A 60948-nucleotide genomic window follows, 5' to 3' on the forward strand; every position below is an offset into this window, starting at 1 on the left:
CTAAGCAAAATGCGATCCTTAGCAGTAAAAATATCGCACAGCATAATATAAAACAGTGATGTCGGTATAGAGAAATGAGCACGGTAACAGAACATAAGCCCAACGCCTTATAGGCACATGTACTGTAGAAGTCATGGTGATTAGATCTTGTTATGTTTGTTTTTGCTTTGTTTAAGTGTTCATCTGCTCCTTTGAGTTTCCAGGTTTCATGTTTTATCATTTGTCTCTGGCCTGGTGACAGCAGGATTAGGCTCAAGGACGCCCCCCATGGCCCCCCATAAGATTACAGTGTGTTTGGAAAATGAATGAATAAATTCATATTTAAGTATTATTTCCTGTCTTATTTTAAAGCAGTTTTCCTTTTTTTGTGCAATGATGCTAGTTTTGCTTTCTGTGTTTCCCTGCACCACACCTACATTCACGAGTGGGCACTTCTCCTGCCACACATCTGTTTTCCATTAGTTTTCACTTCCCTCTGTTTATATACTCGTTGGATTTCTTTGTTCTCTGTCAAACATGGGATTTTTTTTGTACCACCTCTCTTTGCCTCTCCCGCTCCCTTCCTCATGCCCTCTATCCTCACCCAGAGCCGGATTAAATAAATGGACTACACTAGGCAGACTGTGATTTTCGGGCCCCCCTCCATCGATGTTATTTATGAAATCTTAAACTTACCAAAGTTACTAATAAAACTTAATTCACATTTTACATAGCAAAGTCATAGTCAAGTTGGTTCTTTGTATTCCAAAATAAGTCATGTGTTGTATATTAAACAGTCTATCAGACTATTTTTAGATTTTTATTATTTATACGTTATTACAATGCTCTATTAAATGCTATTAAATTATCCTTATCTTATCGATTGTGAGCATTTTGCAGAAAATCTTAATTAAATGTGTTGATTAAATTGAATAGTTAAATAAGAAGTCAAATCTACAAAGACCAATACAATTTGCAGTAAGACAAAGTGTGCTGTAGTATGTATGTCTGTATGTGTATATGTATGTATGTGTATGCGTATGCAGAGCCGTTAGAGAGATTTGCGAGGCCCTGTGCGAAATAGCCAGGGTGGCCCTCGCGTGTGAGCGTAGCGAGCGCGCACAAAATTTTTGGGTTTTTCGGGTCGGATCTGGTGTCTCTATGCGCAATTTTAACTCTCCAATTAGCAAAATACTGGATACCTTCCCCTGCCTCATCATCATCTGGGCTTACCTCGACGCGGGGCCCCACGGCTGCTTGAGACCCGAGCGGATCGGTGATTTTTGTAACAAATTTATCAAACGTGCCTTTCAGAGAGGCATTAAACTCTTCCATTGTCTTTAGTTTTTTTCTTTTTTCATCCCCTGATCGAAATTTCCTGAATCTGTCTCGTTTTCTCGACATTGTGTGACAGTTTGTTCCACCTCCACCCGTCTGGATCAGAGCAGCTTGTGTCTGCGCTTGGTCTGATCATTGGATTGAACAACAGACACGCGTCATCATTGCACATATATTTATTGATATGCACAGACTAGTACACATTTAGGTCTGTAATGGAACGTGACTGTTGATATTTATAAAGAAAAAAAAAAAAATAGGGGAAAAAAAAACGGCCCATAGCACCAGGCCCCTTGGGGCGCCAGGCCCCTTGGGGCGCCAGGCCCCTTGGGGCGCCAGGCCCCGTGCGGTCGCACGGATCGCACATCCCTTGCGGCGGCCCTGTGCGTATGTATGCGTATATATATATGTATGTATACTAAATATAGTAATAATGCACATATATATATGCCTTAGGTTTTTACCGGCATATTATCAACCATTAATATGTGTGCAGACAAAAAAAAAAAAAAAAAAAAAAAAAAAAATTTTTTTTTTTTTTTTTTTTTTTTTTTTTTTCCCTCTGTCTGGGCCCCCCCCCTGTCGGGCCCTAGGCACGTGCCTACTCTGCCTCTCCGTTAATCCGGCTCTGTCCTCACCTCCTTTCTTTTCCCTCTCATCTTTTTCCTTCTTTTCTCTCCTGGGCCTGTTACGTGCTGAGGTCCTCTCCAGTTTCTCTATCCAGCATCAAATGAAACAGTAGAACGGATTTACGTCATGGCTTACTGTAGTGGCCAGATATAATTAAATTGCAGTGGGTTCTGTAAAGAAAAGCTGTAAAAGGCTGAAGCCGTGGGATTCTGCATGGAAAAGTCATCATGAATTTAAAATATATAATGAAAATTCTACATAATAAACATTTCCATTGATCCTAACATGTTTTGCTAATGGTGTGTCCACATTTCCCTAATTTGCACAATCAATATTATTTTAATCTATGTATAAATGCAATTCAATGCCATGGGAGATGTTTAAATTGTTTTATTAAAAATGTGTATTCATGTCCCTGGGTATGCAAGTGCAGTGAGTTTGTTGGTCAGTTTGATTGTTCATAAAAGTACTTGTGAACAGATGGTTACTTTAGAGGAAAAGGTCAGCAACAATTTTGCCTGCCCTTTCCTTTTACACTGATGTCATCACGTCTATGTGATGGAGCGATGCTGGCAGCTACTCTCTGCAGTGTAGACACAAGACACTGAGACCAGCAGCAGAAGATGAAGGAAAGCCTGACACTAATGGGGCGTTATTGTGATGCTCTGATATCAACCTGAAGGAAACTGGACAATGATTAAATGTGAGACATCAGACTGCCAAAGTACATTTTCTGTGATTTTCGGTATATTTTCTTTCCAGCCGCAGAACTATTTTAAACAACTAATTAAAGAAACACAGATTTGTAATGCTGTTGTACTCATGTTTCTGTCACATTAATTATTCATGAATGTATTGGTAATGTTCAGTTTTTACTTCTGAAGATATCACACTTCTAACTCACATGATGTCTTTATCAACTCATATATTAGCGTAACAACAGCAATGACTCCAATGGAAACCCTGCAGGGTGGAAAGTGTCTTGTTAATCAGAAAGAATAAAGCTGCAGAGAAAACACACAGGTCATTTTCTATATATGTCTGTGTGGTTAAGCCCTACATCTCTGTATAATGAGCAACGGATAAAAAACCTCACTCTTGTAGAAGGTTGCATTATGAAAAGTGTGAACTCCAGACACATCAGCATCAAAAGAAAGTCACAGGTTACAATGCAAGAGTGGAGTTGTTTCCCTGAAATCCATCTTGAAAGGAAAAGCCTGATAATTAATAAGCAGGCATTGTGCTGCAAACCCCTTTTTTTGTCCCACAAAGATAGAATTTGACTGGATTATGCTTCTGTGTAGACATTAAAAACATAATGCAAAAGTTCAATTGCGGGTCACTGCATACAGACGTCAGCCTCAAAGCAAACGGTGATAGAGTGCCCTGGTGTGTAAGAAAAGAAAGGAAAAGGCATGCTGTCAACTTTGCATAATTTAATGGGATGCAGCACAGAAATTTCATGTATTTTCAACCCTTTCCATACATTACACAGGTTTAGGTTTAATGGTGACAATGGTAACAAATCAGCAACAGCTGAAATCAAGAATTTTATGTCCTCCAGCTGAAGAGGAGGGAAACCATCCAGCGTGTTATAAACACATTTAAATAGCCACGACAAAGTTATGGAGTTATATTAGTGCACATGACATTGGGACTGTGCACATCTGTGGAGACATCATTAATGCTAAATAGATAGATAGATAGATAGATAGATAGATAGATAGATAGATAGATAGATAGATAGATAGATAGATAGATAGATAGATAGATAGATAGATAGATAGATAGATAGATAGATAGATAGATAGATAGATAGATAGATAGATAGATAGATAGATAGATAGATAGATAGATAGATAGATGTACTTTATTAATCTCGAAGGAAATTTAAGAGTGGTCAACTGCTCACAGAATCAGTCACACACACAGCTAGTATAATAAAACAGAATAATAAATATCTAAAATAATAAAACTAATGACAGGAGGGAGAACCGACTTGGGGACAAAGGCAAGGACAGGTGACAAATACAGACTTTGGTACAACATACTGTATGCTGCCATTCTGACAAAATATTCTTCTGTATGTCCTTGCCTGTCTCAGCAAGACAATACCAAACCAATTTCTTCACATATCAACACAGCGTTGCCAGTCTGAACAACCTTGCTTGGCAACCCACAGAAAACACTTTGCTGCACTTTGAAACAAAAAGCAGTACATTAGAGGCTCTGATCTGCAGCACCTAATATCCCATTTCCTATTTCAAGCAAGAATGGAAAATATTCTTCATTCCCTTGTGCCTGGGTGCGTGCAGGTGGTGAGCCGGGTTGGTTGGCTGTCCTGTGAATTGTGATATAGCACAGACCACACAATATATAATATTTTAATAGATGATAAACGTAGGACGATTATTATCTCAAATAGATATTTACACATTGTTGTTTATTGGGGACTCCACAATTTATTTTTATTTTTCCCACCATTATTATGTATATGTACTAGCTGACTGCATGTAAATGACTTTATATTGGTATATTTACATATGTATGAACAGTCAAGATACTTGTATTATGTACTGTATACATCATTTTGAATTAATTGATATGTATCGATGCTGCCCCTCCCTCCCAGCTTCAAAACAGACACTTAAATACACTCACAGGCCTACATACTTCTCAGACAGACACACACACACACACACACACACACACACACACACACACACACACACACACACACACACACACACACACACACACACACACACACACACACACACACACACACACACACACACACACACACACACACACATTGCTTTTCCTAATTAAAACAAACAAAAACAGAAAGTTGACTTTGTATTTTTTAAATTCCAATTAAAGACGACTGTCAAAGGATTGCATTTTTCTGTCATTCACAATTCTTTTAGTTTTTGAAGGCTTTTTGAATTGAAATTGTTTTTACTCCCACGGTTGAGCTTCCTAAACTCTAACATTTGCTCTGGGTTTACTTTAAAGTGAGTTTATTCAGTTCCTAATGAATGCAGAAATAATTACCAATAATACTTTTAATATACTGATGATATATATGTGAAAAATTACAATCAACTATTTTCTTTCCTCTAAATAATGAGGATTCCTGTTAAGTACTTGTTGTTTTTTTAATGAGTTTATTTTGCAGATTCTTTTTTTGCTTGGGAATGATAAAAACAAGAGGGCATTGTCTGAGAATCTACTGGAGATGTTGAAGAAGATGAAATTATATAATTTCTGTTTTACATATATATAAAAACAATGCCCAAAGTTACGCATTCTCTAATGAATTGCAGTCTTTATTTGCTATTGCAGCAATGAAGACAGTTACATATTTGAAAATCCTTTGTTCCTCTTTTTTTCATGTTTCCACATAGATGTTATGCCACTGTTCGCAGCAGGTCTAAGAGGCTGGACAGCTTTCTTGCCATCCTGCTGGTCTGTTATTGCCTGTTATTGATTCTGGACACTGGTCTAGAATTTGGCTGGGAGACTCTATGATCATGGCATTGTTTTCTACTAAGCATTTCCTCGCTCATATTCATTGTCTAAAATCAAGTTTTAATACCAGAAGCTTTCTCTCACAATATGAATTTATAATACATTCACTGTCTTCTCAATGTGGATTCTTGTCTGTACTTGTGCTCTTATGGACTTTTAAAATCAGTTGCAACTAATACACTATTACAAGTCAAAGTTCACATCTAGACAAGTAAGGCCAAAATCCCCAGATGAGTTCTTGCTCTGCTGATTTTCATCCAGGATATATCCAGTGGAGACTGTAGATGGCAGTATCCCAGATAGCTTTTTTAGCATAACTGAGGAGAAGTAATTCCAGGTATGAACTACCAAGTTTTGACTTGGCGTAATTGGTACTGAGAAACTAGCACATCTGCTCGCGTCAGACTTTTACTTCAAGCTTTTGCTGTTATTATTATTATTACAAGACAAATCACCACTCACACTGGTACATGGCATCAGCAGGGCTTGAAATTAGCAGTCGCCACTCGCCATTTGCGACCTAGATTTTGCTGTGGCGAGACATATTTTTGGCTGTCTCGCCACTTGGCGACCTAGAAAAATTATACCACTCCAATCCAGAGGGTGGCGGTAATGCTCATTTTCGTTGGTTGCCAAGCGCCGCTAACGGGTCAGAAGAAGAAAAGTAAACGAGGGAACATAACATAACCGGTAAAATATGCCGAAGTCCGGTATTTTATAATCTCTCCGGTCAAAATGTCCGGTGAAAATACTCAATGGGGCTGCGGGACTCCGCGGGAGTACCGCGGAGGGACACGCCCCGGTGCCGGGAGCCGGGAGGAAGCGGAGCTGCGGCGGAGCTGCGGCGCCGACTAGAGTACTAGAGAGAGTCTAGTACTAGTACTCTAGTACTAGTACTAGTACTAGTACTAGTACTCTAGCGCCGACATCCACGTGTGCGTTGATGGTTCCGCGTCGCACCGACGCAGAGCCTACGGTGTAGGGTTCGCGGCGACGCGCACCCTACGCCAAACCCTACGGCGTAGGCTCTGCGTTGGTGTGACGCAGAACCATAATTCCGGCTTAAAAGTAAACAACATGCGCCCAAGTACCCGTGCATGACAGGCGGACACACACAGGGAGAAGAGACAATTTCTTTAATTTTTATTTTTTTTAAAAAACTTTATCCTTATGAACGCAATTGTTATATACTTGTTGGTAGTCCAACTTTCCTTATTTTAATCAGAACACTTTCTTTTTTCCTCTTCGGCGTGGAGTAGTGGGTTTGGAGCGGCAGCCATCGGTTAGTTTTTTCTTTTTAGATCCGAGGCTTTGCGTAGATGGTGGCTTCCGCAACTTTCAGGCGCTTTTTCTGCGCAAGCAAGCTTTATAGATGAGGCCCCAGGACTGTTACCGCAGTACCGCGGAGTAGTACTCGGTGCCGGGAGCCGGGAGGAAGCGGAGCTGCGGCGCCGAAATCCACGTGTGCGTTGATTTATGGTTCCGCGTCGCACCGACGCAGAGTATCTTACTTATTTTTGAAGTTACGCTCGCGAGTCAATTGACGGGACTTATTTTATTTTAAAAACCCTGTTTTTCAATAAAAATACTATTACATGACTTGCATTGATATCGTACTACTGCATATGATTTATTTTTAACCTCAATAAATTCATATAGCCTATCACAAATGTGTGTGAGGTGAGGAGGGAGGAGGGAGGAGGATGAGGAGGAGGAGGAGGAGGGGGCAAATAGTTTGTATATTTGAATCTAATGTACTTCATGCGTCTTCTTACTGCTGCATAGGGATTTATACTGTTCTTCCAGAATAGTTGAAAGGTCCTTTTACACAGCACTGATTGAGAAGAACGGGATGACTGTTATATGGTACTACTATGACTGCTATATAAGTAGTGATGACGAAATACTCTAGTGAAGCAACTTTTTGGTTTTGGCGAGTAAAAAATCTGTTTGGCGAGTAACTTTTTTGACCTACTAGCCACTTGGCTAGTAGGTCAAAAAGTTAATTTCAAGCCCTGGGCATCAGTACTGACATATTTGTGTTTGGTGTCTTTGCATTAAATTCTGGAAGGTGTAGGGATGTTCTTGTAAGAGATACCATTTATTGAATAATGATCTCAGAATATAATAAAAATACCATGGGATAAATATATTAAAATCAACTGATGTAAACATCTTAATTGAACTAGTGCTTCGTGTATAATAAGGTCCATAAATAGATCATGCTCTTGTGTGAAAACAGTTAATATCAATTTGAGAGTTTTTATTTTATATTTTATTGTACTTGGTCCACAATGACTTCAGTGACATTCTCTTGTTATGTATAGTTTTTATTACAAACACAAGTAAGGAAACTGGACCACATTACACCGGTCATGAAATCACTACACTGGTTTCCAGTGAGTCAAAGGATAGAATTTAAAACCTTACTGCTGGTCTACAAAGCACTGAATGGTCTTGGACCAAAATACATGCTTGATCTGTTAGTTCCCCTATATAGCTCCAGCCCCCGCAGGTTCATCTGGATCTGGTTTGTTGTGTGTCCCAAGAACCAGAACCAAGCAAGGTGAGGCAGCGTTCAGTTATTCTGCTCCTCACCGGTGGAACAAACTTCCTGTAGACCTGAGGTCTGCTCCAACTGTCAGCTCATTTACATCAGGCCTAAAAACATTACTGTTTACTGAAGCGTACTCCTAAATTAAATACTTACCTGCTATACTCTACTGCCCTTACTTTTTAACAACTTGTGCTTTTTATTATTTTACCTCTTCTCTTATAATTTTATTTCATTTATTTGGTAGTTAAGCATACTCTTAAATAAAATACTTTCTGAAAACCGCGAATGAGATGTGTACCTGCTGTACTCTACTGCCCTTAGTTTTCAGCAACTTGTGCTTTTTATTATTTTACCTTCTTTTCTCATAATTTTATTTCATTTTATTTGTTATTTACTGTCTGTAATTATATGGAATAACTGTAAAGATGAAATGAAATTATGCAAATCACTAAGCAAGTTTAAACAAATCTTTAAAAACACTACTCTGTTTGGATACAAAACGAAAATGGACACATGAACTGATCAGCCAATAACCAAAGTGCCTTGCTCAGCTGAACCACTTTTTCTTTTCTTTTATGCTTTTCTTTTGAAGTTGTGTGAAATGAAGAAACGGTAAAAACAGAACATTAGAAGGGGTAGGACTAGAAAAGTTTTTTGAAACTTCATCCTACACCCTTTCAAACAGGAAATATTTATTTACATATAGATTTGTCTCTTTAATTTGCTTTGTTTTGCTTATGGTTTTCTTTGTTGTTCTTTGTTTTTTTTTTTTGTTTTTTTTTCGGTATACATTTTATGCATTCTGATTTTTTTTTTTGTTTCAACCTGTTTGAATAAATAAATAAATGAAAATGAAAAATGAAAATGAAATGTCTTGCCGCTTTTAATGTTGTTGTAAAGCACTTTGAATTACCTTGTGTTGAATTGTGCTATATAAATAAACTTCCCTTGCCTTGCCTATTAATACAAATAAAAAAACAATTATATTATCAAAGATAATGCCGCCGTGGATGAGCTTGTTTGGTTTTTTTGAAGGAGTCACCGCCCACCACTGATTGCCGCAGGTGTGCAGGTGATTGTTTGGCCAGCAGCAGCGAAGGAAACCTGGAGCTTCTCCTCCGTATTTGTGCCTAAACCTTTTTGATTTCGCCCAGCCTTTCCCCTTTCCCATCCCTGATCTGATCGCACGCATGTCTGTGTGAGGAAGCATGTTCCCCTCCTTCAACCTGTCGGCCTCCAGCCCTAACCTGTCCCTGGCTGACCCCCAGAGGCTGCAGGAGCTGCTCACCCACCGCTCCATCAAGGTGGGCATCATCATCGCTTTGGGCGTGATGATCACGTTGGGAAACATTGCCGTGCTGCTGGTGATCAGCTCGTCGGTGTCCGGCTGGTCCAGGAACTCCCGCTACCTGCTGCTGTCCCTGACCGCGGCGGACTCGGCCTTCGGGCTGCTGGTCATGCCCTTGAACCTGTGGGTGAGTCTGTTAAAGGACTACACGCAGGGAACCGACGCTCTGTGTCACGCCGTGGCCTTCTGCAACGCCACCGTCTACTCCACCTGCATGTACACGCTGGCCACCATCAGCCTGGAGAGGTACATAGCCGTGTTTTACCCTCTCCAGTACTCTACTGTGATGACCAGAAAAAGGACGCTGCTGCTCATCTCCTTCGCCTGGTGTTTCCCTCCCGTTTTACTGTTGCCAATCTCGTTTCCAGATGGCATTATCGAGGTTCATTTTTCCACCGCATCACTGGTCTGCAATCCGTCCTACTCTACGAACGTGGTGTACTCCATAAGCTTGACGTGTTTGATATTTTTCCCCTGCTCCATCGTCCTGACCTACGCCAACCTGCGTGTGTGGTGCGCGGCCCGCAGACAGCGGCTGAAGCTGCGCCGGTTCGGCTGCGCGCTCCGCCGCAGCCACAACGTGGCAGCGCGGGTGCTGGTGCCCGTGATGGCAGCTTACTACACCTGCTGGACGCCCTGCATGGCGGCTATGCTCTACAATGGTAAGCAAAACATCATGAAGAAGAGTGAGCTTTTTGTAACGAGAATCTGTGAAGGAAAGATGGAAAAACTATGACAGGTCTCCAGGAGTGCAGGGGCGCCTCCAAAAATGTTTCATACAGTAGAGGGGGCCAGATGGGGCCACTTAAAGGGGACCTGTTATGGCATCTAATACCTATTTTAAACAGGCCTTGAATGTCTTAAAAACAAGCTTTTGATTGTTTTTGCTAAGTAAATTAGAAATTCAGCCTCTGAGCCATGTCTTTATCTTCCCATTCTCTAACCTCATTATCTATGTGGGATTCTGAGTGGACGGGCGGCTGTACAGACACTGCAGAATTTGGTTGCTTTCCTCCTTCTCTGAGGCCCCATTTGCACGGGGCAAAAACGGAGGCGTTTTCATGCGTTTTGGCCGTTCGTTTACACGAAAACGGAGGTCAAAGCCCCCCAAAAACGATCATTTCTGAAAACTCCGGCCAAAGTGGAGATTTTCAAAAACTCAGTTTTCACGTTTGCGTCTAAACAGAGAAAACTGAGATTTACGTCACATTATGCGACAGAAACGTCACCAGCAGCGTCATGAGTGCGGCCTGTGTTTACAATTTGTTTGGCCACCGTCAATATTTTCTTTTATTTTACCTGTTTTAAATTCTCTGACTCTCGTTCCGTCTTGGAAGTAAAGCCAGAATTATGGTCCCGCGTTAAATCGACGCAGAGCCTACGGCGTAGGGAACGCGGCGATGCACGGTGTGCGCTGCCGCGTACCCTACACCGTAGGCTCTGCGTTGGTGTAACGCGGAACCATAAATCAGCCTTAACTGGAAGTTACACGTGTCATTTGTTGATGTTTTTTCCAGGATTCTGATTGGCTGGCATGACGTTAACAGCGTATTTATGCAAGTCCGTGTAAACGAGGATATTTTTGAAAACGGAGAGGGGAAAATATCAGTTTTTGTAAATACCCGGCTACGTGTAAACGTTGCCTGAGTTGGCAGGCTGAGGGGAGACCACTTATATATGTTAAAGCAAGAGAAAACGTGTTTTGCATAATAGGTCCCCTTTAAATTCATGGGGTGGACACCAAAACTAAAAGCCATCATTACAGGATTTTATTATACTGTTGTAGTATACAGGCTCAGAAATGCGTATACTTAGGTTTATTGTGTTACATTTACTGTCACTAATGGTCTAATGTGCATAGACTAATGGCACTTTTATACTAGTACCTACTCAGCGCGACTCAACTCGCCACGCCTCGTCTCGCCTCCACTCGCCTCGTCCTCGTTTGTTTTTAGACACCCAGATGAGAAGTGGGCGGGTTGGAGCGAAGCTGCTGTGACGTATTTGATTGTGTGATCTAAACGGAGAAGACAACACTAAAAATGTAGAACATGGAGTAGATGATAGATGTGCTGCTGGGTCTTTGGCTTGTGTTCGATATCAAGTTAAAAAATCAGAGTGAAAGAAGGTTTTTTTTTTGTTTGTGTCGGCGCTGATGAAAAGTCAGCTGGAGCCACGAGCGGCTGAGAAGTGACCGAGCGCCTGGAAGATCTGGTTGTTCCTTACCGCCCGTCTAGATCCCTTTTTGAATCCTCTCCTCAGCCACCAGGTTTATGAACATCTGCACCTCAGAGTTGGATAACAAAACACACTTTTGCGCTGCCATTGCCTGTCTGATAAAATGAGGAAGCCGCGAGACACTCTTGCGCTGATTCCCGCTTCCTGATTCAAACGTCTGACAGCCAAGCCCCCCGACCAAACGGTGACGTGTAGTGCGATGACGTCAGATACAGGCCGACTCGGCACGCTTAGAACCTCGGCAGAATAGATACAGAAAAAGTATCTACTCGGCACGCCTCAGCCGCTAGTGGAAAAGCGCAAAACGGGGGTTTGGCAAGTCGAGTCACGCTGAGTAGGTACTAGTGTAAAAGCGCCATGATAGTACTACTGTGAGTGATGGCAGATCAAGAGCGATTCTTGGGGCTGGCTGGCTGTGCATTTGGCCCAATGATTTGGGATGAAACGCATAACTGACGGATCTATGTGACCGGCAAGTATTTTTTTTTTTTTTTATTTTATTTATTTTTTTTTATTCAGGCAAGTGGGGTGGCCAGCAAACTTGTAGGGGGGGGCGTGGCCACCCCTGGCCACCCCCTGGTGGTGCCACTGCAGGAGTGACTAATATTCTTGCCTTTATTCCACAAATCTTTGTAACAGTTAAAAAAAAGAATCCATTCTGCTTTGCTTCAGTGTGCATTCGTTCCAAATGTTACTATTTTCTTCACATCACTTAAATTACCAACTTTGATGACAAAGACTGGCAATTGTCCAGTTGTTTTAAAAGTGAACTTTTTGGTCCAGCCAAGTGGATGTAGCCTGCTCATTTGGATAACTAAGTGCTACTCATGTTATAACAGAGCAGTGTGCATCAAAGTTGAAATATGAAGTCATCCAGATTGTGTAGAAACCAGTGTTGGCTGCTGATGTCAATATTTAGACTGTTTAACATGAACAATATCAGAGCGGTCTACTCAATATACTGAATTGACCTTTAAATCCAGTTGTTGATCTTACCAATGACGACATTGTGCAGTGACTATTTGCTCTGTGGAAATGTTATTCACTTTATTGGAGAGAATCCAAGTCAGCTCATGGGTCCTTTTTTTAACATTTTTTTTTCTGGTTTCAAAGATGGCAAGACTTCTGAAATTTAAGCATTTGTACATATATTTAACAACATATTTAATGGTAATTTCCTCTTTCCCCCCTTTATCTATAGTTTTTGCCAGAGCTGTGGGAGGGATAGCTGTCAGTTATTTATGTAATTATGGGCATGAATATACTGATTCAAGGCCAGTCGTGACTCATTTTTCTTTTTTTTAGTTTTCTCATTTATCTCAACCCTGAGCTGTCTCGAAGTAATCAAGTCTGAAAGCTGAGTCCCAACTCAATATTTTTAGAAATGAAGACCTTTTCCAAAGGGGCTTAATATATCTGATATGGCTGAAAATCCCTGCAAAATTAAGCTCAGTGTCTTAAACTGAAGAGTGCCTCTGTCTAAATGCTAGATTCACAGAAAAGCACTTTATTCTCTGCCACCAAATCTCAACTATTTTTTTCCCTCTCTAGACTATAAATGTTAGGTTGATGGTTTCAATTTACACTCAGAAAAAGACTAAAGGTTATTTCTGTTCGTATATTACATGCTTATATCCATTTAAAAACAGTTAGGACCAAATCACTCTATGCTAATGTGTAATTTATGATGGTTTATACTTACGAGGAGGAAACCAGATGAAAAGACAAATGGAAAAAGGGGGATAGCAGCACCCCAGCACGCTGGTTCTTGCCATCTCTGTGATGATTAAACACTTCCTTGACTTTACTTTGGTCTTTATAGTCCACCACAGATTCTGGTTGGGTTTCCGACTGACTGGGTTACTTGTTTGCAGAAAGTAATTAACTATTTCTTAATTGCATTATAGGTCCAACATGAATTTCCATTAACCTGCTTAACTAGTTGTTGGTGTTTTGGGAGTTAAGAGGCTTCTTCTTTATCTTATCAAATGAGAGCATTTATATGTCCAAACAATTCAATTTGTTTGAGCCATTTTCCACAAAACTCATGACCAAAATCTTTTTTTTCTTTTTTTTAACAATATCTTTGTTTTTTCATTTACAAACAGAATATTATAATAAAGGACATTTCAGATCTATTTCTGACTTAACAGTTTTAACCCCTCCCATCTCACATCCCTTCTCTCTTTACATATTTCTTGTTATACAATCCAAAGTTGTAACATAATAAGAGTACCAAATAACAACACAATCCAGTAGTACCTCTAGGAAATTAAAGATATATATATAACCTAAACAAATAATCAAAAATTACCATTTTCCTGTCGTCCTCCAGATTCCTTCCCCTTCCGAGGTTCACCACTACTCTGAATCTTAGGTATCCTGCCCTGCATTGTCCTCCCGTACCAAAATCTTTCCTAATCCTTGTGTGCTTTTGGAACTAATACTTGTCAATCTTTTTGTGTGCCTACCTTGTTGAAGTGGCACACATTGAAAGCAGCCGTGTGCAGTGCATATTTTTAAAATGAGAATAGCAGAACTGATCACAAATATAGGATTGTCACTGCAGAGTGGTAAAAAATAAAGAGCAGATTTGTAAAAAGCCCAATATAGAAATACTATGAACCTCACCAATACAGTTTCCCACAGGGGGTTGTCACCCTTTTTTTTTTTCATTTCATAGTTTAAAGCAAACAATTTTTTTTTAAACAAAATTAAATTGTCAAAACTTGCCATGAGTTATAATTTTCAGCTTAACCTACGTGAATCTAAATCACAGATGACTGCTTATTAGTAACTTGCCATGGACACTGGCCTTATGTCTACATCTTCTGCTCCACAGCGGTCTCGGGTAGCAGTGTACCAGAGTGGATGGAGTTTGTGGTGGTGTGGCTGCCAACTTCCAACGGTTTCCTCAACTGCATCTTCTATTTCTGGATAAACCGAAACTTCAGGAGGAAATTTTATCTTGTTGTCCAGAGGCTGGCTCTGGCCACTTGCCCTGAATTGGCCAAATCCCTTGGGTGCAGCAGCACATCGGGGGGACAGTTTGTGTCAGGATTTTTGGATAACAGTGTCCATGAGCGCTCCTCCAGTGTGTCCTCGACCTGTACCCTGCTGAGCACGGCTTAGGAACTTTGGACGCTACTGAGGTCACTGATAGAGTAATGGACTGCATTACAAAATGGTCTGATAACAAGGCAGTATGGCAAGTATTTGAAACAACCACTTACAGTCTACATCGTTCTGATTTAAGTAATGAGTATTGTATATTTATATATTTTAATCAAATTTCAGCGTAAGAACAGTGTTCAGTGGACTGGAACACAAGCTCTGTTTATAAGCAGTTTTTGTTTTACTTGCTGGACACACTGTTGTCAGGATTTGATTCCTGGCCAGAGACGGCCTCTTAAACCACCTTTTTATAGTTGTTTTATAGCTAGCCAATTACTCTGTCTTTGCTCTAGAAATGCCTGAATACAGCTTTTAATGGTGTCAGATTATTTAGACATGTGGCTTGGGTAAATGCATTTAAGACATAAGTCAGCTCATCAGAAAAAAAATGATATTCAGGCTTCCTTTCATTTGAGACATTTGAACATCAACGATAACGCGCTTTGAAGAACTGAGGCCATCTGTGTCTTCAGTTAAAACTGTGTGTCAAACACTAGCCTGTAAGAGCTAAGAGAAGTTAACCTTTAAGTCATAGCATTTCAGTGCATGCAAGGAGGAAAAATAATTAAGCACCTAGAACGCTGAAAGGTCACCACATTTGTGCTGGGAAGAGATAAGGGGGACTGGAAAGATATTGGGCTTAATGTGGCTAAACAAAAACATCCAGCCTCAGGAGTTATTGCTCAGTGAAAATGTCCATCTTGGTCTGAATAAAGTTTTTGTTTCATGGTGACGGTTGATGTAGAAATATACTAAACATTGCACGAAAACATTTTATGCAATTCATTTTAGCATTTGTTAGTATTACCAACAGTATCAGAAAAAAATCTGTTATGAAAGAAATGACTAACTTAAATGACCTTTTTGTAGGTCCATATTGTTTAACTGAACTTGTAACATAAAGAGTAAATGATGTATTGATTTATATACGATCTGTGAAATAAAGAACAATGACTTTGCAGTGTTTGACTTTTATTCAGAGTAATATTTAGGGCCCGAGCACTGACAGTGCGAAGGCCCTATTGTATCTGTAGGAAATGTTTTTATTTTCCTTCTTCTGACAAAATGAGGGCCTTTTTGCCCCCCTAAACGTGCCCCAAAAGTCACCAAATTTTGCATGCAAGCCAGGCCTGGCGAAAAATTTGATATTTAATGGTTTGCATTAATGGGCGTGGCAAAATGGCTCAACAGCGCCCCCTAGAAAACTTTGTGCCTCAAGCCCTACAATACAGTTTGACGTACATGCACGAAAATCGGTACACACCTGTATCATGTCGCAACTTAAAGAAAATACAAGCACTTCCACTGCAGCAGGCCCGAACGTGCACAAGGTGCACGGGTCCGTTCATCGCTGCTTGCAGCTTTAATTACACATTATGTTTGAGGAACTGTAATGATGTTTTAAATGAGATGTCTTTATTAATGACCCTGTATCTTTTTTCTGCGGACTGCACACACTGCTAATGAACAAAATAGACCTGTCAATTACCAGCGTAACGTGCAGCCTTAATGTTTAGCATGAAGAACTGTAATGAGCAGAAAACTGCAACACAACTAGTTCATGACATTTGTTTCACTTATTTTGTTTTCCTTGAAAGAATTAGAAGTGAGGCTAATTTACCAGGCGTTTGATGCTTGTATTATTTCCTTAAGCCCAATGTACATAAGGACTGTCTAATGAGCTGATGAAGAAATATGACATTAGCTTGTATCATAAATTATCTGTGTGGTTTTGGAAAAAGCTGTTTGGTGTGCAAAGAAATTGTAAATAGAAGTTGTTGCCTGATTATATTGCAATACATTAAAGTTAGATAAATTAGTAAAGCAATGGAATTAAATTGGAAGATCCTTTTACTGTGTAGTTCATGAATATGCAAAAAAAAATGTGAGAAAATCAGAAATTGTATCCCATGGTAATTGTGCTCATTTAGTTGGACAAAACATTTATTTGGATTTGAAATGGTGCTTAGAGCAATTAAATCAAGAGACACACAAAAAGCAGTTGGCCATAGCAAAAACAAAAGCCTAATGGCATTTTTCTTTTACAGAAATGTTTACCGACTAGTAAATATATTGCTTAGCATAAATATTAGACTGCTCTTCTACATAAATGCGTGTGAAGATGTTGGCTTCAAATCCCCTGCAGCATCATCCTATTAAATGGTTCATTCATGACACATATTTCATGGTTGAATAATTGACAGAAAGCATCCCAGTCCCTGAGGCAGAGAAACGGTCTATGCCATAACATTTCCACCACTGTGCTTTAAAGTTGTCTTAAGAAGCTCTTGAAATGTTTTGCCTGCAATGTACATAAATGAGATGTCTGCAGGCTAGTTCAGATAACTTGAGCAAACATACACCCCTCTACATGACTTAACTCCAATCACACCATCTAGTTCTCATATCACAAATATCCCACCATCACCACAGCCTCCACACGTACATTCTGAGAGGAAGTTATTGTTCATTACTTACAGTTTCTCAAAATAGGTGTATCTGTGGAGAGGGATGAGGTCAGAGCCGAGAGGACAAACGTTGTTATAATGATAAAGAAATCATCTTGGCATAAGATGACTGAGCTATTGTTAGTGTGTAACAACTCCTCAGATTGATCTGTCCTGAGCATGTTATTCCAAACGGTTTATTTTTTTGTCCTGTCTGTTGATTGAGAAACTATTGCTTTTGCACATGTTCTTTTGAGAAAGCAAATGGCTTTTTAATGCAGATTAAATGTGTTGTCCTTCTCCAATTGTAGACACTTGCATTTTAAAAGCAACAATTACGAACTTACTTGCAGATATTTTAATATAGTATGAAGGCTTATGTCCTTGTATTTTATGCTTTATGTGTTTTTATGCTGACTCCTCTAGCTAAACCTGCTGAAGTGGGTCATCCTGGATATAGTAGGATTTGTTGTTTATTTTACAAAGATATTCTAAAATAGTCTGGACAAATTAATTAGTGCTTCTAAAATGATTAGAATTCACTACAGCTCCTTTCAAACTAATGATCTTAGTTAGTATCACAGGCATTCTTTCATATTTATGATCAATCTTTCAGCCCATTTAAAGAGAGAAAACCTGTCGCTGTAGTTTTTATATCCTTTCGTGTACCACACTGAACTTGGGGTGGAGGTAAAAAGAAAAAGAAAGATTCTTTGAGGATCTGAGAGAAAATTATAGATGTGTGTTCAGGGTCAAGGCTATAAGAAAATATCCAAGGAGCTTCAAGTTTTTCGAGATTAACAGCTGGAAATGTTTTCAAAGGTAAAACAAAAGCCATGCCTGCTGAGAAAGATGCAAGAGGTTCGGGGGTATTTTTGGGGGCTGCTTTTCTGCAACCGTCACTGGCTGACCTGAATCTGTCTAGAGCACAATGAAGTCTTAGGACTACCCAGGTATTCTTGACTAAAACCTACTGTCCACTGTCAGGAGGCTCAGCTTCAGTCACGGGTCATGGGTCCTCCAACAGGATAAAACCATAACACGCTAGGAGCACCCAAGAATTGCTGATTGAAGGGAAACAAAAACAACAACATTGGACTAATCTTCTTCTGATCTTACTTTTGCTAAACATGAAATATGTGGTGTGGAGAAAGACAGCTCTCATACCAGAGACCGGTGGAGTAGTTTGTTCAGAAGAGTTGGCACGAAAAAAAGAAACCTGTTGGCAGATGCAGAAGTCTGAGTGAGAAGCTACAGAGATCAATTGTGGACAGCGGCAACTGCTAAAGGTTTGACAATGAAATGTTAAATTAGAGGTCAATTAGAGGTTCAGCCCATTTCCATTTCCTTTGAAATGTAAAAGATTTGATGTGAAACATGCAATAAAGAATTATGGATGCCATTAACCTTTGACTATTTCCAGTAATTTCAGAAGTGTATGTGTGTTTTCTTTCTTGATTGGCCATTTTTCCAAATATATGGAGCAACTAGTTACAACAGCTATCCGTGTATATTGCTGCACAATTTTGGTCGTACCTTTTCACTCTGCCTCTCCCTGCAATTAAATTTTGAATAAGTATATATTTTAATTGGAATATTCTGACTCACAGCACAGACACGTTTGAGATGAGGCTAAGCCACAGATCATGAGCACATAAAACAACAACAATCGATTGATATTTAGTCTGGTGTTATTGCTGATGAATTGGTAAATATATACACACAGTTTGATGCTAACAAATTATTGGAAAAGTAATGAGAAGTAGTCTTAAACTATCACAGCAGAGGATCAGGTTAGAATGGAACAATAAAAAAGCTGTCAGGTGATGCAAAATAATCACCAAGTGTTACCAAACAGGTCATATAAAGGAGTAAAATCTAATAATTTTTTCAGGTGCTTACTTTTTAAGGATCAATATTATTTTAAAAAACTGAAAATATTCCATCACTGTTGTACAATAATGCATTATGAAGGCTCGGAAATATTACTTGTCTGGAAAAAAAATGTTTGCTTTCATTTGACTATGTCCTTCAGAAAAGAACATCTTTTTCTGGGAATCTTGGTGATTTATTTTGAGAAATGCATGACATTTAGGTAGCTGTCAAAACAGCAAAATTCACACAGGATTCCCTCTGCAGACACAAATGTCACTGTTTTTCTCCAAGTCTGACGTTTTTGTGTCTCGAGGTACCTGAGACAAGAAACTTCATTTCATATCAAACAAAACATGCTGAAAATGTTTTCCACGGCTGCATTACGTTTGCAGGTAAATCTAATATATTAACATTCACATCTAGTGATCTAGCAGTTGCTTTTATCAGCTAAATTGGGTCTCCCAGCAGCACAGTGGAGTGTTGTCCACTAGCACTCTCGGCTCTCCTTGAGGATTGCTGCAAGTGGAGATGACGAGTGATTCAGTCATTAGGAAAGATCTTCATGGAAAGGTTTCGTATTTCCATGAAACCTTTCCATGTTGTCCTGTAAGAGCTCTTATTTCTCTCTTGTTAGACTTTCTGTAAAAACATCAAGACTGCCATAAATGACCAATAGCCTCATACAAAATATCAGTAAGACAGAATTAAGAATCCAGCAGGACTCTGATGCATGATTTATGTGGGCTTAAAATATATAGTAAAGTATAGTAATAGTATTATATACCTAAGGTTAAAACATCAGAATATTAGTTTTGGAAGAGACAAATATTATTGTATATCCTGTAGGCCTACAGGTATTCAACTGTCTCATTAAACATACCATAGTCTTTGTTAGTTTTCATTCTTGCGTTATGTGTTTTACACATTGCATAACAGTAACGTAATTATTGTGCGCTCTGCCTGTCTTTTCCCATGAAAACCTGAAAATAAATACAGAATGATTGCAGAGGTCAAGTTAAACGTTTCGGTATATTTTTACCATCCTACGATTTTACCCAGTGGAGAGAGAAAAAAAAAGGTATATTCAAATCTCGAGCCTGTAGCGCCATCTTCTGTTTATGTTTGGTATAGCATGGAGACATTTTAAATGGTAACTGAATTTTTGAGGTGTCAAACTAAAACAATATATTATTGAAAGTGATTTTTTTGGTTTGTTTGTTTTGTATTTAGAGTTTTTGCATTTCAATAAAATTAATACAAAAAGTGAGGGCACTGTTGGAGCCATGTTTCCAATTAATAAGAATATTTGATCTTTATTAAATGTCAATTGATTCCTGAGACAGTATCCTATCACCAGTAGGAGCTGAAAGGATGATGTGCTTATACAGCAGTTGTGACCACACAGGACAGAAGTATGTCATTTCTTCGCTTCATTTACCACAGGTGTATCATCGGATCACTATGTGATGAATGTGAGTTCTCTGAACAGCTGCCATTGTGTTTTTGGGGTAGAAGCAGAGGTTCATGTTCTTCGGCACCTACGTCACTAACCTGAGCTTCTGTTTACTCATTGTGGCTGCATAATGATTCTTTTTTTAAGACTGTTTGTCTTTGTGTTCGTGCGTGTGTGTGTGAGGTCACCTCAGTGTGTGTCCCTGAAGTAACTTAATGGTAACCTTAGCTGTGGATGTGGATTTTCTTTAAACAAGAAAACAAAATGTCAGTCATAGGGCGAGGCCCAAGTTATTCTGATGCTGACTGTGTTTTAGCCTTTGGTGAGGCATGCCATTACAGTCTCTTATTGTTTGTTATAATGCTTCTCAGAAACGCCTCTAGATTTTTGGATAAGCAAGTAATAATTATTATTAGTATTATTAGTATTGTTAGACTCATAAAACTTAGTAGCACTGCAGGTGATCCTTCTTAATACAAATAGCTTATAAGCCAATCACATGACAGCCACTCATAGATTTAAGCATGTAGACATGGTCAATACAATCTGCTAAAATTCAAACTGAGCATCAGAATGAGGAAGAAAGGGAATGGAAGTGACTTTGAACATGGCATGGTTTTTGGTGCCAGATGGCGGTCCGATTATTTCAGAAACTGCCTATCTTCTGGGATTTTCACACATAGCCACTTCTAGGGTTTCTGATTGGACTAAAAGTATCCAGGGAGCAAGAGTTGTCCAGATGAAAATGCCTTGTTTATGTCAAATGAGAATGGGCAGACTGGTTCGAGATAATAGAAAGGGAAGAGTAGTTCAAATAACCACTTGTTACAAATAAGATATGCAGGATGTTGGACCTTGGAGCAGATGGCATAGAGGAGCAGAAAACCGCACCCGGTGAATTGTTGACCCAGAAGACTGAGGCAACAATTCACACAGACTCACCAAAATTGAACAACGGAAAATTGGAAAGATGTTCCCAGGTCTGATGAGTCTCAATTTTCGACTGCAAATATTCAGATTACAGGGTTTGGAGGCATCCTGCCTTGTATCAACAGTTCAGGGTGGTGGTGGTGGTGGTGTAATGGTGTTGGGGATATTTTCTCTGCATACTTTGGGCCTCTTCGTACCAACTGAGCATCAGTTAAAGGCCACAGACTACTTTAGTATTGTTGCTGACCACGTCCATCCCTTTATGAACACAGTGTACCCATTTTCTGATGAGTACTCCAAGCAGGATAATGCACCATATCACATATCACATATCACAATGCTTAAACATCCTCGACAGTCACCATATCTCAACCCAACGGAGCACCTTCGGGATGTGCTGCAGCAGGAAATTCACATCATGGATGTGCAGCCTACAAATCTGCAACAACTGTGTGAGTCCATCATGTCAATATGGACACAAAAACTCTGACAAAAATGTATCCAACACCAAGTCATGTTTTAGACAATTAATTTAATTATTCTACAGCACGGTTCACTTGCCTTTGAGAGAAATGCTGAAATGCATGTGAAAAAAACAGTCTCAATCAAATATTCAAATTAAGGCTGTCTGAGGTTTCTGTTATGATTTATTTTAAATTGGGAGTTTTGAGTTTCCTCAAACTACTGCATTCCCCTCCCTCCGGGTAGTCCAGCTTCTTCCCACAGTCCAAAAACATGCATTCTAGGTTAATGTATGATTTGAAATTGCCCATAGGTGTGAGTTTGCATGGTTGTCTCTCTATATATGTGGCCGTGATAGACTGGCGACCTGTCCATGGTGAACCCCTGCCTCTCGCCTGTAATGAGCCGAGATAGACTCCAGCAGACCCCATGATCCTGCAAAGGATACAGTGGGTATAAAAGATGGATGGATACTGCGTTTTCCATGCACTTGTTTAAAAACTTGTGGTGATGGGATGGGGCACTTGAGATTATTACCACTAGACTGGAGAGAGGGGAATGCATTACCGTAACAGAAAGATTTGATGAGTCTATTGACTATTTTAAAGAGATTCTAACACCACTCTCTTTTTTCTTTTAAAATACCTCAATGCAATCAGTGCTGAAAAATAATCTTGCAATGCATTTTATTAATCCAGTGATTCAGTTTTAACTTATGACATAAATTGCAAGACAACACATGCCAGCCCAACGACAGTGACCTTTGACTATGAAAAGCATTATGCAAGTAAATTCCAGTTGTTTACACCCTTCGATGACTCACAGCCTAACTAACAGCAGTTTGTCATTTAAGATAAATTTAATTATAGGAAATGACACTTAAAATGCAAAAAGATGACAAATAGTTATCTTTAAAGATGACATACTTCATTTTGACATGTACTAATGTTGTCTTAGGTTAAAACAGCAGCCTGCTCTTTACAGAAAGCAGATGGTGAATGGGTTTTTCAAATAGTCTTTGAACTGGTGTGATGCAAAACTTATCTGAGCCAAAATAAAAGAGGTTTCAGTGAACAAATCAGTTGACTAAACATGGATGTTCACGTGCAGTGGACTGAAAGAAGGAAAGAAAAGTCCTTCAAAGAGCACATGACACACACACACGCACACGGAATTAAATTCAAAACCCGTAATGAAAACACCTTTCACCCAATACATTAAATGAAGATGCCATTCAATGGAATATAAAAGCATCAGTTTGATAAACAAAAACGTGAGGAAGAAGCTTAAATAACACTCATTTTCTCTTCAGGATTATTTTTCAGTCATTTACTGTCATCTTTTTTTATCTGGGTACTTCAATTGTATTGTAAGAGTCTCCATAAGGTTATAAAAGGGATGTTTCAGTGAATTTCATCTTAAATAGTCACAAAGAAAGGAAAACAAACACAAATACTTGACATTGCACCTACATAACTCAACAGATTATGCGTTTGTAATTAAATATTGCTAAAGAGCAGGGCTGTGACGTGAACAAAATAACCTCATGATTCTTACTAAGATTTCAGTAGCGGTAAACTTAATTCCTTATTAACTCCCAAAAAATGCACTTGAGGTTATAGAGGTCACACCAAATACAAAGCAAAAAGGTGAACGAGTATCATCAACCTGACATCTTCACTCTTCTGAAAACTCACATGTACTTAAATTATTCTTTATTGTCCGTTTTTCTGAGGGAGCAAATATGTTTAAAAACAACCCCAAAAAACAAACATCCAGAGACCAGTCTGTATCAGATGCGTATGAAAGTTTAAGTTAAGGACAACATTCAAAAATGGGCATATTGATAATGACATAAAAAAAACAAAAGGAAAGGAAACAAAAGTCCCTTTCAAACTTTCATCTATAAGATAGACAGACTATTTAGACAGACACATTTTATCAAACTGCTTCTTCTCTCTTCTTGTTGCTGAACATCCTAATTGTGTGTATTCAGCATGAGGAGGTTTTGGTCAAACATTTCAAGGCCTCCAGATGAAAAAGAATGAAGTGAAAACAGTACGCCAGGACTCAGGAGGACTTGTGCTCAGACATGAAGAGTCGATACATGATGCCAACAAACGCAGCAGCGGCAGCAGGTATAAACCACAAGCTCCAGGAGCTGCAGAAATAAAGTAACATCAATTATTACATGTTAAAAACACATGTTTTTCAAAACAAGCTGCTGAGAAAAGATGTTAGAAACTCAATTCTTTAACACATTTACATACAGCAAGTCATTTCCACTCTCCCTTCTTTTGAATTTTTCAATTGCAGACACAACTGTCCAAATTGATATGAATTGTGTTAAGGGTAAGCAATGAGCCTGACACATTCATGAATCTGACTCACCTGGACTCGTTGGAACTTGCGACGAGTGCGTCCTGTAGAAGAAAGACATACGGTAGATAAAACATACAAAAAAGTACCAGCTGTGTCCAAAGCAACTGTATATATTATCTAAAAGGTTGATTGATCAGGCACTGAAACTTACCTTTGAATTCTCCTTTTTTCTGTCATCCTGCAAATACAAAAAAAATAAAAAAAATCAATATTACTGTCCAAAAATGATGCATGCCACATATTAGAATTGTTATTGTTAGAAAACTGTATAAATATTAAGTATTCAGTGTACATATATATTCTAGTGACAGTTTTTCCTTTTTTGTCCATCAGAACATTAAAATCAAATCAAGTCACAAATGTGACCTGAATGCATTCAGTAATTGGAATTTCAGGAAAAATAAACAAACAAAAAACCTGTCAACCTTAAAGCATTTGTTTGCTGCAGGCCAGTGGTCTTCAACCCTGGTCCTCGGGACCCTGTCCTGCATGTTTTAGATGTTTCCCTGATACAAATGACTGTGTCATTAACACACTTGTCCTGTTGTACTTGTACTTGACTGTTAATTAGAATCAGGTGTGGTGATGCAGGGCAACATCTAAAACATGCAGGACAGGGTTGAAGACCACTGCTGTAGGCTAAATCATTTTAATGTCAAGACAGACAAAAATAACTTGCCAGAACAATATTAAAAATAATCATAAAACTGAGATGAAAGAAATAAAATGTTGTAGTACATTATGGTAGATTACAGAAAGTGTGCAGTTTATACAAAGGTTTTCAACCTTGACATAAAGCAACAGAGTTTCAGCAGCCCTGATGCATTCTGGGAGTTTCTTCCACAGGTGAGGAGCATAAATGCTGAACGCTGCCTCACCATGTCTGGTTTTGACTCTGGGTACAGAAATCAGTGTGCTTCATAATGGACCAGGAGATCAGAGAAGTATTTTGGCCACAGAACATTCAACATTCATTTAAAATCTATTCTGTGACTGTCTGGGAAAATATATACATATGTTCTTCTTCTTCTTCTAGTATCGTTACCAATAATCGTCCGTCTCTCCCTCTTTCAGCTAACATGGGATTTTGTGTCTTCCCTTTAGAAAATGCTGACTCAGGAGAGCTTAGTTGTTTCTGTTGCACGCCCAGGTCATAAACGGGGTCATAAGTTGTAAACCATGTCACAAGTTATAAAAGTCTGCAGGATGTTGTAAAGAGTTAGTGGTCTCTTATTCTGGTTTACTGTTTAATACTTTGTTTGTGTGTGGAACTTTAAGTGACATCTTCTCCCTTCTCTTTCTGTAGAGATGGGAAATTATGGGGGGAGGGCGGGTCTTTCTACCCCCTCAGGCACTGTTATAAAACAGAAGGGCAACAGTATGAACTGCTCTCCTTGCAAGTAAGAACAAAGGTCTTTCTTTAGCTAATATTCAACCGGAGTTAATTTGATTATTTCACATTATGTTTTTCCACAATAGTGAGACAGGAAGCCAGTGTAAAGATCTGAGAACTGGAGTTATATACTCCACTCTCTTGGTCTTACTGAGGAAAATCCAAAGGGTTGTTGCAGTCTTGCCTGAAATATATGTATCCTTGTGCCCCTTACTTTAGTTGTGAAAACACTGTGGAATGTATTTCTCACTGAGCATAGACTTCGACTTTCACTTCTTGCAGTAAAAGCGCATTAGCAAAGGATTTGCTTTAAAACTACTAAGAGAAGGATGCATGTTTAAATCAAGCCCACTCAAGCATGTGACTTATTTTCAAAGACAAATTGGGAAAAAAGTGAACCTGTCCTATAATGTAAAATTTAAAAAAAAAAGCATATCTAAATGATAGATTTCAATGATAACATTTTCATTTTTTTTAAATCATCCAGGACAATCTTTGTGCCATTTACACCGTTAATTAAATTGAGTTCTCTAATGGCCGAGCAACTTCCTCAACAGATCTACTCTATTTTTGATAAATTAAACAGCAAAATGTTAATGTTAGACTAAATGTAAATTCTAAAGACATTCAAAGACGTAGAATTATCTCTCAACTTGTTAGGTTAGCATTAAAAGGACAGACAATGTCAGTATTCTTCAATCTACATCTTCAGGACCCACTGTCTATATGTTGGAGATGTTTCTCTTCTTCAACACAACTGACTACAATGAGCGCATCACCACCAGATTGACATGAAAGTCTGTCAATGACCCATTTACTTGAATCAGGTGTATTGATTGAAGGATGTAAAATGTCCAAAACATGCAGAGGACCTGGACTCAAGAACACTGGTCCCTCACTAGATGTGGAATTACCGCTCACAAGACTGACTATCTGAAAGTGTAACAAACCAATTGAAATTGATTTAAAAAAAAAAAAAAAAAAGTTTCTAGACTTCTTAAAGAGTGTAAACCCCACACACTCATGACTCCAAAGCACTCTATGTGACTCACTACTACTTTTTCTTCAACACGTTGTGCTCTGCATGCCTGGGTTTAGGTTTATTCCTTGGCGATAAGCTGAAATGAGGTAAATTCGACATTCGTACGAGTTTTCTTACCATGTGAACCTCCCCAACGTAGTACTGCTCGAGCATCTCCCTGGCGTCTGTGGAATGTCCTACATCTTCAAAGCTCTCGGTAGCATCAGAGCCGGCCTGCTCCAGCAGAACCTCCTCACCCCCTGGATGCTGAAGCAAAGCAACAACCATGACTTTTTGAGGTAGTTCGTTCATTTGCCCCATAATCTTAATATACTATAATGGTACTATACCTAGTCAAGTTAGGCAAAGAAAAATTACTAATGGCCATTCAGTTTCAAAAAGTAAGTACATTCACTGAGTTACTTTTCTAATTTTCAGGTATTATACAATATAATTCAATCAAATTGTATTTATATAGCGTCTATTACAACAGAAGTTGTCTCTAGGCGCTTTCCAGAGACCCAGAACATAAACCCCCGAGCAATTATTACATAAACATAACATAAACAATGGCAGGTAAAAAAACTACCCTAGTGGGAAAAAACACCTTAAGCCAAAAATTGGCAAAGAAAAACTCTCCTTGAGGAGGGAAGAAACCTTGAGCAGGACCTGGCTCAATTTATTATGCATCAAAGCGTTTTAAAATTGGATATCACTATTAATTAAAATTGCTGAGTTCTCAAGCGTCTTAAAGAATCAGAATCAGCTTTATTGGCCAAGTTTGAACATTGCCCTACAAGGAATTTGACTCCGGTTATTTCGCTCACTGTACTCAGATTTAAGAGTAGCAACAGTAAATAACAAATGTACAGTAAATAAACAATGTGGCACTTATTAACATATATACATTACAATTAAAAGAGTGAAAGGTGCAGCAGTACTGGGGTAAACATGGTAATGGTAGCTTTTAATAACAAATATAAAATGTTTAAAAAGTGAGGGGTGCAGCAGAATGAGGTGGATATGATAGATTAGAAAAGCGATAAATGACACACTGGATCTTCAGTTAGACCGGAAAAAAAGCAGGATATTAATTATGATCACATACTTCGCTAAGAAATGCATAGTTTTACTTTGGAAAGATGATTCCCCTCCAACTTTCAAGTTTTTTTTTGATCAAATTTCAGTTTCTTTACCATTGGAAAAATTAACTTTAAAAAAATACAACCATGCTCATATTTTTCAAGAATTTTGGTTCCCATTATTCTCAAAACTGGATAATTTTTCCAAAGGGGACTAATGACTATCTTTATTATCGAACTTGTGCCTTATATGTATGTTGTTTGTATGTATGAATGGATATATATATAGTTTGATATCGCTGTTGCTGCCATTATATATTTTTCTTATTTATTTATTTTTCTTTTAATATTTATTTAATTTTGTTCTCCCTTAATGTATGTTTTTTTTTCCCCTAGGGTAATTATGGGGAGGGTAGGAATGTGGGTATAATAGAAATCATGCATGTGAAAATGTGAATTGTGAAAATTATTGTGAAATAAAAAGATATTAAAAAAAAAAAAAAGGAAAGCGATTCATACTAATTTCACTCAACAAGTTTAATTAGCTTTACTGCATGATCTCAAGGCAGTGACTTTCCATTGTGGTATTGGTTCATGTAAACAGCCTGAATGTTTAAGATCAGTAAATGTTACACGTTCAACACGTTAGATTATCAAGAGTCAGTCTAAAAGACAAACCTATTGATTTAAAAGGCAATAGTGCATATAAGAGCACAAGAAAGTTTCTTACCTCCTCTAGAAAACCTGTGATGTCATATACTTTATCATGGATGATGAGCCATGTGTCAGTGCTCATATTGTGTAGTCTTATATCCTCTAATGTGTAATATTTCACACCAGTATCCACTGTCTCGCCATTCTTCTCACTGCTGTTATCAGCAGACCCCTTGTCCGAGTTGAGGTTATCTTTAATTTCCTCTCCCATTCTGAAAAATCCGAATCAGCCTCAAGCTGTTAGCTGCTCTTAGCCAGGTACGGGAGTAATGCTGGCTACAAACGCATATACTGGCTCCCTCCCTGTCTGAACACAGCTGGGATTACGCCGGAAATATAAAAAGTGTGTAATGCTATCTTTAAAAAAGAGCGAAAAACGATTAGAAGGTCGCACGGCGCTGTTTGTTACGAAACCACTAAACACTCAGCGCCGGTTCATCAGACGACATGTGAAAAGGACCAATGACGTGCTTGTTATGTCAACAGCGAGCTGCTTGACCAATCAGAGCCCGCGTTGCAGACTCGCAGCCAATCAGGTCGGCCGTTTCATCATCATGAGACTCGAGGATTTCCACGGAGTGCGCAGAGGATGTCAAAAGTGCTCTATCAGTGCGCACATGAATACCCAGCATGCATTTCTCTGGTCTATGTCACGTTCATAGACATTTGGACGTTTGGACCATAGACATATATGCGTAGACGCCACATCGAGTGGTCTTGCCCGCTGCTGCGATACGTCAACGTCGCCGCCATATTGGATGTGGCAAGACTGCGCTGTAAACTAATACAAGTAAATAGACTTATTTTCATAAAGCGCTTTTCTGCAAAGAAATTTACGTCTTACGTCTCATTTATTTATTCACACACGCACTAATATACCTGGGAAACAGTTAGGCACCAAATATAATATATTTAATTTTCACACACGCACTAATATACCTGGGAAACAGTTAGGCACCAAATATAATATATTTAATTTTCTTAAGATGGCAAAAATAAGAACTTTATTGATCCCACATATAGGTAATTCATAGTGCTGAAAAATAATATATACCCCCCCTCACAAAATAAGAATGTTATTTGTTGTCTGAAAAATGGTTCCAATATAATTTTATTGTCTGAAAAATGGTTCAAATGTTATTTTATTGTCTGAAAAATTGTTCAAATATGTTATTTTGTTAAAAAAAATAAGAAAAATGATTGAGAAAAAAGAGAAGATGACTTTTTAAAATATTCTACATGAAATAGCCATTTCAAATAAAGGCTTTTTATATTTGAAGAAGAGTGCCTTGGATTTTTCTTATTTTTTGACATCCTTTTTCCCACTAAAGAGCACCTTCGTCACATGATTTAGATGAACCTTCTAAGCTGGACTTTCTTTTTTATGTTATTTTGTTACTTGAAAATTTTTAAATATGTTTTGTTGATGAGAAAATATGTTTCTCTATTTTTCTTATTTTTGTGAGGGAGGATATATATTGTTTTTCGGCACTACCTTGTTCTCTATAGCTGACATAACATGAATTACTCCTATGTGGGATCAATAAAGTTCTTATTTTTGCCATCTGAGAAAATGAAATATATTATATTTGGTGCCTAACTGTTTCCCAAGTATATTAGTGCGTGTGTGAAGGAATAAATGAGACGTAAAACGTACATTTCTTTGTAGAAAGGCGCTTTATGAAAATTAGTAAATGTACTTGAGTTTACAGCGCAGTCTTGCCTCATCCAATATGGCGGCGACGTTGACGTATTGCAGCAGCGGGCAAGAACACTCGATGCGGCGTCTACGTATATATGTCTATGTATGTCACGTTTGTAATCACGTAAACGCAAGAGAGGAAGGAATAAAAACAGCAGGGTTACTACGGGTGCTTGAAATCCTTGAAAGTGCTTGAATTTCAATGTTGTGTTTTCAAGGCCTGAAAGTTGCTTGAATTTTAGTTTAAGTGGCTGAAAGTGCTTGAAATTATAACTGTCTTTCACAAAATTGGGATCAGACTGTATAGTTTAGTTATTACAAGGAGAAATAAAATCAGTAAGATGAAACATAACTAGATGTTTATAGCACGATACAATGTACATCATTGTGATAAAAAGCGGAAAAAATAATTATGAGTATATATATTCCTGTAGATATTTTACCCCAGAGATAAGGTGCTTGAAAATGACCCTTGAAAGTGCTTGAAAATTGCTTGAATTTGACCTTGAAAAATGTGTAGGAACCTTGAAACAAGTAGGAAAATACCCATTGTGAATACAGCTAGCAACACTCCTCTGTTGTACTTTAATCAAAACGATTAAAGCCTCATTGCTGTGCTGATAGCGGGGGCCCGAAATGGTTAGTACTGATAGATCTGTGTGCCAGGTACAGGTACAAGATGATAAGGCTGTTGAAGCAAGTTTAGCATCACTGCAGTAGTGGTTTAGTGATAACCGGTCTAGGAAACTAGCTTTGACGAATAGTGACTTGATAGGGAAAAGTGTGGGGAAGGTGGCTCAGTTTGTAGAGCGTTTGCCCATGAACCTGAAGGTCAGTGGTTCAAACCCTAGTTCCGCCTGTGTCCACCAAAGTGTCCTTGGGCAAGACACTGAATCCCCCGGTGTGAATGTGTGCGTGTGTGGGTGAATGTTTGCAGTGTAAAGCGCTTTGGGGCTGTAGGAGTACAGCTGGAAAGCGCTATATAAGTGTAAGCCATAAGTGTAAGTGTAAGCCATTTCAAAAACAAAACAAAAAACAAACCTTTTTGCATGCGAAGTAATATACACATCAATTATTAATTCTGCAGAAACACTTCCAATTGAGCAACAATACTCTATGTAACACTGGCAAAAATGTATAAGTAATAGACAATAGGGAGTGGTTTAGTGATAACCGGTCTGAAACTAGTTTTGACGAACAGTGTCTTGATAGGGAAAAAACTAAACAAAAAAAACCTTTTTTGCATGTGTAGTAATATACACATCAATTATTAATTCTGCAGAAACACTTCCAATTGAGCAACAATAGTCTATGTAACACTGGGAAAAATTTATAAGTAATATACAATAGTAAGATAAATTAACAATATCAATGATTGAGTAAAAGAAACATGACATTGTATATAAATATGAGATAAAAAAAAAAACATTACACACTGCCCCCCCTGTGTGTAGAAGAATAAACTGCAGGGTAGTGGTTTAGTGATAACCGGTCTAGGAAACTAGTTTTGACGAACAGTGTCTTGATAGGGAAAAAAACAAAACAAACCTTTTTTGCATGCAAAGTAATATACACATCAATTATTAATTCTGCAGAAACACTTCCAATCTAGCAACAATACTCTATGTAACACTGGGAAAAATAAAGATTCATAACATAACATAACAAAAATGTATAAGTAATATACAATAGTAAGATAAATTAACAATGAAAATTAATGAGTAAAAAAACATGACATTGTATGTAAATATGAGATAAAAAAAAAAAAAAACAACATTACACACTGCCCCCCATGGGTGTAGAATAATACATTGCAGGGTAGTGGTTTAGTGATAACCGGTCTAGGAAACCAGCTTTGACAAACAGTGTCTTGATAGGGAAAACAACAAAACAAACCTTTTTTGCATGCGAAGTAATATACACATCAATTATTAATTCTGCAGAAACACTTCCAATTGAGCAACAATACTCTATGTAACACTGGGGAAAATGTAATTTTGTGTAATATAAACTTAATAAGAGAAATAAAAAAAAACCCATGACATTGTATATAAATATGAGATAAAAAAACAACATTACACACTGGCCCACTGAGTGTAGAATAATACTGACCTATGGGGGGCAGCAGTGAGTCATCTGGCTGCATAACGTAGTAGAAGAAGAAGAAGAGGAGCTGCGAGAGGATTGTGGGATTGAAATGACTGTAAACATACGCGTTGTTTTTACGAAAAGAAAGATTGTTTTCCAGCACGATCTGAGTCTGTATTGTCTAAATTAAGTCGATCGTTAATCCACAAATCATGGCGTTCATGTGATAGTTTCTGTGTTGTAGACTCAACGAAAGACGGGACAGTTTTACTGTTTAACAGGAACATCTGGTGGGTTAGCTAGCACAAGCTACTGAACACTGAGGTGAGTTAACTCCCTTTACCCTTTAATTCACTGATAAATAGTCTTCTGTTTCACTTAAATGCTATTTCATGAGTTACAGATTACTGCCTGGACGTATACGTTATTTCATCTGACTCGTTTTTTCCAGTCTCATTGGAAATGTATTATGCTAAACTGTAGGTCGTTTTCATTGTTTCATTGGGACAAAATCAACATTTTTCGTGTTTTTTTTCTTTTTTGTCTTTATGGATTGGCACAGCAATGCATAAAGAACAACAATAATAATAAAGTACGATAAACAATACTGCGAACAATAATTATAATACTAAAATGAATAAAAAGATGAATATAGATTCTAAAAACAACAGTAGTCAAAATAGCAGAAATCAGCCAAAGTATTTATCACAACCAGGAAAGTAATGAAAAAAGTAGTTTATAAACGCATAACGCAGTAAGCGGCCAGAAGCAACAAATAATCTCTTTATTAAATATAATACTCTAAAATTCCATGATATAGTGGAGCAGAAAACTGTTTTATTTGTCTTTAAAGTCCAGCAGAAACTGCTTCCAAACTGCATTCAGGATTCGTCCCAAATAAAACAAACGCGCTATGACCTGAGGGAGAAACTCATGTTTGAAATGACGACAGCAAGAACAAATATTAAAAAGAGATGTACATCAATTAAGGCAAGAGAAATATGACAACGTTGACAAATATGACAAAGTTGTGACAACGACCTAAAAATGTGCAGTTCTATCTACAAGTTTAAGAAAATGGTTAGAGAAAATATTGTAAATAAATATAACTATAACACTATAACACTATATTATCAAAAACATTATAATTTGAAACGTCAATTTTATATTTTGTCTTATTTATTTTTTTTGGTCTTTTTTATGCATTGTTTGTTTCCACGGATTAATGCTAATGTTTCAGATTTAAGCTGATCACAAGAGATAAAGGATAGGCACTATAAACTACGGCTTCAGCCTACACCTTTTCGGCAAAAGCAATGTTTATTTTACTTTTTTCATTTTGTTTTGTAAAATAACTTGTACAATGACCAAGGGACTTAAGCTTATTAGGGCTGCAGATATTTACCTTTTTGTCATTATTTCCCTCCAGATTATGGATGATGAAGATCTGTCCATGCACAGGCTGGAAGGAAGCGACCCAGCTGCTCATGTCGGTGGTCTCATAGTGAAGAAGAAGAGTGCGGCTTCAGAACCACACGTGTTTCGAGCACCTACACCTCGCACATCTTTGCTGGGCTTGGATCTGTTGGCTGCTCAAAAAAGGAAGGAGCGCGAGACTAAGGAACTGGAAAACTCTAATGGTGATGACAGAAATAGAAAGAAGTCAAAGGTTTCCTCTTTTAAAGACTGGGAGGAAAGCAAAAGTGACTCGGGGTCTGACGAAGAAGACAATGATAAAGAAAAGGGTGCAAAGAAAGAGAGGTAAGCTGTCTTGTTGGACAATTATGGATAATGTGTGCAATTTTATGCAAAGGTTTACTCCTGAGCAAACTGTACTTATCTATTTATTGTCCTTTACACCTCCTGGCATGTAGGGCCGCTGCAGAGGTCCTCCACTCCTGTGTATTTCTGGCTATCTTCTATATGTTGGTCAAATTTAAATTCACCTGCTTTATCTCTTTTTCCACAGTGGGATGCCTGGTAGTTTTGGGTTTATCCTTCTGGAGTCCAAAAAAGGGCTTCTTTTAGCATGCTCCGTTGTTACGTCTCAACGCATTGCAGATAGATTCCCATTAATCTTCTGGTGATAGTTTTCATTTTCTGTTTTTGGGATAGGACATGGAGTTCCTGACTGGATATGGTGTTGAGCCAAAATATTTTCAAAATTTTTGTCAGACTCCACGTTTGGAAGACTGACAACTGTCTGGTGTCCATTTCAGTCATTTTTCCAGAATCACACAAGAGGGTAGAGATGTCACAAGTTTGGTATAATTTAAGCTTTGTTTTGATGGTGTACTGGAGAGACTTCCATACACTGGTTAGCATTTTAAAAGCATTCCTAGTTTTATACTGATATTTTTTCCTCCAACCGCCTAGATCCTTAACATTAACTTGAACTGACACAGGATTTGGTATATCGTCATCATTTATTTTATTGTCTGACTTATCTATGAGCCAATTTGTTATGCAAAAACTATTAAGACATTATTTTTTTCTTCTGCATATGCTTGTGAGTGTGAAAGACGAGAGCCAAACCATCTGCAAAATCTAGGTCTTCCAACACTAAGAAGAAGCTTCACATCTGACTTTTGATTTATTTCCAGTTGTTAGATGCAATGTTTGTTTTTTTTTTTGTTTTTTTATAAAGGCAACACATTTTATTTTAAAGGCCTAATTGGGATTAAGGTACAAAATATTTTATATGGTTAGTCAAGACATACCATTGTTTTCTTTAAATGATACATCCAGCTTGACTTCAAATGACGTGGTATCTACGGTACATGTTAATGTGTTGTTAACATAAAACAGCTCAGCAGAGATTACCTCAAATGCAGTGTCCTTGAATTAATCTTTCAGTCAACAAAAAAACTTTGTTCAGACACGTCAAAGCTGCTGTTAAGTCTGATTTCAGCGGTAACCCGTCCCGTAGACTTCCTGGCTTGTAGTGTGGATATAGTTCCTCAAAGAGCAGTGTAACAGATGCAATGTTGAAGAGAAGCACGGATGTCATGCCCCCTTGTCCAACTCCTGTTTTCACGTGCAAGGAGTAGTTGCTGTTTCCCATGCTACATGAGAAGCTGGCGTAAAATGTCTTGATGAACTTAACTATCAGCTGTGCTGTACATTTTTTAGCCTTCGCCAGATTGTTTGATGTTGCAATCAAAACTATTGCTTTCTCAAAATCAGTAAATGTAATGAGTTTGTCAGTAAGTACACTGTTCTATTATGTTACAGACTGGTGTGTTGATCTGTTTTCCTTTGGGTCTAATCTACATGAAAAAAAAATTGGGAACAGCTTGAAGGAATGGCAGCCTATTTAGGCTGCCATTCCTTCAAGCTGTTCTCAACCCCCCACGCCCCCCTTTAGAATTATGGCTACTTCTTCTCTGTGATGTTCATTGTCCCTAACTAAGTACATAGTTGTCACTCCTGTAGCCCCTATGTCTTCCTGATTCCACTGGCCTACATTCACTTATTCCAAGAACATCTGTTTAATAACGTCTCATCTCTGATGCTACTTGTGCACGTTTCCCTGTCTCCTACAGTGTTTGGTCATTCCAAAAACCTGTCATAAGTTTATGCTTACCATCCATAACTTCCACCTTCCTGCCAGTGGTGTCCTTTCGACTTTTGGAACTGACATTCATCCTAATAAAACTGATATTTCCAGAAGCCTGTAGAGCTTAGTGGTCTTGGATCCTTTAGTTGTTTTCCAAGTTTGTTTTACGTGATGGAGTTGTTGACTCCAGAGGACCAGAGATTGCTCTTAATCTTGTCTGTACCTTTTGACCTGTCAACCTAAGGTGGTTTTATAGCCAGTATATGGGGGGGACCCTGCCAGGAGATGAAACTCCCATATCATAGCAACCATGAAAATTTTACAGTCCAAGGAGAGAGAGCAAAATATCTTTTTTTATTTTTGTCAAATGTTTATGCAGTAAAACCCCTGGTGCCAAAATATTAAGCTCATCTTAAATGTACCGGTAAATGTACTTTTTTTTAGTTTTTGTTAATGTGTTTTATTTTGCTCTCAGAAAGTACCGTGTGACTGGTTCTGAGACACCTTCCAACCCGGGAGGGGTCAGTGAAGAGTTCAGACGCAGAAACCAGCAGAGGGAGAAAGACAGGCGTGAACATGGAGTGTACGCCTCCTCCAAGGAGGACAAGAACAAAGACAGAAGCAGAGATAAGGGCAAAGAGCGCCGGGGGGAAAGAGGTAACTGTTTAGTCTTGCAGTCGTTTTGTTGTAATGAAGATAAACGTTATGTTTAACACGAATGTGAGCGATTTAATAAAAAAAAAGAAGTTATGATCTGCATGCCTGTTTTGTGGCATTATTATGATATTGATATAACTCAGTTTTACACTTGTTGAGCAAACAGCCTGTAGTTCCATTTTAGAAATGTATATTCATCTTGAATCAAAGCAATTAGAAAAAAAATTAAGTGCTAGATCAACTCAAGAGACATTTTAATCTGTTAAAATAAGTTAAAGATGCTAAAAATATCGTTGACCTATCTTCTTTCAGAAGAGCGAGAGAGCAGCCATCCTCGCGGCAGTAGCAGCGCTAGGTCAGAGCGCTTGGACCGCTCTGAGAGGAGTGAGCGCTCACAGAGAGACGGCTGGTCAGATCGCCTCAGCCGGGGGAGTAAGAGAGATGAACCCGCTTCACCTAAGGATCATCCAAGAGGTTTGCTTTCATTGTTTTGTAATGGAATAAAGAAGAAGAAATTACTTATTTTCTTATCATTGTTATTTCGTTTAACTAATTCTATTTTTTCCCTAGATTCTTTCACACCTTCCCACTCTAACTGGGATGAGGATGACAGTGGCTATGCAAGTACAAGGCATTCCCAGTGGGAGTCGCCATCCCCCTCTCTGTCTCACAGAGAGGGGGATCGCTCAGAAAGAAGTCATCGCTCTGGCCGAGAAAGTGAAAGAAGGGACAAGTAAGCAACTGACATTCATTTTAATGTTCATATAGCTTCCTGACCCTAAAACGCTACTTTTCTTTGATTTCTATTTGCACATGAAGATGATAATATAGTTATCAACTGGGATTGTTAATAATCATTTGGTCATGTGAATTATTTCTAATCATTTATTGGTTATAGCTGCTTGCATTTTCACAGCAGGGCTTTGTCCACGTTTTTACCTTCTTGGTGTGTATTATATGCCTGTGATGTGCAGTAACTTTAGGATCTAACTTTAAATGCTTAGCTGCAGGGAAACTAATACTATGTTTTTCTTATGTTATTTATTTATTTATTTTTTATTTTTTTAGATCCGTCAGAGGCCGTTATACTGACAACACACCCCTGCCTACCCCATCCTATAAGTACAACGAGTGGGCCAATGACAGAAAGCACTTGGGCTCCACCCCTCGTTTATCTCAAGGAAAAGGTATTATTTAAAAAAATAAATAAATAAATAAATATATATATATATATATATATATATATATATATATATATATATATATATATATATATATATATATATATATATATATATATATACACACATTTCTTTCTCAAATTTTTTCCAAACAATTCCTATTTTTTTTCCTTCAGGTAAAAGAGATGGTGAGGGAGGGATTATGTTTGACGATGCAGGTGAGAAAGAACAGTGGGAGGAGGACCAAAAGGTGAGTATCGCCATATATTCCTCATCAGTAGCTTATAGAAACTAACAAAAGTTTGCTAATGATGTTTTTTTTTTTTTTTTTTTTTTTTTTAAATTATCTCCCTTAATTGCAGCAAGCTGATAGAGATTGGTACATGATGGATGAAGGCTATGATGAGTTCCACAATCCTTTCACTTCCACCTCTGAAGAATATGTAAAGAAGAGAGAGCAGATCCTTCAGAAACAGACTCAGAAAAGAATATCCGCGCAGAAAAGGCAGATTAACGAGGTAAAACACAACTTTTCATTTCATTTCCTATGGACGTAAAGCACATTCAGATATACATGTTATATGTGTTGTTAGATGTTATATGTGTGTACTTACCAGAGCAGAGTCGGTTCTTATTGGTTATGGTATTGACAATAACCGTATTTGATTAGGATGTGTTCCTTCTTTCAGGATAATGATCGATGGGAGACCAACCGTATGTTGACCAGTGGTGTGGTTCAAAGATTAGAGGTAGATGAGGACTTTGAGGAAGACAATGCGACTAAGGTGCACCTGCTTGTCCACAACCTGGTCCCTCCCTTTCTGGATGGAAGAATAGTCTTCACTAAGCAGGTAAATAACATCCAGTTTATGGCCGAAGTTTCTTTTAGCATCTCGATTATATTATCACTTTTCTTTATATTCTTTCTGTCCTTGTAAACATGAGTGCCACTTATCTTTTACTTGCTTGTTAAATTTTAAAACAACTACTAAAGCAATAAATGTAAATCTTGCACCTACCTTAAAAGAATTTTATGATATGTTATGATAATTGCATGTGTTTGTTGTTTTTCTCCTGTAGCCCGAGCCTGTCATTCCAGTAAAGGATGCCACCTCTGACATGGCCATCATCTCTCGAAAGGGCAGCCAGCTTGTCCGTAAACATCGTGAGCAGAAAGAGCGCAAGAAGGTAAATTGGATGCGCATCTGTTATTATATTGATTTTGCTTAAATAGAGGGTTTTACAGTAAAGTCAAGTGATAAAGACAGTACAGCCTCTTTCAGTTCAAAGATCTTTTTCAATTTTTTAATCTTAAAAAAAAAAAAAAAAGATAAGATTAAAAATAACAAACAAAAAATAAAATCTGCTTCCCAGATTTTAAAATTAGGTAAATGGAATCTCAGATGAACAACACATGAAGCCATAACATTGTGACAACTCACTGTTGTGCAACTCAAGGTAGCTTGGCTGTCCAGTTATCAAGGCTAATGATAATTCTATTAAAGAATTATTAATAATTAATAAAGTTGACTATTTATCAAATTGTATTATCAAAAATGATAATTCTCGTAGGGGCACCACCGCCGGGGCCTTACTTCCGGTGGGATTCGATAACTAACAGCAGAAAATCAGTCTCATTATGATTTGAATTATCCTGCAGAACAGCAAATCTTACAGAATAACAGTGAAGGCGTGATATCCGAACACTAGGCTCTGCTTAAACAAATCAATTTGTGACCAAATCTTGCATGAAATAACACAACCACTCATAAAGAAATCAATCAGAATTTATTTACATACGGGTGTCAAAAGATGATAAACGCAACACCCAAATAAACCTGATGGCAGAAATGGCTTAAGTATCCATAAAACAATTAATTAACTAGAAAAACAACAATCAATAAAATGAAACATAAACGTTAAATGCATGGAATGAAAAAAAAGAAGAAATCAAGCAATAATAACGAAGATACAGAACATCTACAGTTCAACAGGGCTCCTGTGGTCTTTTAAAGATGGACGCGCCCTCTGGGCCACGTGCAATTAGAACGGATGGTGATCCCGGTGTTAAACCGTGATCAACTGCAGAAAACAGCGCTTTAAAACATGAATGACTAGCAGAAAGTAGTGACTACAAATTAATGAAAACAGTCCTTATAATGATGGTGGTGTAATCTCAGCTCTGAACACAGATTTAGCTCTGTAACACTCCCAGTTAAACTCATACACCCAGGTCTCAAAACCTCACGCCTCCTCGGGTCTCCGGGTGCCGATCAGGGGTTCCTGCCGGGTCTTTGGTCGGAGTCCGATCCCAGAGAGTCCTCCCGCCTCTCCCGCTCCTCCTCCTGACTCTGGAATCACGAGAGGACGGGGGTACAGCTGAAGCAGCCGGCGCTCCAGCTCCGGTCCGGAGGCTATCACGTCGTCTCGGGGGCGCGCGGGGCCAGTCTACTTCTTCTGAGTGCTGGTGCCCGTCGGCCTGAGCGCGTGGCCCCGGGACGGGCAGCGGGATGCGTCTCGGTTCTGCGCAGGGCAGGCTGTCCACAGGTCCTTTCAGGTGAAGTTTAAGAGCAGAGAGAGAGAAGTTAGGAAAGAGGAACGGGTCTCACCCTGGGCCGGGGCCGAGCTTCGAAGCGGCTTCCCCCCCCTTTCCAGCTCCCAGGGACCGAGGACACGTGAAGCAGGACTCTGGATGAAAAGTTGAGACCGGGAGCTGATGGGGGCGGCTCCGTGCACCGCGGCTTCAACGGGCTGCAGGTCCACCGGAGCGGCCCGATGGGGCCTTACACCTCCCCCCAGCCGGGGGGAGAAAGGGAGATGGGATCTTGGCCCAGAGCCAAACGATCCAGCTCGGATGAGAGGGTGATCGGAAGCAGAGAGAAAAGGAGCAGCGGCAGGGTCCTTTTGATCCTACCCGCGCTGCGGTGACGTCATCGGTGCCTCATTGCGATTGGATGGGGCGCCGCTTGTGGGCGCCGCCCCATCCCGCAAGGCATGCTGGGGGGTTGCTGGTAGGTTTTTGTGTCTGTCCAAAGAGGCCTGGTTTCAGGGCTCCGCTGCGTCCCGACCCCTGCTTAGGTGTCATAAAACCCCAAGGAAGTCTGTTTTCCCTGGCAGAAACCCTGCTGGGTCCTTGTTTTGATCTCCGGCCATGCCGTGGGGGTCGTAAACGGGCTATCTCGACCCAGGCCGAGATAACCAGGAGTTAGCAGCAGGGGGTCGCAGGACTTCAGGAAGAAGGGGCAGAGTCTGGTTTTACAGGTCCTCATAATCACGAAATGTTCATACATTTATAAGTCCAGATGATCACTGGGTGCGCACAACATCCCCCCTTCGAATCGAAAACCGGAATGCAGGGTCTGGTTGTCGAATCTAACAACGGTGCACCAGTCCATGTGGTCATAAACTCTGGTTGGGGGCGTGAGGCTAGCCTGGTTAGTCCACTAGGCGAGCAATGCACAAAAATATGAAAAGAAGAACATATTCAAAGCAATAACATCATTCATTTACCTAACACAGTGATATCACTCTTAAAGTGCGGTAGATGAAAGATAAAAGGAGAGGTTAGTTAGGTTTCAGTATGTACACTGTACCTAAAACAAAAACCAACAATTTAACCACTCTTTGATTAATTGCTAGGCGACAAAAACACACAAATTAACTTATGTCGGCTATGGAAGCCTGGAAATTGTGTGTAGGCGTGAATTTTTTTTTAATGCCCCAAAGTATCCTACCCCCCTTTCAGGTGTGGAGCGGGCTTCCACTTCTGGGTCAGAAAAATTGTGAGGGGGCCGCTGCATACAAGGTAATGCAGCTGTTCAGTGTTCTTTTGCTAAAAAAGGTCAAACGTGGGACCCCCCTCGCTCTGAGGTACGGCGTCTGCGCCTTGGTCGTTCTTCTCTGGTTTACTTTAAGAAAACGCTGAGCTGCTTCTTCAGCGTCAGTAACAGTGAAAACTGGGAAGGGCCGCAGCTCCTTTCGGGTAATTAATTTTTGGCTTACTCACGGTGGTGTCTGACCAGGGGGCTCAGGGGATGAGATGACCGGGCTCACCACTTTTGGGTCCAGCCTAAGAACAGACTTGCCTGTCGGTCGATCTCTATCAGCCTGCATGTCCACCTCTGCTGGTTCTCCGTCCACTGCGATGAGCTCTCTGCCATTAATAACCACACCTCAGCTCACGGTCCAGGCCCCAGCGCTTCGCTTGGGATTCTGGCAAGAGATTACACTTATTAACGAAGTCAGCTCACGTTATCACCCAGATTAGAAGAAATTAAACCGATAACAAACCCTGAGAGACTGGGGTATTGGTTATAACCTTAGAAGCAAGAACCAACTGAAAGGAATTAATAAAGTGAGTTAACAGGGAGGAATCTTTAAATAACTTTAAATTAAAGATTCAATTTAAAACACAGTAGAGATTAATCTGAGAAGATTAATAACTCACATGGGGTAATCAGCAACAGTTCAATTAATAGAATTAAAGAAATTAAGTCAACCATTACCTTCAGTTAAGTATGGTTGCAAAAGGGAATTAATCAGCGATTAATAAAATAGTGATCCCTCAATAAAAGTTCAGATTAATAAAAATCAGGAATTTACAGCGAGCCAACCATTAGTTTCCATGGAACCTGGTTGCAAGAGGAAATTACTCAAACAGATTCACAAAAATTGAGTGATAGAAAAAGTTCAGGTTAATAAAATTAACAGAACTTAAAGCAAACCCAACCATTACCTTCAGTGAAGCAAGGTTGCAGAGGAAATCAATCACAAGATTAATAATCGTGTGATGAAAAATAAAAGTTCAAATTAATAAAATTAAAGAACTTAACAAAGCAATCACCCTTTAGTGAGGCGAGGTTGCCATTAGAACAGGGATGTTTTAAAATAACCGTAGGAATCAGATAATGAGGGGGGAAGCAAAATAAAAATATTTTCTTTCCCGATCAAAATTAATGTTCTGTTATTTCATACAAACTGGTCACAAATATCGTTTCGAGAGCCTCACGCTGGGGCGCCATTTATGTTGTGCAACTCAAGGTAGCTTGGCTGTCCAGTTATCAAGGCTAATGATAATTCTATTAAAGAATTATTAATAATTAATAAAGTTGACTATTTATCAAATTGTATTATCAAAAATGATAATTCTCGTAGGGGCACCACCGCCGGGGCCTTACTTCCGGTGGGATTCGATAACTAACAGCAGAAAATCAGTCTCATTATGATTTGAATTATCCTGCAGAACAGCAAATCTTACAGAATAACAGTGAAGGCGTGATATCCGAACACTAGGCTCTGCTTAAACAAATCAATTTGTGACCAAATCTTGCATGAAATAACACAACCACTCATAAAGAAATCAATCAGAATTTATTTACATACGGGTGTCAAAAGATGATAAACGCAACACCCAAATAAACCTGATGGCAGAAATGGCTTAAGTATCCATAAAACAATTAATTAACTAGAAAAACAACAATCAATAAAATGAAACATAAACGTTAAATGCATGGAATGAAAAAAAAGAAGAAATCAAGCAATAATAACGAAGATACAGAACATCTACAGTTCAACAGGGCTCCTGTGGTCTTTTAAAGATGGACGCGCCCTCTGGGCCACGTGCAATTAGAACGGATGGTGATCCCGGTGTTAAACCGTGATCAACTGCAGAAAACAGCGCTTTAAAACATGAATGACTAGCAGAAAGTAGTGACTACAAATTAATGAAAACAGTCCTTATAATGATGGTGGTGTAATCTCAGCTCTGAACACAGATTTAGCTCTGTAACACTCCCAGTTAAACTCATACACCCAGGTCTCAAAACCTCACGCCTCCTCGGGTCTCCGGGTGCCGATCAGGGGTTCCTGCCGGGTCTTTGGTCGGAGTCCGATCCCAGAGAGTCCTCCCGCCTCTCCCGCTCCTCCTCCTGACTCTGGAATCACGAGAGGACGGGGGTACAGCTGAAGCAGCCGGCGCTCCAGCTCCGGTCCGGAGGCTATCACGTCGTCTCGGGGGCGCGCGGGGCCAGTCTACTTCTTCTGAGTGCTGGTGCCCGTCGGCCTGAGCGCGTGGCCCCGGGACGGGCAGCGGGATGCGTCTCGGTTCTGCGCAGGGCAGGCTGTCCACAGGTCCTTTCAGGTGAAGTTTAAGAGCAGAGAGAGAGAAGTTAGGAAAGAGGAACGGGTCTCACCCTGGGCCGGGGCCGAGCTTCGAAGCGGCTTCCCCCCCCTTTCCAGCTCCCAGGGACCGAGGACACGTGAAGCAGGACTCTGGATGAAAAGTTGAGACCGGGAGCTGATGGGGGCGGCTCCGTGCACCGCGGCTTCAACGGGCTGCAGGTCCACCGGAGCGGCCCGATGGGGCCTTACACCTCCCCCCAGCCGGGGGGAGAAAGGGAGATGGGATCTTGGCCCAGAGCCAAACGATCCAGCTCGGATGAGAGGGTGATCGGAAGCAGAGAGAAAAGGAGCAGCGGCAGGGTCCTTTTGATCCTACCCGCGCTGCGGTGACGTCATCGGTGCCTCATTGCGATTGGATGGGGCGCCGCTTGTGGGCGCCGCCCCATCCCGCAAGGCATGCTGGGGGGTTGCTGGTAGGTTTTTGTGTCTGTCCAAAGAGGCCTGGTTTCAGGGCTCCGCTGCGTCCCGACCCCTGCTTAGGTGTCATAAAACCCCAAGGAAGTCTGTTTTCCCTGGCAGAAACCCTGCTGGGTCCTTGTTTTGATCTCCGGCCATGCCGTGGGGGTCGTAAACGGGCTATCTCGACCCAGGCCGAGATAACCAGGAGTTAGCAGCAGGGGGTCGCAGGACTTCAGGAAGAAGGGGCAGAGTCTGGTTTTACAGGTCCTCATAATCACGAAATGTTCATACATTTATAAGTCCAGATGATCACTGGGTGCGCACAACATCACCTTTTTGTGAATAGTGATCAGTCAAGACATGGACAAAAACATGCAAGGGTGCAGCAGTGACTTCCACCCTGGTCCTCAGGGCCCACTGTCATCCATGTCTGATGTTTCCCTGCTCACCCTGATACAAATAACTGTCATTAAGAGACTTGTGCATGCCTTGATGACAAGCTGGAGTAACCATTAATTAGAATCAGGTGTGTTGATACAAGGAAACATCTGAAACGTGCAGGACAGTGGAGGACCAGGGTTGAAGACCACTGTCCTAGAGCAGGGATCCTCAATTCCGATCCTCTTAAGTTGGCGTCTTGCACGTTTTACATGTTTCTCTGCTTTAACACACCTAATTCTAATTAATAGTCGTCATCTGCACGTCATCATGATCTGATAATGACACAGTCATTTATATCACGTTGTGCTGAAGCAGGGTAACATCTAAAATGTGCAGGACACTGGCCCACGAGGACTGTAATTGAAGACCACTAGAGTATCCCAGGGGTTTAGAAATTGATCTTTTGGGCCTGTGGGTTGTGGCATTTGTGGATTGGACTTGTGCCCCACTGTTGCCATTAGATTTTTACAAGTACTCCACTATGCAAATAAAAAAAGGGGGATTTCTTCTAAAACTGCAGTCCTAAATAGTCCTTAATTATTAGTCATCAGTGTAGTAAAAGCAAAACACATAACATACCCTTTGTCTTTAAAAGCACCATTTTCTGTAGCTTCACTTCTACAGTTTTGTTTTTTTATTATTTATTACAGTATTATTATTATTATATATTCTAATCCTGAAATACTGATTAAGGACTTTCTTGGACACACCATTATTTGCAGGACTCCTTGTTTTCATGACTGTAAAGACAGTTTCTTATGATTTTCTAGATCGGTGCTATAAATTCAATTGAGGACAGATCAGACAATATCTTTGCTGTTAATAGTCTCTTTTGGGGCTCTTGTGTCAAATTTTCAGGGCTTTAAAAAATATATTACTTGAAATGTTTTGTTTTTTTCACTGTTAACCACTATCAACAAGTGAATTGACTCCACAAATATGATGCTGATGTCTCTGGGTTGCTCTGTATGTATATTGAGCATCTATGGCATTGCAGCCCTTCAGTACCAAGCCAAACCTTTCATTTTCATGAGCGAATTAACTGGAATAACAATCTTTTCAGGCACAACACAAACACTGGGAACTGGCAGGGACCAAATTGGGTGACATTATGGGTATCAAGAAGACAGAAGAAGTAGACCCAAGGGACAAAGCGGTGGGCGAGGATGGCAAAGTAGACTACAGGTGACAAGACTGACAAAATATCTAAATATTTTTGAATGTAACAGATTTAACTCAAATGAGTGCTAATAAATATTCCTGTAATGCCTCACAGGGCAGATCAAAAATTTGCAGACCACATGAAGGAGAAGAATGAGGCCAGCAGTGAATTTTCTAAGAAAAAGAGTCTTCTGGAGCAGAGACAGTACCTGCCCATATTTGCAGTCAGGCAGCAGCTTCTTAACATCATAAGGTACCGATTTAACAATATGTTCATTGCTCTCCTGATAAATTCAAGTAAATCTGTTGTTTTCATGAAAAATTGTATTACGGTGCGTAAAAACATTGACGCGTTACCTCTTTATTGTGTTTCAACGGTTATGTCACATTAACTGCAATCTGCAGGGACAACAGTATCGTTATTGTCGTCGGGGAGACGGGCAGTGGGAAGACCACCCAGCTGACGCAGTATCTGCATGAAGATGGTTACACCCGCTACGGCATGGTGGGTTGTACTCAGCCCCGGAGAGTGGCAGCCATGAGCGTGGCTAAAAGAGTCAGCGAGGAGATCGGCACCAACCTTGGAGAGGAGGTGAGTCACATGGCTGGTTCATGTACACAAAATATAACTGGGAATATAGTTGAGTCGAGAAACTCTGACTGCAGAACAGTTACGATAACCCACAAGAAATGTCTACATGTGTGGGTCCAATATATCATTATGACAGTAGCATTTACTGTCCCTGCTGTACACAGGTGTGCCTTTTTATTAGTTTTCTATTTTTTCTTGTCTTTTAACTATTTTTTTTATTTTGAAAATCGAGTGTGGTTAATCTATGAGATATGTATATGTATGAAACTGATTAAAAGGAGATTATAAAACACTAGTATGCGGTAATACTGTCATCTAGTGGAAGAAGGGAAAAATGCAATGTGAAATTGAAAAAGTTTTCATTGCTGGTTTTAAACCAAAAAAAAATCAGTAAATTGGAAAACATTTGGTGGAAAGTCTCGGTCGAGGTTTCAGTGTCTGCAATTTGAACTTGTTCGTTAGCGTCCTTACAATAATGAACTTTGTAGCATTTGCCAAAATATGCTCCAGTATTCTTGCTATACCTTACTTTTTGTTATTATTGTTCGCTCGCAGGTTGGATATGCAATCCGTTTTGAAGACTGCACATCTGAGAAAACTCTGATAAAGTACATGACAGATGGAATTCTGCTCAGGGAGTCTCTGCGGGAGTCGGACCTGGACCACTACAGCGCTGTCATCATGGACGAGGCCCACGAACGCTCCCTGAATACTGATGTGCTGTTTGGACTTCTACGTGAGGTGAGGACATAACTCAAACATCCCTAAAGTTGGTGTAAAACACTAATTTATTTATTGTTGTTCCAGAGCAGACACAGATTGTCTGCTGGGTTGTGTTTCCTGACTCCAGTCCGAAGTATATAATATAAGGTAACCTTTTCACCTCTGTTTACTGTTTCTTATCAGGTTGTATCTCGACGCACTGACTTGAAGCTCATAGTTACCTCTGCTACGATGGACTCGGACAAATTTGCAGCATTTTTTGGCAACGTGCCCATCTTCCATATTCCAGGAAGAACCTTTCCAGTTGACGTCTTGTTTAGTAAGGTATGTTTGCTTACACAAGGCACGCTGTTTCTGTAGAGGACAGCATTTTAAGCAGGTATCGCTGGTAATTTTTAATTTTTCTGAAAAGTGCGACCTTTTTTACCTTCAACATAGAGCCATCATATATAACTTAAGTATGTGTCGATGACAAATTTACAGTATTTATTTCATAGTTTCACTCAAACGCACTGTTTTCATTTTGTCAAATGTAAAAGGAAGTTACTCTGACATGTCAAGAATTATTCTTTTCCTGTTTTGTCTGAATTTCCAGAGATTTATAAGTATTTAAGTATAGTATTCAATATAAATGTATTTTAATGATTAAAAAAAAATGTATTTCTTTATTTTGTGCATCGTTTAGACCCCTCAGGAAGATTATGTGGAGGCTGCAGTGAAGCAGGCGCTTCAGATCCACCTCAGTGGGATGGCGGGAGACATCCTCATCTTTATGCCTGGACAGGAGGATATTGAGGTGAGGGACATAGCAGCTATTATGCCTCAACAGGTGGTTTATCCATTTTGGTGTAAGGTTCTGGTTTCATTAATGCTTGATATGCTATCAAAGTTGTTGTTTTTTCCAGCTAATCTCTTAAAAGATAAATTGTATTTTAATTATTGGACCAATTTCCAATGTCCTTTTTACTATGAAAAAGACATAATTCAAAGTCAGGTCTCAGTGGCTATATCGCAAACCAATTATGCTTAATTACCATGCTTAATAATATTAACTACCAGTGTCATAATTTCCTCATCTTGAGTGTTTTTCATCTTGACCCTTCAGGTGACATCTGATCAGATTGTGGAGCGTTTGGAAGAATTAGAGAATGCTCCTGCTCTGGCTGTGCTTCCTATTTACTCACAACTGCCATCTGACCTCCAGGCTAAGATCTTCCAGAAGGTTTATTTCAGCCACTGCATATCATTATTCAGCTACATGCACTTCTATACTTCATAGTGTTGGTTTCCTGCTCACCGACTTTGTCTCATTCTCTGCAAGGCTCCAGATGGCGTGAGGAAATGCATCGTTGCTACAAACATCGCTGAGACATCCCTTACAGTTGATGGAATCATGTTTGTTGTAGATGCCGGATACTGCAAACTTAAGGTATTTCAAGCTTGGATGTGTCCAATGTTAAGTAAAATATTTAAGCCAAGGGAAATCATTCATCATGTATCACTCACTTTTTTTTTTATGTTTTATGTCAACAGGTTTTCAATCCTCGCATTGGTATGGATGCTCTCCAGGTTTATCCCATTAGCCAGGCTAATGCCAACCAGCGTTCTGGCCGAGCAGGACGTACAGGACCAGGGCAGTGTTACAGGTAATACCCAGACCCTCGTCAGCTCTCAGTATGCACTAGTAGCACATGAATCACCTGCCATGAATGTTGGCCTTGAATTAAAGGATGATCCATTACTACATTTAAAGGCATTCTCCTTGATTGAAATTTTGATTGAAAATGGCACCTCTAAGCCCCCCTCATTCGGTCCGAATGATACGGATTGGTCCAGGTCCAGGAAGGGAAAGAACCAATCAGATGTCTTCATTTTAAACCACGTCCCCCCGCCCTGTCCCATGCGGGCACTCGCTTCTAGCCGCCCCGTGTCCACATCGCACGGGTCTTCCTGGGCTCACAGTGTCCCAGTGTAACCCCCTCCCTCCCTCCCTTCTGCCATGAACCCCAGTATATAGTTATAACTTATTATGTAGTTATTTCCAGAGCAGCTCGGTCCCCGCTGTGTGTAACCGGGGAGCGGGAGCCGTTAGTCCGCTGCTGCTGCTGCTGCTGCTGCTCCTCTCTGCCCAGCAGCCTCTGCAGCAGCAGCAGCAGCAGCAGCAGCAGCCCGGGGGGACACGTGAACAGCCGCACCCGTGAAAAGCCGCAGGAGCTCCGGCTCGGAAGCTGTATGGGGTCCGTGGGTATATAGGCGTCTCACGGCGAGAGCGGAGAGCGCCGGTGAACGGCAGCGCGCTGCGGTGCCGTGCGGGCTGCGGCTTTAGAGCCTGCAGCGCACCGCAGCGCTGCTGTGCCGTTCACCGACGCTCTCCGGGATGGAGACGCCGGTGGGCACGTTTGGGTGGGCACAGCCCCCCCCCTGCCCCCCCTAAAACCGACCTCGCTTACAGGTGAATGAGACATGGGGTAGTTTTGCTGTAAATGTGCTGTCCAAAATTTTTAATAATCGTATGCGCGTTCGTGTTTGTGGGGGTGAGGCTTTGGACGGAGCGCTCGTGGGTGGGGGCGGGGGGGGCGGGGCTTAGAGGAAGCGCCACTTTCAAATCTTGCTAGCTCTAGGAAGACTGCATATTTCTCTTTTGTCCTGACGAAGGCCAGTTTGGCTGAAACGCGTAGACACGCTTTTAAGAGACTAGCCATGCAATAATAAAGGCATTTTATTAACCTTACCCTCATGAGTGCCTCAGTTCTCTGTTTTCAACTGCATAGAATAACTTTAACTTTTTGATGTTTAAAGTATTTATTAGAGTATTTATGTTTTGGGTTTTTTTAAGCTTTCTCTGAAGGTAATTGCAGTCTATGCTGCTGGTTGCACTTATTACTTATTTATTTTGTGTTGTAAACCATCCAACAGCTCTGATATCTAGCTGACTTCACATTCATAAATCAATTGCCTTGTTTTTGCTTCCTACCTAAAATATGGCATCAGTCTGTTCTAGCATGTTTTGCATGTGTGGCATAAGAGGATTTTTTTTTTGGAGGAGGGGGGGGGGGGGGTGTCTCTTTTTCTTAATTGACTTAAGCATTTTATTTTGCATTCCTAATGAGCTGTGATGTTTAGGAAAGTAAATATATTTAAGGAAAAAATCCCGCTCGCCTACACCTTTTTTTTAAATTTAGCTTTGGATGTTTCTCCAACTAACTGAACCAACCTGAACTTTCCTCAGAAGATGAGCTATGTTTGGTGCTCACTGCTAAGTTGAAATACTGGCGATGTGTAAATGTTACAACATAAAATTGTTAAGTCTCTGCAATGTTCCATTTTACACCAAAGATATATGTATAAAAAAGCCTATGTGTTTCAATCTATCTGAATTTACTTTCACATCACTGTGGCCTGAACTTCAAACACATTTTTATGTTTTGCTTATGTGTCACTCCTCCCGTCCAGGCTCTACACTCAGAGCGCCTATAAGAATGAGATGCTGACCACCACTATACCAGAGATCCAGAGGACCAACCTCGCTAATGTGGTTCTGCTGTTGAAGTCTCTGGGTGTTCAGGACTTGCTCCTTTTCCATTTCATGGATCCGCCACCTGAGGACAACATGCTCAATTCCATGTACCAGCTCTGGATTTTGGGAGCTCTGGATAACACAGGTGGGTGAGCCTGACGCTGCTTTGCGAACATGCAAATGCCTGTCAGTATCGTGTAGTAGTATTATTATTATTATTTTTTTTTTTTTTTTTTTAAAGATTTTTTTGGGCTCTAGTGGCCCTTTATTGGAGATGCAGACTGGAAAGGGTGAGAGGGAGAGAACGGGGAAGACATGCAGCAAAGGTGCGCGGGCTGGATTCGAACCCGCGACCGCTGCAGGAGGAGGACTGTAGCCTCAGTATATGAGCCGCCTCTTAACCCACTGCGCCCATCATTATTATTATTATTATTATTATTATTATTATTATTATTTTCATTGGTTCAGCTCTGTTGGCTCACAGCAAAAAGATTCTCAGTTCCAGGTTAATTGCTGATTCAAAATTGCCCATAAGTGTGAGTGGTTGTTAGTCTGCGATGTGGTAGGTGGCCTCCTGTGATGGACTGGCAACCTGTCCAGGTCTTTCCTTTCCCCCGAAGAGCGCTGGGATTCGCTACAGCAGACCCCCATTACTCTCAGCAGGAATAAGCGGGTATAGATGATGGAGGGGTGGATGGTTACTGGAGATGCTGATACTCCTATGTTTAGGTTTTGGGAAGGAGATCTTGTTCTGGTTTGAAAGTTTAAAAAAAAAAAGAAAAAAAAAAGAATCAAAGAGTAAACATTCTGGATCTTCAAATCCTCAAACTTGCTGATTTGTTATTTGTTGCTGGAACAAAGAAAACCATCAAACAACCCAACTAGGTGCTTCACAACACTGAATGGGTCAATTGTATTTTATAATTGTTTATTAGACATGTTATTCAACACATTAGTCATTATTGAAATGTTATTATCCTTTCAAAGATTTAATCAAATGTTGTGTTTTTGTATAAAACAAAGTTTCATTCAGTTTCCATTCAATTCAAACTTTATTAATGCATTGCAGAGGTTCCTTCAGGGAAATTCGGATTCCAGCATCAATTAAACAGGAGATACAGTAATATAGATAATAATAGTAGTACGAAAAATACATAAATAAAAGATAGTAATAGAATAAATATACATTTACATTCACACACCGATTGTAATGATATCACAAATCTGTTTGAACATTCGATGGCAGATCTTAGTTCTCTTGCACTTCATCATCACCTTGACATAGTAGTTATAAGTGAGACTAGTAAACAATAAATGAAACAAAAAACTGAAATGTACTATATTCATGAAAATAACCAAACTACAATTAATTTTCTCTGCTTTTTTTAGTCTTGTAATCTTTTATACTCTCATTTTGAGTTATGTAATTGTAATTTCATTTTTTTCTTCTCTCGTGTATCTAAATCTGGATGCTGGTAGTTTGCTTACATGCATTGGAACTGAATTATATAGTAACTGCTTTGAGCTGCTGTAAAGTGATGGAGATGAGACAAACACAGACGGGAGACTGGCTGTTGTGAAGGATGCAGCACCGAAGATGCAGACTCTGCAAACAGGCCTTTAGGAGGTTGTGTGTAGTTCAGCCAGTACAGTAATTGCCTAGTAACTGATCCTGTGTTCGATTTGACTGGTCAGGTCTCATTTCTATCTCATCCTTAGCCAGATTCTGGAGGATTTAGGGCTTTGGGGATAAGGGGGGACTTTTGATGATTCCCTGTATGGTGTGTTAACAGCAGATTATCTCTGATTAAGGCTTACCTGCTCCAAACCGGCTGCTCTGCTACTCTGCTTTTCCTCATCATAAGCCTCTTATACTCCTTTGCCTAATCATTTAAATCAGAAACTGCAAAGTTTTTGATCTCCTTTTTATTTATTTATTTTTTTTAGTATTCTTAGCTGTCTGTGTGTCCTCCTCTCTCACAGTGAACATAAGTGTCATGTAATGCTGGCATTTCCCTTATACCAGAAGGCTTTTGATGTAAAAGAAGCTTTTCATTCATCTTAATGCCTGTCCCTTCTGTATTCTTCACATCCATCCATCTATCCACCCATCTTGTAATTTTGCTACATTTTTGTCCTTTCAGGGGCTCTGACATCAACAGGGCGACTGATGGTGGAATTCCCCCTGGATCCTGCCCTCTCCAAGATGCTCATAGTGTCCTGTGACATGGGCTGCAGTGCAGACATCCTCATCATTGTCTCCATGCTGTCTGTACCAGCCATCTTCTACAGACCTAAGGTATACACCCCCTCTTACTTTGCAAGTATATGCAGATGTGATTAGTGGAGCTAAACACTAACTGAATTTCATTTGAAATCACAGTTTGAAATAATGGAAATCTCAAAGACTGTAATTATAATATACATTATGTAGCAAGTTTTAAAGCATAGCCTCTCACTGGTTTTGAAGTCACTCTTTTTCCTTGTGTTATAGTATAGTAAATACCATTTTACTTGTGTACTAGTCATGCCACCCTATCAAATATGGCCCTAGACACGTGGGAATAAGGGAAGCATAACATTTAATAGTAATCTTCAGCAAAATAGCCACTGTTCACCCTAAAGCATCGATGGAACTTTAGTCTCAAAGAAAAAAGGTAATTCTGTGGCATGGAATTATTTTAGATTTGCTAAGTGAGTTGTACAGCAGGAGTAGATACTGTACAAAACGTGCCCCAATTCAGTGTCCATAAGGAGAAACAACACTATGAACCATTACCGAGATTTAAAGAAGTACTGCAAGCTGTTGAACAGGTAGAGTAAAAAGTCACGTGAAACAAATCATCCAGCCAACAAAAGCTTCTTTAGAAACTCTGTTACCCACTCCTTGACGAAATAAATCCTGTCCATCAAGACCTTCCAGAATTTAAAGATGAATGTATAAAAATAATTAACATGGACCAGGATTCCCAGTGGACAGGAAATGTGTGGGAGGGGAAGGATGTGCAGGAACGGGCAGGCCAGGTGTTAATGTGTTATGTTCTTTAAGTAATCAGCCATTTGTCCACGCTTTTAAAGAATTTGCTATTTATTACATAATTCAGTCAACTAATGAGTATTGTTAACTTCACTGTCCAGCTATGAAGGGACTCCCACTTCATTGTTATATTTTTAGGAAACAGCTTTCAGTAACGTATTTTGGAAGTGTGGATGTGTTTCAGAAACTAACCTATAATGTGAATGACAACAGCAACTTGGTTTCAGAAGTATTAACCATTGTAGCAGATGACTCTCACTCACACACACACACACACACACACACACACACACACACACACACACACACACACACACACACACACACACACACACACACTCACACACTCACACAGGGTTCAGTTCTTTGACTACATCGCAGTTAACACGTGAGGAGCCAAATGCACAGAAGTTTGATCCAGTATGAATGATAGTTCTGGTTAAATTTATGCAAAAACTTCAGATATTAAAATTTTTTTTTGGAAAACTCACCAACTAAATGTATTCATGTCTACAGGGTCGAGAGGAAGAGAGCGACCAGGTGAGGGAGAAGTTCTCCGTCCCAGAGAGTGACCATCTCACCTACCTTAATGTCTACATGCAGTGGAAGAACAACAACTATTCCAGCATCTGGTGCAATGACCACTTCATTCACACCAAGGCCATGCGCAAGGTCAGCATTTCTCTCTAAATCTCTGGCGGTACATGGAAACATAACATTCATTTACCATGTGGAAACCGTACACTGCAATTCAGGAGTTATTTTGCTTGAGTTGAGATGATATAAAAGAAATGGAAGAAAACGGGTCTACACACATGAAAACCTGTGATCTGTTGTTTTCAAGTAAATATTTTGAGAGATCTTTGTGAATGGCTTATTTTTACATGATGGCAGAGATGATCATTTGTCTGATAGTTATTTCTAATCCCTCTTGTGCAGGTGCGTGAAGTACGCTCTCAGTTGAAGGACATCATGGTGCAGCAGAAGATTAACCTGGTGTCCTGCGGTTCAGACTGGGACATCATTAGAAAGTGCATCTGCGCAGCTTACTTCCACCAGGCGGCCAAGCTCAAGGTTCGCTGTGCACTCTGGGTCCGCCTCAGTTAATATGTTAGGCCCAGTGGCGACTGGTTGTGGCAGATTTATAGCAGCATAATTACAGAGTGGTGAAATATCCCCTCTGGCCCCACATTAATACAGCGCTAAAATCTGAAAGGGAATTTGAAATCATGACTATATAATAATGGTTCTCAGTTTGACTTATGAGTATCCAGCTAACCTAAGCAATCATAGTAATGTTGGATATAGTTTAGATTTATTTTCCTGCTGTCTAAGCCAGGTTGAGAAGCAAATTATCCCAGAAGATCTGCTTTGCTGTGACCTTAAAGCATAGCTGTGAAAGCAACCACAAATATGCATTTAAACTTCTGCACACTCCAACACAAGGGTGCAGTATCCCCCACCCTCAAACTTCAAGTTGCACATTTGATTTGTTATTTATGCATGCGTTTGTTTCCAGGGCATTGGGGAGTATGTGAACGTGAGAACGGGCATGCCATGCCACCTCCATCCTACCAGCTCCCTGTTTGGTATGGGCTATACCCCTGACTACATCATCTACCACGAGCTTGTCATGACCACAAAGGTAAAAGTTGAAAATAAAAAAAGTCTGATGGCAACAAGTTTAAAAAAAAATAAAATAAAAACAATAACAGATTCTGATGGTGTTGCATTTTTGTTCTGTGTTGCAGGAGTACATGCAGTGTGTGACTGCAGTGGACGGAGAGTGGTTGGCAGAACTTGGGCCCATGTTTTACAGCATCAAACACGCAGGCAAGACCAGACAGGTATGTCGAGCCTGGGCTGGAACAGTGTGGTTTATTTACAATACAATTGAAATAGATGCCGCCATTAAAAGAATAAAATCAGATTTTCTCAATCTGGACATCGTTCATATGCACGTGTACAAGACAAGACGTGCCCATGTGATGGCAGCTCTTGATTCAAAAAGAATAATGTCCTGTTGTAGGCATTGATTTCTTTTTATTTAAAACTATGATGGAAGGTAAACAAAGCTGCTGAATTTTCCATAATGCTGACAATCTTTGTGTTGATGTCAGTGCTACTTTTATGATAACATCTTTGCAATGTTGACAAATATGGAAATCAAACCACAGGCAAGCAGAAATGAAAGAAGAGGAGCTGGCAGGGCAAAGTCGTGGCACTATTAAAACTATTTCCTGTATTTTTTTTTACTTGATGTCTATTTTTATTCTTTAATGGTTGCACACTAGAACTGTGATATTTATGTTTAAACAGATTCTTTAATCTTCCAAACATGGATATTTTAGAAAAGTGTTGTTTTAAAAAAAATCCATCTTGTTTTATGTTTTTAGCATTGTGTTAATGTCTGTGGATGGAGAAGGACATTAAGAAATTAAATATGAGCAATGTTTGGGTCTACTTGACTGAAATTAACAGTTCACTGCTCGGCCAAAAGTAGGTCACACAGTCTTGATAGTTTGTTGGGCGTTTGTTTAGCAGTGTCACATATTTACTCCAGTCCAGAGTTGTATTCATTTTTTTTGCCAAGATGTAGTTTCGAGGACCGGAGAGTTGGACTGCTGCTTAAAGTCTTTCCAAAACCTCTCAAAGATTCTCAAGGGGGCGAAGAACCGAAGTCTGTAGTGGCCAATCCTTGAAAGACAATGAACTCTCACACTGACCCACTCTTTTGCTCCGTTCAGACATTCCTGCTTTACGTGTCAGTAAACGCTGCTTCATTTTCACTTGCAAACACAAAATGTGTCCGTAAGACTTTTTTTTTTCTGACCCCGTCTTCAAGGACGATGGTTCCTCACTATCTTCCAGGTTTTAATAATATGTTCAACAGTTGTTAACTCAAATGTAGTGGTTTCAGAAATCTTATTAGCTGTTTTGTTTGCTCAGTGCAGCCTAATAATTTGACTGAAATTAAGTATTTTTCACCATGACCCCAGCATGTGGCTGTTGAGGGACTGAGAAGCTGAAACATATTAACCACTGCAGTAGCTTTGCAGTAATGGAGACTCCTTTGATTTATCAGTAAAATCCTGCTGGTGGCTTTTGTTTGGTCAGGTAATGTGAAATAGTACTATCTTTGTATCTTAACATATTTTCTTTTGGTCTGTAGGAGAACCGTCGACGGGCCAAGGAGGAGCTCACCAACATGGAAGAGGAGATGGCCTTGGCCGAGGAGCAGCTCCGTGCACGTCGAGAAGAGCAGGAGAAGAAAAGCAACACCAACTGTGTGAGGTAAGTCAGCAGTGCGTCTTACCTCGTTCTTTGTTCACCGTACAGGCCTCGCCCAAGTAAAGTTCCTCGTGGCCCTCATTTTCCGAACACGGTCAAGATTAGAAACATTTCATTTACCTACCCCGTCGCCAATCCATATCTCCACCCCTCCCTCACTCCTCCTCTCTCCACTCCACCTTTCTCACTCTTCATGATGAGCTTTTCTCACCTCTGGTCCCTCCAGACGAGACAAAAAGAAATAATATTGACTCCTGGCTGACCCCCATTACTGCAGCAATTTAAATTGTGCCACAGCAGAACAGAGAAAGGAGGGGATCGTTCATTTTCAAATTAGACCAAAAAATTAATTTCACACCCATCTGCGAGCTTTACGGAGAGAAATCGGGTTATAAAGACTGATTTAAAAAGAACTTTTATTGTTAATTAATCAGCCGGTTTATCTGTCTTTAGTGTGACAGATGTGTTGAAAATAATCACACTAGAGGTATAGGATTAAGAATTAGATTTAAGAAAGGGAGTTGGATGTGTGGTAATGAAGTTGAAGGCTCTCTTGGGCTCTTGGCTGCCTTTGTCCTCTGGCAGGCTTTCCCACTGTTTCCTCTCCGAGTTCAGTGTGACCAGGATGAAATATTTAGTCCGCTTTGCTTTCATGTGCCAGCTGCTTTACCTGTCTCGCTGCTCGGCAGTGCAGATCAGCGTTGTCAGTCAGTAAATGGCCCAGCTTTGTTGAACATAAACTGAAAGAAATGTAAGTATTTTCAGAATCACATCAATAGTAAGACTGTGTAACGAGAACCAGCATAGTTTTATAATTCAAGGGTCCCCAGCCTTTTTTGTAAAGCAGACTAATTTCAGCATGATCATGCTCTTGTGGACTAGGGGTAGGTATTCATGATCTTCCATCGCATTCAGGTGAATAAATGACAAACACCATTTCTAAGCCACCTTGGCTTTATTTATTTGCCATAGAATTTAAGCAGTGAATTTCTAACATATAAGTGTGAGCCCTAAACCCGTTTTCCTGCAACTAAATGGTCCATCCCTTCGAGGGAAGATGCCAGCTGCAGCCCAATCCACTCTCTTCCAAACTTCCAGCGAATATTTGTAACATGCTCATTTACAAAACCTCATGGAGAGAAGGTGGTGCTAGTATATTTATGTCATGTTAATGTCACTATGGTAAAATGTGCTATGTTCAGTGTGATTTTGTATCATTTGGGCATTGTATGCCTACTTCTTTTTATTTCTTTTTTTGGGATCAAATCACTGACAGTCTGGTAACAATGACTATGGCCAGTAGGGGGCTTCTTGAACTGCAACATAAAATAGTGACTGAATGTAGTAACTGGTTTAAAACAAAAAAAACCCAACAAAAAACAGATCATTAGGAGCCATAGAAATGTGTCGGCGCCATAAGATAGCAAGAATAGTGAGGCCATGTCATAACAAGCCACACCAGACCTGGTTCATCCACTCCTTCACGCATGCAGCCAATGAAGCAGCTCAACCTCTGCCTGGCACTGTAACTGCTGCACCGCCATTTAGAATCCATTAAAAATGTAACATTTGGATTAAAAATGAATATACAATAATCATGGTACCTTTCACATTTGTGAAAAATATATTACCATAATTTAAAACATCCGTTATGACTTGACTAAAATAATGTAATGACTAAATGAATTTTTTATATATATATATATATATATATATATATATATATATATATATCTTACAGAAATTGATGGAATACAGATGATTACTTGATTGTTGTGAAAAATAAATTGAAACATCAGAAATCTGACTATATCATAGTATCATGTCATATCATGTGCTCAGATGTGAAAAAGCCATTTGGTATAGGCTAGCCTTCGTTGAAAAATGTGTATGATTGTGGAGCGCCCCCCCCCCCCCCCCCCCCCCCCCCAAAAAAAACACAAAAACAAAAAAAAAACCTTCTGTTTGTTCCACGTTAGTAGTGTTAAAATATGAACAACTGGTTCATTAAAGGGTGCCCAACAGTTCTGAATTGAGCAAGGAGACAAAATGACAAGGGGGAGGGGGGATGCACGGTGACAGGAGGGGTTATTGCATGATGGTGTAATTGCTGCAGGTGTTTGTGTGAGCAAGAGGGGGAGATGAGAGAAGTGTCGGCAGTGTCAGTGTCATGTAATTAAAGATGATAGATTGTGCTGTCAGAGACGTCGGGCTTCATGTCCCAACAGTCTTCACAGAGACACAAGTCTCTTTTCCACTCTCCCCCGGTCCCGCTGCATTCATGTTCGCAATCAGCCATGCAGGCCAGTCTTCCTCTTGCTCATTTCTTGGACTGCAGCCACTATTTCATATAAGAGATTTTCAGCATTTGATTACACGCAGTACAGAATACGAAGAAAGCAGAAAGAAAGAAAGCATGGCTACGTCTGACTTTTTCATTTCTTTTTTTTTTTATCACCCTTTCTTATTCAGGGCAGTAAAAATCTGTACCCCAGGAAGAAAAGAGGAGGCTCCCATGACACCCAGACGCACCCCGGCCCGCTTTGGACTGTAAAACTCTTATTAGATCCACTTCGTAAAGCTCACTGTCATCCGGAGTAGGACAACATCAACACAAGAGAGAACCAGCCAACTTCCAGCTGCCACTTGTCCCTGAACACATGGCAATCACCTGCAGTTCATGTGTTGTCCACTAGAGTGAGAACTTGTATAAGGTACCAGCTGAAGACGGAAACAGCGGTGATAGAACAGACTTCCTCCACCTCCATCAGCCACTTGCTAGTTCCATGATACATTTAGAAAAATACAGGATTTGCTTTATATATATATATATATATATATATATATATATGAAATCAGTATTTACTGTGCTCATTCCTGAAATATTTTGCAGATGCCTGTACAATGATTTTACTTAAACTAGTGGATAAAACTTAATTTTCTACATGCCTGACTGTGTTGTCAAAGGGCAACTGAAAAATAATGATGTAATTTCATCGTTACTTGTCTTTGTGTCCTTGCGTTTATTAGTTCTTGTGGCGTAGTGGTTTGAACAGCGTGCAGCGCCTTGAAGTACTCCTCTACAGACTGAAGCACTATTGAAACTGTACTTGTGACATAAGTGTGTACTGAGTCCCCCGTTGGATTGTAATGCACACAACACACTCATGCAGGCTTAAGCAATTGACCTTTTTCTACTTGACGTGGACCTTTGTTCTAGCAAGTTAATGCTCCACAGCATTGCTGGTTAGAATCACCACGCTGGATTAAACATTTAAACTGTTCTAGTTTCATGGAGACTTTGTTCAAAATTGTACTCTTTCATGTCATTTTAGTGAAACAAATGTATCCTGTAAAAAGACACATTTGTTTGCATCCAAGTCCTGATGATCAGAACATCACACAACTTCCGCAAACTGTATAATAAAGGCTGTGAAGATATTCTGTTGACGTTTTAGCATGAGACTCAAATATCCGTTTGTTTTCAGCTTGTTTTGTAAATGGAAATGAATAAATATTGGCTATTTTGTAAATCAAAAGACAATTTCATCACAAATGTGTTTTTTAATGATATTGGATGATTTACGCCCATGTTTGAGTCGGTGTTGTGGTGTCAGGAATGATACGTGGTGAAACCAAATTAGGACATATATTTTCAACATTCAACTTCAATTCTTTGTTTCAAGACACAAATGTTGGTGATAAATGGTATGTGATTCATTTACTAGTGCACAGGTGCACACATCCACATGGACTAAGAACTGAATCCCTCTCTTAAAGACGATGATTCATAAACTAAGTACTGTATTTTCTGGACTATAAGCCGCACCTGCATATAAGCCGCATCCGCTCTATTTTTAAAA

At 39.7% G+C, this 60948-nt stretch overlaps 3 protein-coding genes across 3 annotated transcripts; 2 read left to right on the forward strand and 1 right to left on the reverse strand.

Annotated features, from left to right (window-relative positions):
* The first annotated feature begins 9246 nt into the window (after positions 1–9246).
* Positions 9247–14756, forward strand: zgc:162592 (uncharacterized protein LOC561993 homolog). Its single transcript, XM_061710547.1, has 2 exons — positions 9247–10048; positions 14467–14756. The coding sequence occupies exons 1-2, from the start codon at positions 9247–9249 to the stop codon at positions 14754–14756; spliced, it is 1092 nt and encodes a 363-aa protein (XP_061566531.1).
* An 8104-nt stretch (positions 14757–22860) lies between these two features.
* LOC133462181 (cytochrome b5) lies at positions 22861–29019 on the reverse strand. Its single transcript, XM_061743326.1, has 5 exons — positions 28574–29019; positions 26900–27028; positions 24499–24525; positions 24357–24388; positions 22861–24126 (listed from the first exon to the last, which is right to left on the reverse strand). Exons 1-5 carry the CDS (start codon positions 28766–28768, stop codon positions 24036–24038), a joined length of 474 nt encoding a protein of 157 aa, XP_061599310.1. The 5' UTR covers positions 28769–29019; the 3' UTR covers positions 22861–24035.
* A 3406-nt stretch (positions 29020–32425) lies between these two features.
* Positions 32426–60368, forward strand: dhx38 (DEAH (Asp-Glu-Ala-His) box polypeptide 38). The gene is made up of 27 exons (XM_061743334.1): positions 32426–32671; positions 33777–34108; positions 36382–36563; positions 36876–37037; positions 37134–37296; positions 37632–37750; positions 37921–37994; positions 38107–38262; positions 38434–38595; positions 38825–38932; positions 45828–45949; positions 46041–46178; positions 46331–46517; positions 47073–47258; positions 47424–47564; positions 47926–48036; positions 48346–48462; positions 48562–48669; positions 48774–48886; positions 50694–50902; positions 52902–53056; positions 54311–54466; positions 54734–54868; positions 55314–55439; positions 55546–55641; positions 56967–57088; positions 59558–60368. Exons 2-27 carry the CDS (start codon positions 33780–33782, stop codon positions 59637–59639), a joined length of 3759 nt encoding a protein of 1252 aa, XP_061599318.1. The 5' UTR covers positions 32426–32671; positions 33777–33779; the 3' UTR covers positions 59640–60368.
* The last annotated feature ends 580 nt before the right edge of the window (positions 60369–60948 follow it).

Source organism: Cololabis saira, chromosome 2, assembly GCF_033807715.1.
Source record: "Cololabis saira isolate AMF1-May2022 chromosome 2, fColSai1.1, whole genome shotgun sequence".
In the NCBI taxonomy this organism is placed as follows: Eukaryota; Metazoa; Chordata; class Actinopteri; order Beloniformes; family Belonidae; genus Cololabis; species Cololabis saira.

Excerpts from the sequence above, each read along its gene's own strand:
- zgc:162592 (XM_061710547.1), top strand. The coding sequence starts at position 9,247 with ATGTTCCCCTCCTTCAACCTGTCGGCCTCCAGCCCTAACCTGTCCCTG. Across the intron at positions 10,049-14,466 it reads GGCGGCTATGCTCTACAATG|CGGTCTCGGGTAGCAGTGTA; the intron begins GTAAGCAAAACA and ends TCTGCTCCACAG.
- LOC133462181 (XM_061743326.1), bottom strand. The coding sequence starts at position 28,768 with ATGGGAGAGGAAATTAAAGATAACCTCAACTCGGACAAGGGGTCTGCT. Across the intron at positions 24,526-26,899 it reads ACGTTGGGGAGGTTCACATG|GATGACAGAAAAAAGGAGAA; the intron begins GTAAGAAAACTC and ends TTGTATTTGCAG. Across the intron at positions 24,389-24,498 it reads GAAAAAAGGAGAATTCAAAG|GACGCACTCGTCGCAAGTTC; the intron begins GTAAGTTTCAGT and ends TTTCTTCTACAG.
- dhx38 (XM_061743334.1), top strand. The coding sequence starts at position 33,780 with ATGGATGATGAAGATCTGTCCATGCACAGGCTGGAAGGAAGCGACCCA. Across the intron at positions 36,564-36,875 it reads AGAGCGCCGGGGGGAAAGAG|AAGAGCGAGAGAGCAGCCAT; the intron begins GTAACTGTTTAG and ends ATCTTCTTTCAG. Across the intron at positions 46,518-47,072 it reads GCACCAACCTTGGAGAGGAG|GTTGGATATGCAATCCGTTT; the intron begins GTGAGTCACATG and ends GTTCGCTCGCAG.